The 72,089-nt window shown below is 50.6% G+C and overlaps 2 protein-coding genes across 2 annotated transcripts; both read left to right on the top strand.

Moving 5' to 3' along the window:
- The first annotated feature begins 25,890 nt into the window (after window positions 1-25,890).
- On the top strand, window positions 25,891-27,831 carry LOC122383782 (piggyBac transposable element-derived protein 4-like). The gene has a single exon (XM_043370538.1). It carries the CDS (start codon window positions 25,891-25,893, stop codon window positions 27,829-27,831), a length of 1,941 nt encoding a protein of 646 aa, XP_043226473.1.
- A 24,667-nt stretch (window positions 27,832-52,498) lies between these two features.
- Window positions 52,499-69,727, top strand: LOC122383791 (histone-lysine N-methyltransferase PRDM9-like). The gene is made up of 11 exons (XM_043370547.1): window positions 52,499-52,782; window positions 61,691-61,929; window positions 62,228-62,391; window positions 62,663-62,739; window positions 62,962-63,048; window positions 63,214-63,290; window positions 65,061-65,154; window positions 65,455-65,561; window positions 65,826-65,968; window positions 66,373-66,509; window positions 68,688-69,727. The coding sequence occupies exons 1-11, from the start codon at window positions 52,650-52,652 to the stop codon at window positions 69,383-69,385; spliced, it is 1,956 nt and encodes a 651-aa protein (XP_043226482.1). The 5' UTR covers window positions 52,499-52,649; the 3' UTR covers window positions 69,386-69,727.
- Window positions 69,728-72,089: the final 2,362 nt, after the last annotated feature.

The raw sequence follows: 72,089 nt of genomic DNA, 5'->3' as shown, positions 1-72,089 counted from the left end.
GGCATCATGGACAGCGTCCACCGGCTCCTGGACTGGCTGGAGCTGGCTGGATTTTTTATCCGTACACCAATGTGGCGACGGAGCTGACTGCGGACTGACGGCAGGCCATCGTCAGCTCCCTCCAACTGGTGAGGGAGCACTCAACAGCCAAACGTCACATGTGCAGGACATGCAGGATCAGATTTTCAAAGCTAAACGTGTACTTGATAGTCCTGAAGGGAGTTCTGATGTCTCTTCTGGAAGGACTCAGAGTGTGCCGTGCTACCCAGGGGGAAAGTTGGACCTGAAGTTGCCCAAATTCTGTGGGGATGTGGAAAGTGGTCAGTGTTCTGGAGCTTGTTTTGTGTATCTGTCCACTACAACCCTGCTTATGCACCTGTTAAAAAGCTGGTGCACTTGAAGGCGCACCTAGTGGATCAGGCAGAGGTGGGTGTGTAGGGTCTTCCCATCACTGACCAGAGCTACTTGAACGCGGTGGAGACCCTGAAGGAAATGTTTGATCGCCCAGATCTGTGCATTAAGGTGCTGATGCAGAGATTGTCGTCCATCATCTCCGTGCCCACAGTGACAATGACTGGGTCCGCTTGCGCCGCATGGTTGATGGGCTGGTTTCTGGGGTCAGGGACCTGGAGGCGATGAATATGTTGCCAACCCAAGTCAAATTTCATGTGAACTGAATTCAACCTGCTGGGGCGCAGGAATTATCCTGCTCGGTTGGCGTTTAGTGTCGTTTAGTGTCCGTTTTCATGACGAGTTATTTGTCATTGGTACCTAATTGAACCTAATTGCATCAAATTATTGGCTCTTTAGAATCCATGCAATTTATGTATTTTATCTCCATAATATTATGAAGAGTTATAACCCGAGCGGTTTTAAGACCAAAACAGTTACTTTTACCAAACAAATCGATTTTGGATTCTAGTTCTAAAAATTAGGTCCTACTCATCGAGTCGGACCAAATCGATCTGGCAAATGAAGTTCAATTTTTTCTTTTCTAAAATTCTATTCTATAAATAAATTTGCCCCAAATTATGCATCATATTCGAGTGCAATATGGCTTTTCCAGTCGACATTTGTGCGGCCGCCGGCCACCCGTGCCATTACTCGGGCTGTTTATTGGGTGATCCCGTGAGATCTGTTTTGCCATAGTCTCAACAGCTTTTACATTTTCTAATCCTGTCTCACAGGGCCTTGTTTGCGAATGGCCTTCCGGTCTACGTTCGACTACCAACCAACGAAGAGGCTACAGCAGGCGCAGAACGGGTTCGGCGGAAAACAGGCATACCTGCAGTGTGGGGTGCCATCGATGGAACCCACATCCCGATTTCGGTCCCCAAAGGTCATCTTCGTGACTACCTGAACCGGAAAGGCTGGACGAGTGTCATCGCTTTGTTTGTCTGGTCATGTGACATAGTCCTGGACTCTCTCTCTCTCTCTCTCTCTCTCTCTCTCTCTCTCTCTCTCTCCTCTCTCTCTCTCTCTCTCTCTCTCTCTCTCTCTCTCTCTCTCTCTCTCTCTCTCTCTCTCTTTCTCGAAAATACAGTGGTGTACCTACCCGAGCTGAGCTCTTACAACTGAAAGACACACCGCGAGAGACACATTTGGTGCCAGTGACCCGGATAATGTCAGGACGTCATTCTTCTCTCCAAGTCATCATTGGTTCTCATCAATTCGGTACAGTAAGCCAACTTTTCCTTTTTCTATCCGTAAACGTTTCACCCATATTTCAATTAGGTTAACTGTTGCTCATTGGTCGTTGACAATGTTGTGTGGTTGTTTATTGTGTAATGTGTATTGGTTTGTGTGTTGTCTTTCACAAAGATGTATCAGTTCTTCGCGGCAGCATTAAATGAGGTCTGTCAGGAAATTAGAATCCAAAATTTAGCCAAACATGTAAGACCATTTCACGGCGAATTAGCAACTAAGATTGCAAACTGGCTGACCGATATGGACCAGTTGGCCACTCAGTCAACAGTCAAAGGATGTGTGTGCTCGCTACACTGACCCTCGGAGGTATTGGGGGCACCTTGTCTCTCGGCTGCTTAGAGAGAAGCAAACCATTCAGTGGTGTTCCCTTCGGCACAAATAAGAGAATGCTTCTCCGACTACTCTGACCTTTCGCTGGCACAGGAACAGTGCCAGCGATTTAAACAACGAGAAGACGAGGCGTTGCGCCCAGCGACCGGGCGGTGCCGATAGTGAGCTGGGAGCGCGGCCAGCATGCGTGCGACATGAGCTGAGCGAGTGACGGTCCAGCATTATTGCCGGAGAGGCCGAGGGTCGGGTCGTACCGTGGCTGGACGGGAACGTCAGGACCCCGCAGGAGCACCGAACGGCCCGACAGCTCTCCACCCAAGCGGTGGTTCCCGTCATGGAGAAGCTATTGTCCCAAGTTCCCGCCCACAGGGAGACGGTGCTTGGTCCCACGCCGCAGCAAGGCGTCATGGGATGTGCAGTGTGCACCGGAAGCAGGCGCTGTTATTCAAAAGTCTGGGTCAGGATGACAGACGTGTGTTCAGTGCTGTGACGATCGATCCCCCGGAGAAACATCGATTACTTTCGAATGATGATGGCTACAGGCCGAGCTTCAAGAGGCAATAGAGGCTAAGACGGCGGTTACCAAACAGTCCTGCTACGGTAAGTGTTGGGAGGATCTCATGCCCTGCGGAGATAAGATCAAACAATAAGCCCTACGGCCCAAGATGTGGCCAGAGACGAGATTTGCAGCCCATGCCGTTGAGGTGCTCTACACGTTCCACCACTATCGTCCCCTTGTTAGGTACCATTGAGTTCTACAATGGAGTTTATGATTGAACAAGAGGACCGGCGCCTCACAGAAATGGGTATGTCAGTCACGATGTCTGTCTGTCCACAGGTCAGGTCTCGTCCCCACCACCTGTTCTATGGAGAGCGTCAACCATCTTTTAATGAACTGCGCTCCGAATTCCGATGCATGCAAAGGCATGAAAACGAATCGGAAGCTTCTGAAGCATCTTTTGCTGAGCCAAACTGCTGTCACAAAGCCGTACCTGGACCTGGTCATCCGTATCTGGCTCATCAGTCCGCCCGAAAGTGGAAGCATGGTCAGCGCAGTCAAAGAAGTGTTCGGCATGCACCGGCAGTTAAAACCCACGCCAATGCAGCCATGGAGCAGGCCATTCGTTGGAATGGCCCTGATCTGTGCAGTGCTGACCAGCTCATCGGATCAGTCGAGGCCAGACTGCAGCTGGGCCGCGCCACGAACAGTGGCAGCCCGGCCCCGCTCGCCGGGAAAGTGCTACGGCGTCATTTGGGGAAAGTGTGCGCGCGATCGCGGGCGTTTTTCAGAGGAGCGTCTCAAAAAGCAGTGAGATATGCTCAAAAGATGTATCCTTGGAGCACAAGCCCCGCATAAGTCCGGCCCAAATTCCCAAGTTGGAGAAATCGCCCTAGTGCACGGGGAAGGGAGCAGAGGTCGTTGGCCACTGGCTCGTGTATTAGCTCTCATTCGTGGGCGGGATGGAATCCCGAGAGCTGCGATCATATCATTGCGGGGTCATCAAACAAGGTGACCCGTGACAAACCTATACTACCTGGAGGCATCCCCCAACTTCACCACATGGGGCTCACTGACCTCCCGTCCAACATTGAACGACCCAAACAATTGGTGACGCATACTGGAGTACGGACTAGTGTCCGACTCATACAGGACGGGAATTACCAGTGCGGAGAGGGCTCCGACATGTGCAATTTATACTCATTTAACTCAAGAAACTCAAGATTACGAAACGACATTTATTTTTAATAGTAAGTCGTTTCGCGTTTCTTCCAGTAAGATTCAGGTAGCATACCCACATGCCCCGAACCCCTACACTCACTTCTGCCTATGGTGATCGATTGCCCCGGGGAGGGCGATCCAGAAGTGGAGTTACACACCACCGAGGATGAAAACAGCCCCTACAGCGACTCCCTGGATTCGATTCAACACGGTGCGTACAGCCCGAGTGAACACTCCACGGATTCTGACTGTTGTACTGACATGGTACCGGAAAAATACGTCCCGATCGTTGACTATTCCGAAAGTGACAGTGACGAAGAAGGCAGAGTCCTGGTGGTCGAGCTCCGGGGGATGGTGTCGGCGACCCTGGGGTTGCCTCCAGCCCGGCTGCTGCCAGGTCAGAACTGGCAGCTGCCGGGCCTTCTTGTTCTTATGACTCCGTCTCCACTGACTCGATTCATCGCCCCTTGAGGCCGCTGCTGCCGCCGTTGCCACAGAGCCTGCCGGCGCTGAGCAGCCCGTGGCCGGCCCCTCCAGCGAGGACTTCAGTGCCGATAACGATTCACCGACGCCGTCTCAACAGCCTGAGTAAGTATTTATTTGCAATATTATTTATTTTCTGTTGATTTTCTATTGAATTTTCTGTTCATTGATTTTGCTTTTTCACACGACGGACATGGACCCTGATTTTGTGCCGTACTTCAAGGCCAGACAGCAGAGAGAAGCTCAGGCGCCAAAACATCATCGGCGAGCCTGGACAACGGAAGACCTGGCTGTCGCCGACCTGATGGCGGCCAGGGGTGTTCTACCCAAAGAGTCTGAGGTAAAACGATTCCTGACGTCGCGACCCACTCTGCAAGTATGTGTGTGTGTGTTGGGGTTTAGGGGCGCCTCATTTCGGGAGGTTATATGGCGCCCATAACGACTGATTTACATCGCTGTTATTGAGGATGTCGACACATCAATCATATCGTCAGCATGTAGAAGATAAAAGGTCGTGGAAACAATGAGATAAAACTGCGGACTACCAGCCCTATGAGTTCGTCGAGAAAATGACCGTTCAGCGGCTGTGCTCCGGAATGGCCGAGATGGATCGCGCTGTTCAGGGTTCTAGTGCAAGATCGTGACGATCTGACTGACGTCGAGTGTCTGACCTATCTCCAGGCTCATCTCACCGGGCCGGCCAAGGGATCAGTGCGCGGCATGTTATGTGACTCTTCCCTGTACGGTTAGGCTCTGCGTAAGCTAAAGGAGGAGTTCGGTGACCCGGCGCGGGTCATTCACGTTAGGTTAACAAACAAAGAAAGTTTAAATAGGGCACAAAAACCTCTCCCAGTGCCAAGCCTCTCACAGCATATCACAGGACCTGCGAGCGAAGAGCGTGAGAAAGGAGGCAGCCGGCGGCTACATGTGCCTCTTCACCAGAATGCAGAAGGCCACCAGTCTCTCACAGCTAGATCACGGCTTCAAAAACTTCCGTCTGATGGCGCTGTCAAAGGAACAGCAGTGGATGCATCTACACTCAGTACCGAAAACTTGGCTTTGACAGCTTTGCCTTCTGGGCGGCGCAGCGCTGCGCTCTCGGACCAACGGCGGGCCATCACCGGCTCCCTCCGACTGGTGAGGGAGCACGTAACACCCCTTCTGATGGCCTGCTGTCAGGAGCTTTGGGACCTGGACATCCTGCTGGAAGGCGGGACGGAGCCGCTCCCAGAGCTCCAGCTGCGGCTCCGTCTGGGACGGACGCTCCTCCGGCTGGCTGTGTTTGAGGGTATCCGTCTCCGCCCCACGGCTCCCTGCTGAGGGGCCGTCCCTCACGAGCCCCTCACGCTCACCTCACGCTGAGCAGCCCGCCCCTCACGCCGGCATCCCCGTCGCCGGAGACGTGGTCGCCGCCGAGTGAGATGTCCTCGGCGACAGCGGGGTCATTACCCCGCTATACGCCAGAGCCGCCGCTCCCGGATCCCCGGGACGTGCAGATTGAAGAGTTGCGGCGCCAAATTATCAACTTAGAGACAACGCTGCAGATCAAGGAGGTGAGGTACTTGGGAATTTGAATAATGTTTTTCTTTTGTACTCAGTTTCCCGTGTTAGTGCTAAAGATGTGAGGCACTTGGGAGTTTTATACTATGGAGAGCGTCAACCATCTTTTAATGAACTGCGCTCCGAATTCCGATGCATGCAAAGGCATGAAAACGAATCAGGAGCCCCTGAAGCATCTTTTGCTGCGCCAAGCTGCTGTCACAAAGCCGTACCTGGACCTGGTCATCCGTATCTGGCTCATCATTCCGCCCGAAAGTGGAAGCATGGTCAGCGCAGTCAAAGAAGTGTTCGGCATTCACCGGCAGTTAACCCACGCCAATGCAGCCATGGAGCCGGCCATTCGTTGGAACGGCCCTGATCTGTGCAGTGCTGACCAGCTTATCGGAGCAGTCGTGGCCAGACTGCAGCTGGGCCGGACCACGAACAGTGGCAGCTCGGCCCTGCTCGCCGGGGAAGTGCTACGGCGTCACTTGGGGAAGTGTGCGCGCGATCGCGGGCGTTTTTCAAAGGAACGTCCCAAAAAGCAGTGAGATATGCTCAAAAGAAGATGTATCCTTGGAGCACAAGCCCCCGCGGACGTTCAGCACGCACCCTCAAGTTGGAGAAATCGTCCTAGTGCACGGGGCACTGGCTCGTGTATTAGCTCTCATTAGTGGACGGGATGGAATCCCGAGAGCCGCGATCATATCATTGCGGGTCGTCAAACAAGGAGACCCGTGATAAACCTATAGTACCTGGAGGCATCCCCCGACTTCACCACATAAGGCTAATTGACTTCCCGTCCAACATTGAACGACCCAAACAATTGGTGACGCATACTGGAGTACGGTTTAGTGTCCCACTAATACAGGGCGGGAATTACCAGTGTGGAGAGCGCTCCGACGCGTGCAATTCATACTCATTTAACTCAAGAAACTCGAGATTACGAAACGATATTTATTTTTAATCGTAAGTCGTTTCGCGCTTCTTCAGTAAGATTCGGGTAGCATACCAACATGCCCCGACCCCCTACACTCGCTTCTGCCTATGGTGATCCCCCCGGGGAGGGCGATCCAGAAGTGGAGTTGCACACCACCGGGGATGAGAACAGCCCCTACAGCGACTCCCTGGATTCGAAACAACACGAAGCGTACTTCTCGAGCGAAGATTCCACGGATTCTGACTCTTGTACTGACATGGTACCGGAAAAAACGTCCCGATCGTTGACTATTCCGAAAGTGACAGTGACGAAAAGGCGGCAGAGTCCTGGTGGGCGGGCTCCGGGGGATGGTGTCGGCGACTCTGCGGTTGCCTCCAGCACGGCTGCTGCCAGGTCAGAACTGGCAGCTGCCGGGCCTTCTTGTTCTTATGACTCCGTCTCCGCTGACTCGATTCAGCGCCCCTTGAGGCTGCTGCTGCCGCCGTTGCCACAGAGCCTGCCGTCGCTGAGCAGCCCGTGGCCGGCCACTCCAGCGAGGACTTCAGCGCCAATAACGGTTCACCGACGCCGTCTCAACAGCCTGTGTAAGTATTTATTTGCAATTATTAATTTATTTTCTGTTGATTTTCTATTGAATTTTCTGTTCATTGATTTTGCTTTTTCACAGGACGGATATGGACCCTGAACTTGTGCCGTACTTCAAGGCCAGACAGCAAAGAGAAGCTCAGGCGCCAAAACAACGGCGGGCCATCACCGACTCACTCCGACTGGTGAGGGAGCACCTAACACCCCTTCTGATCGCCTGCTGTGAGGATATGTGGGATCTGATCATCCTGCTGGAGGGCGGGACGGATCCGCTCCTAGAGCGCCAGCTGCGGCTCCGCCTGGGACGGTGCTCCTATGGCTGGCTGTGTTTGAATGTATCCGTCTCCGCCCCACGGCTCCCTGCTGGGAGAGCTGGTGGAGTTACGCCATCCCCCGCCTGGCCGGTGCCCCCCCACCCCCTCGCCCGCTCCAGTGGTACCACCACATGTACTCGGGGACACACCAACAGCAGTGTTACCTGTACATGGCCTTGAGTGTTACCGGTTAGTGACGCCGTCACGCTCGACGTGACGCCGCTCACTCGGCTCCTCATCGACTCTGACCTGGAGCCCGTGCTGGGTGACCCGGCAGCGGTGGCCACCTGGTGAGGTCAGCAGCTGCGGCGGCTGCCGGCGGAGCGGCCGGCCGGCCTGACCGCCGACATGGACACGCGGCGGGGCCAGGCCGAACTGCTGCGGCGGGCCCTCAGTGAGGCCGTGCCGCGGAAGATTAACTGGTGGCGAGAGAGGGACCGGAAGGAGAAGTAGAACTGGGAGGGGAACTTCGGACCACTGAACACCTACCAGCGGTGCCGAGAGGGGTTAACAAAACTTGTGAGGGTTGTGCTGCGGAGGTTGTGCTGCATTAAGGACTGACCACGGGCATGCTGGCAACCGATGCTGGCCGAGTGGTCAGGATGCCGCTTCCGCCGCGTTCTCGCCTTCAGGCCCGTGATGTGTCGGTTGCGGTGCATCGGCGCAGGCGGCGACTATCGAACCAGGTGCTGCGACAGCAGTTCTCCCGCCCCAGCGCCAACCCTGAAGTCACGTTCGGGCTATTTGTGTTTGCTGATGACTGCCTTGGCCCCGACGGCGTGCGCCGCCAGCTGCGGGATGGCAGGCCCTGGCGGAGGCGACAACCAACATGTCCCGCAACGCGCAAATCGCCGGGCTTTCTCACATGTCCGTCCCCAGGGTCCGAAGACGTGACACGTTTTGTGTGTGTCCCGCTGCAACTCGCAGCTCTTGTTGATTCCTAATGGCATGTCCCACATGTTACTTTGTGTTCTGGTCTGGCAATACGCGGCGCGGCGATCCCTCTTTGACGTTGAAAATCGGTCACACCGTCAGCAAGGTGTTAACGACCTCAGGGCAGGCCAAATACCATGAATAAGCCTGCGGTAGTGAAAAATTACTGGCATGCCGGTAGTGCGGTAGGGAAAGCTTGCAACTCTACTTTCAAAGCCTGTCAAGGGACCTGCGAGCAAAGAGCGTGAAAAAGGAGGCAGCCGGCGGCTACATGTGGCTCTTTGCCAGAATGCAGAAGGCCACCAGTCTCTCGCAGCTAGATCACGGCTTCAAAAACTTCCACCTGATGGCGCTGTCGAAGGAACAGCAGCGAATGCATCGGTGCCGTAAACTTTGCTTTGATTGCTTGTTTTAACACTATTCTTGCATTTACCAGTCCGGTGCAGTAGTGGGCGCCCTGAAACCACAAGTCGCACCCCGGGGCCCGGGCAGAGGCTCCCTATCGCCCTAGACATATGTCAGTCAGAGCACAACGCCCAGCCCATTGTGTCTTGTAGAAATCGCCAATGCAGCCGATGATCCTGCTTCGGACCAAGAGGAAGAACTGCCTGCGGTATCAGAGACAGCGCAGCATCAATCACAGAGTCGGCTGACTTACTGTAACGAAGTAACTTCCCTGTCCTCTCAATTAGCCTCCTTGCCGACCGCCCAGCTTTAATTCCTAATATGGTAATCCCTTCCTTATTGGCCCCGTGATATGACGTACATGTGTGACGTGTAACATTGTGTGCCGGCCGAGCCGTGGCCGGGCCGGAGCGGGCAGAGCCCCCGGACATTCGACTGTTGGGCCTTGTCACTTGCGGCCACACTTTGACTAACCTCCTTTGGGTAAAGTCAATAAAAGCCGAAAGGAACGTCTTCTTTTATAACAACACAACGCGAGAATCCAGGTTTTATTTTTACTATCACGAGCGCAGAGTTACACTTACAGGTTATCGTGGCAGCCGACGCTCTTCGAGAATTCCGCCCACGTGAGGCCGGGCCAGCCCGCCCAGCACGCCGTGGGTCAAGCCCCGCCTGGCATACCACCGACCAGCAGGGCCCCAACCAGGTTCTGTAGTTTGATGGCCGAAAATACAAGACATTTACCGGCAAATCTACCACAAAAAAGAACATGTGGCGGTGGTGGTGCAACCCGACTCGAGATACCTTACCCCCTTCACTCCGGAGAGTGGAAAAGCCATCCATCAAGCCAAATTACATTGGAACTTGGTCAGGTCACTGGCGTTGGTGGAGCCATCAATTTGCCTTACTGAAGTGGTTGGAAGATCCACCGAAATAGAGCGTGGCGCCACTCAAGCATGTGAAAAACAAAGGAGAGCCGAAAATCGGCCAGGTGATGGAGGTGAACTGGGGTTCCAGCTACCGTTGCGCCCGTTTGAACACCACCACCGACTTCGAGGCAGCTCTTATGGGGGCCGTCGAGGACTGCTGGCCCGGTGGGCGAATGTCTGGTTGTCACTTCCACTTCTGTCCGGCGCTTTATCGACAGGCATTGTATGTTCAGTTACAGTGATTGAAATGTTACATTCAGCAAGCAGCATGGGATACTTACTTAACTTGGAGTAGAAGTAAGAGGGAAAAAGAAAGTTGCAAGGCCTCAATATTTAAATAGGAGGTACGTAGAACATTTGTACATCGTGACATTTTCATCAACTTTCTGTAAAATGCGTCAATCAAAAACGGTCATGTATGTGAATTGGCTAATGGATTAACCCAAACAGCTTGAGAAAGGTGTACCGTTTTAGGAAAATGACGTTTTTTAAAGTGTACTTTGCAGCTCTAGCGTCGTGGCCTAGCAATAGCCGACAGGGCGTCAGACCTCTTCCGCAAGTGGTGCGAGATGCTCATGTCAGTTCCACTTCTGCCACAAGAACACATCGATGAGGCGTTCCACTCGCTGTCAAATGACGTACCTCAGGATGTAAGGAAACATATGTATTATTTTATAGATTGTCGATGTCAGCATGATGTACCGTTTTTATAAAAAAAAATGACGTTTTCTCGAAAGTGTACATTGCAGCTCCAGCGTCGTGGCCTAGCGACAGCCTACAGGACGTCCGACAGCTTCCGCAAGTGGTGCAGGATGCTGATGTCCGTTCCACTTCTGGCACAGGAACACGTCGATGAGGCGTTCCACCCGCTGTCAAATACTCCAGAGGGAGGTCGGCCGCCTGCAAGTGACTGGCAGTGTGTGACGATGAGCAGCGTGCTCCAGTTCATGGCCCGCAATATTGGTCAATAGACGGCTACTGACCATCGCACCCCAATATTCGAGTGAAGGCTGGTGAAAATAAAAATATTAAATTTAGCAGCTTCAAATCGTTGCATATGCTCATTTGAGTATCATTGTAATGATCGTTCCATCCACTCAATTTTGGTGTACTTCAGCTTGTGTTGAGTAGGACGTGGCTAACAGCAGACACACTTTTTCAGGCTGCCTGCTTATGACAAATGCAACAACTTACGGGGCGTGGAAGATGAGCCTGTGAACGACGAGGAGCCGCTGCAGTGGACAACGCTGCCCCTGCGGTTCATCAGGTCCACTTTCCAGTGTCCGTCTGTGACGCTTGATCACATGTGGGAGTACTATGTCGGCGAGCGAGCAGGTATTCATCAAAGTGCACTGGCCATGTACAGGGAGAGCTGGATTGTGAGTGCCCTTGGTGCAAAGGAGGACAGCAAAACATTCATCCAAATGCTTGTAAGAGCAGAGATGAAGAAGTCTAACCGCTATCTTGTCCATGTTGTGTTAGATAGAGATGGTAGTCTAACCGCTCTAACCGTTATCATGTCCATGTTGTGTTAGATAGAGATGGTAGTCTAACCGCTCTAACCGTTATCATGTCCATGTTGTGTTAGATAGAGATGGTAGTCTAACCGCTCTAACCGTTATCATGTCCATGTTGTGTTAGATAGAGATGGTAGTCTAACCGCTCTAACCGTTATCATGTCCATGTTGTGTTAGATAGAGATGGTACTGTTGATGGAGCTCATTGTGAATGTGCAGCTGGGGGGTGGCAGCACTGCCAAATGTAAACATGTGGCCACCTCACTATATGGACTGGAGTCCCTGACCAGGACTGGGAAAATGCATGTGGCGGTGACATGCACCCAAACTTCACAAACGTGGCATGCTCCCCGCAAGGGACATACCGCGTCATCCCCTACTAAAGCTGCCAAGATCACCTACAAAGTTCACAACCCGGCAGATGAACAGCCTGCCACATCGAGGCAAGAGCAGCATGCTTCAGGTGAAGTGGATGGCATGCCTGGGGAGAGAGAGATTGACTTTTGAACCTGCCGAACAACTACCAGGTAATATGCAATGCAACATTTGCAAGGGCATATTTATTTTGGACTGCATTGTGTGTCCATTGATGTTTTGTATATCTCATGGAGTATTTCATTTCATGCCTTTTGGTTGTGTGTCATCAGGCTTGCATTTACGGCTTTGAATAGCATGAGCTGATATACAATTGCAAGCTGAGACAGCTCCCTCCGACAGGACCGGGGGAGCCGCTGGAGCCGCTGAAGTCCCTCCGACACGGCCCGACAACGGGCTGACGGTCGTCGTTAGAGAGGCAAACGGTGACATCTCCGTCCAGCTGGCCACGGAGCTGGGGTCTCGGTCACTCAACCATAACGGCCACCCTCCGGCTTGGCACAGAACGCAACAGGTCTATTTTGTATGCATAGTATCAAATAGCGTAGGCATTACCATTTGTCAGAAAGTCCCAAACGGACTGAATCAAGTTCATCTCGATTAGCTTCTATGAGCCAACAAGATAGACAAACTCTCATTGGCAAGCTTGCCGTCATCAGCCGCGCAAATAACGACATGAATCGGACTTGGCAGCTAAGCCTGATGCAGCGAGCGAGTGGGCCACGGGGGAGGGGAGCGGCAGTAAGACGGTACTGAATGAGTACTGCATCTCACTGTTCGGGGGCGGAGCTGCTCGCCGTCCGTCAGCTCTGGTCCGGGCAGCGAGCTGCGGCAGGAGACTTAAAGGCTATGAAAAAGATGCTAAACGAGAGCGGGGTGGCCATCGACAACTTGAAGTCGTACTTTATCAAGACAGCGGCACTCTGGCTGGCCCAGGAAACGCCCAATGGCCATCGACCACTTGAAGTCGTACTTTATCAAGACGGCGGCACTCTGACTGGCCAAGGAAAATTCAAGTGGCCATCGACCACTTAAAGTCGTACTTCATCAAGAAGGCGGCACTCTGGCTGGCCCAGGAGACGCCCAATGGCCATTGACCACTTGAAGTCGTACTTTATCAAGACAGCGGCACTCTGGCTGGCCCAGGAAACGCCCAATGGCCATCGACCACTTGAAGTCGTACTTTATCAAGACGGCGGCACTCTGACTGGCCAAGGAAAATTCAAGTGGCCATCGACCACTTAAAGTCGTACTTCATCAAGAAGGCGGCACTCTGGCTGGCCCAGGAGACGCCCAATGGCCATTGACCACTTGAAGTCGTACTTTATCAAGACAGCGGCACTCTGGCTGGCCCAGGAAACGCCCAATGGCCATCGACCACTTGAAGTCGTACTTTATCAAGACGGCGGCACTCTGACTGGCCAAGGAAAATTCAAGTGGCCATCGACCACTTAAAGTCGTACTTCATCAAGAAGGCGGCACTCTGGCTGGCCCAGGAGACGCCCAATGGCCATTGACCACTTGAAGTCGTACTTTATCAAGACAGCGGCACTCTGGCTGGCCCAGGAAACGCCCAATGGCCATCGACCACTTGAAGTCGTACTTTATCAAGACGGCGGCACTCTGACTAGCCAAGGAAAATTCAAGTGGCCATCGACCACTTAAAGTCGTACTTCATCAAGAAGGCGGCAATCTGGCTGGCCCAGGAAACGCCCAATGGCCATCGACCACTTAAAATCGTACTTCATCAAGACGGCGGCACTCTGGCTGGCCCAGGAGACGCCCAATGGCCATCGACCACTTGAAGTCGTACTTTATCAAGACAGCGGCACTCTGGCTGGCCCAGGAAACGCCCAATGGCCATCGACCACTTGAAGTCGTACTTTATCAAGACGGCGGCACTCTGACTGGCCAAGGAAAATTCAAGTGGCCATCGACCACTTAAAGTCGTACTTCATCAAGAAGGCGGCACTCTGGCTGGCCCAGGAGACGCCCAATGGCCATTGACCACTTGAAGTCGTACTTTATCAAGACAGCGGCACTCTGGCTGGCCCAGGAAACGCCCAATGGCCATCGACCACTTGAAGTCGTACTTTATCAAGACGGCGGCACTCTGACTGGCCAAGGAAAATTCAAGTGGCCATCGACCACTTAAAGTCGTACTTCATCAAGAAGGCGGCACTCTGGCTGGCCCAGGAGACGCCCAATGGCCATTGACCACTTGAAGTCGTACTTTATCAAGACAGCGGCACTCTGGCTGGCCCAGGAAACGCCCAATGGCCATCGACCACTTGAAGTCGTACTTTATCAAGACGGCGGCACTCTGACTGGCCAAGGAAAATTCAAGTGGCCATCGACCACTTAAAGTCGTACTTCATCAAGAAGGCGGCACTCTGGCTGGCCCAGGAGACGCCCAATGGCCATTGACCACTTGAAGTCGTACTTTATCAAGACAGCGGCACTCTGGCTGGCCCAGGAAACGCCCAATGGCCATCGACCACTTGAAGTCGTACTTTATCAAGACGGCGGCACTCTGACTAGCCAAGGAAAATTCAAGTGGCCATCGACCACTTAAAGTCGTACTTCATCAAGAAGGCGGCAATCTGGCTGGCCCAGGAAACGCCCAATGGCCATCGACCACTTAAAATCGTACTTCATCAAGACGGCGGCACTCTGGCTGGCCCAGGAGACGCCCAATGGCCATTGACCACTTGAAGTCGTACTTTATCAAGACAGCGGCACTCTGGCTGGCCCAGGAAACGCCCAATGGCCATCGACCACTTGAAGTCGTACTTTATCAAGACGGCGGCACTCTGACTGGCCAAGGAAAATTCAAGTGGCCATCGACCACTTAAAGTCGTACTTCATCAAGAAGGCGGTAATCTGGCTGGCCCAGGAAACGCCCAATGGCCATCGACCACTTAAAGTCGTACCTCATCAAGACGGCGGCACTCTGGCTGGCCCAGGAGACGCCCAATGGCCATTGACCACTTGAAGTCGTACTTTATCAAGACGGCGGCACTCTGGCTGGCCCAGGAAACGCCCAATGCCCATTGACCACTTGAAGTCGTACTTTATCAAGACAGCGGCACTCTGGCTGGCCCAGGAAACGCCCAATGGCCATCGACCACTTGAAGTCGTACTTTATCAAGACGGCGGCACTCTGACTGGCCAAGGAAAATTCAAGTGGCCATCGACCACTTGAAGTCGTACTTCATCAAGACGGCGGCACTCTGGCCGGCCCAAGAAACGCCCAATGGCCATCGACCACTTGAAGTCGTACTTTATAAAGACGACGGCACTCTGGCTGTCCCAGGAAACGCCCAATGGCCATCGACCACTTGAAGTCGTACTTTATCAAGACGGCGGCACTCTGACTGGCCAAGGAAAATTCAAGTGGCCATCGACCACTTGAAGTCGTACTTCATCAAGACGGCGGCACTCTGGCTGGCCCAGGAAACGCCCAATGGCCATCGACCACTTGAAGTCGTACTTTATCAAGACGGCGGCACTCTGACTGGCCAAGGAAAAAGTTCAAGTGGCCATCGACCACTTGAAGTCGTACTTCATCAAGACGGCGGCACTCTGGCTGGCCCAGGAAACGCCCAATGGCCATCGACCACTTGAAGTCGTACTTTATAAATACGACGGCACTCTGGCTGGCCCAGGAAACGCCCAATGGCCATCGACCACTTGAAGTCGTACTTCATCAAGACGGCGGCACTCTGGCTAGCCCAGGAAATACCCAATGGTCATTGACCACGTACACTTCAACTCCGGCCCCGCCCGGATGTCCTCGCCCCCGGACCTCGACTGAGTGTCGACTGAGAATGTCTGTTGTTGCGGCTGGTGCGTTGGGACCTCGAATGTTGAGTTTGCTGGGGACGTCGGCAGTCTCGTCTGAGAGACATTTTGTCGGCTTACTCGGCGACGCATATGCATTCGATGGTCTAAATCTGGGGCTACGTCTGTCTGGCTAGGTTCCACATACTCTTTTTGGGACCCAACCACCTATAGCACAGCGCCGTGAATATGTTAGCCTTACCAGTCTGAGCGGCTGTTCGGTGAGCATATTCAAGGAGCTGTTCGTATCATTTGAGCGTGCCTTGCAAGGTCGCTATTTCACACGGCTGTCAGGCTATTCAAGGGCGACATTTTCTTGGGTTTCCTCGAGTGTCTCTCGAGATTAACTAGCATATTTCTCCACCAGTTGCGATTGGTCGCTGATCATATTGAGTCCCTCATAGCCGGGGTTTTTGGCAAGTGATTATCTTGTTTGTCTGGATTCTGTTGACAATCAAAAATACATCCGCCTGGTGTAGTTATGCCTTCTTTAACTTGGAATCGTAACATTTGTGGTGCGGGAGCGTTGAGTGCAGTACCTAGTGAAGAAGAGGCTGGCTCATTTTCATGTTGATAAACAGCGCAGCCTTTTGTTTTCAGCGTGTGCACTCTTTGACTACTTTTCGGAAAGTAATTCGACTGTTGGATCAGCTAACGATAAACTGCTCCGCAAACTCGTGGGCTTTCCTTTGGAGTCGGCCAACCCACCCAGACGTGACAATGGTAAGCTGTTTATGTATATTGTATTATATAAAATATTAGATGATAATGGTGAAGCTAGTGCTGCATGAAACACGGTTTTGGATATTGTAGCTACATTGAAGTGCATTCGGGAGCAAGATCAATCCCAAACAGATTCATCAATGCACATAAGTCAGAGTTGTTCTTATGCACCGTTTTTTATGAATATCAGAGATGACATGCTGGAATTACGAAAGGTAGCTTGTTTAAAGCATTCAAAAACAACATGAATAAATAGGTGATATAACAGTTCAAGTAGTCTTTCCATCTTCAACAGTCAGCTAGCATCATCACTCTTTCTGTGACAGCTTGCTAACGCTTTAAAGTTTGCAGGTGCTGCAGTGGACATCCAGTCAGCGGCCTCCAAATGGTGTTTTAAAAATTTAGCATTTTTCCTTGTTGTACAGGGTTTCTAGGCTCAAGAGATTTAACAATAAAAAACGAATTGTTTAATGTTGAAAAGCTGAAGATCCTCTTTGCTTGAATTGTTATTCTATTGAAAAACAAAGCTGAGATATCAAAACTAAGTTAAAGGGACTATCCCACCTTCTAAAATGTTGTAAAAACCAGTTAAATTGTGCCCGACTTTATAGATTGGATGACCAGGAACACGTTTCTGGCATTTATTTTTCATTAAACATCTTAGGCTTCTCATATTCCAAACACAAACAACTTTCAAATGTGTGACGTGACAGCCCAAAATTACCTCCTTCCCCAGGCCACATCACTGTCATAAAGCTGATTCTTTTTACTCTGTAGGCACCACAACAAAGTTCAGACCAAGTTTTAAGCGATTTTTCAACGAACAAACCCATTTAAATCAGAATGACTAAACGAGGTGACGTCACACTAACGGTCGCTCCATGTTAAAGATAGGGCCTTGTACAAGGCCCATTTTCAAATGAAGGGAACGAATTTCTTCAACACCAAGAGGCCGCAGGGGCTGCAACCTAGATAGATAGTGGTTTCTGAACCTCGCCGCAAACTTGGCTATCTCAACTCAAACCCCATGTTAAAGGTGGGATAGTCCCTTTAAGTTTCAGGCTCAAGCAGTAAAAGCTGCCTGATGTCAGTTAAGAGTCACGTTGCTCTGTTAAGGAGTGTATGCTTGGAGGTTTATAAACCAAATCATTTCCAGTCGACTGCCAGGGAAGAAAGAGCAGGCTTGTTATCCAGGAGTACCGTGTCGGTCCTTCCAGAACCAGCACTGATCTACATACCAGGTAGATCAGTGATCAGGTACCAGGTAGATCAGGTAAATACATAACCTCGGATCTAACTTGTCATTCTGACACCTGTCAAGGAGGGTGGTGTTAATAGCTGACCAGGGGCCATATTAACGTCGATCATTTTCGTAAGAATTTTCTTAAGTTTGACCTACTTCTTAAGTAAATTTTTTTATTCACGTGAACTCTGGCGATAAAAACTTGAGAAGTGTCGACGTGAATACCAAATTATACTTACGAAAGAAAATCGACTTACGAAGTCGACGTGAATACGGCCCCAGGACCTTGTTTTGTGGTTCCACTGGACTGCACCGCATTATAATTTGAAACGCCTCCTCTCACCACTGGCGAGATAAACTGAACACTTTTCATTTTTCAACTGAGACAGTTTTTATTCTGCCATGCAGCTGCTATCCTGTCACTTCAGATAGTTATTTTTCGAATATTTACAATGCTTTTATATCTCGACTGCCAATTCCGTTAATGTGCCTACGTTTAATAAAGAGGGCAATCCTTCTCTTGATCTGGCCGAATCTAAATGACAGGTAAGTTTTCATGACTAAATCCATTTGGGCTTCTTTGTTCTCAGTCCGATATGGAAGAATCCCAGGTCTCTGGTTCTGCTGCTGGTAAGGCGGCCACACCAAGTTCGACATCAGACGACTGCATAGAGATGCCGTCATCTATGCCATCGACGTCAAGTGCCTTCGAGACCGGCTTTAACGCCAAGCCGGGCACCGGCTTCAACAACACCAAGTCTGGCATAAAGGACGCAAACGTTCTTATTCTTGATTATTATACCGCGGGACCGGCTATCAACGTCAAGTCATCTCGTGATGACGGTGGTACTGACCACGTGCCTTGTATCCTTGTGCGCGGGTGGTGGCCGGCAGTAGACCAGCTCGACGGCTGTCACCTGGAGGTGGACTTTCCACCAGCGGCGGCACGGGATGACATCCGCGATTATTTTCTCCGATGTTTTTGTTCTTGGTTAACAAAATATACTGAAATGAACTGAACTGGCAGTGGCTTCAACGCCAAACCGTGCACCGGCTTCAGCCCCAAGTCTGGCAGCGGCTTCAACGCCAAACCGTGCACCGGCTTCAGCCCCAAGTCTGGCAGCGGCTTCAACGCCAAACCGTGCACCGGCTTCAGCCCCAAGTCTGGCAGCGGCTTCAACGCCAAACCGTGCACCGGCTTCAGCCCCAAGTCTGGCAGCGGCTTCAACGCCAAACCGTGCACCGGCTTCAACCCCAAGTCTGGCAGCGGCTTCAACGCCAAGCCGGGCACCTTAAGCGTTGGACATCCATGATCGATTGTAACTTTGTATATACGAGATGTATACAATAATGATGTCTATTGTAGATGATTTGGAAACCGTAACCAAACCAAATACTGATCCGAATCATGGAAAAATAGAAAAGGAATGCCATTTTTTACCAAAGTTCAATGGTTTTGTACAATTCAATTTATAATTTATAATGATTTTGTACCAAACCAAATACTGATCCGAATCATGCAAAAATGGAAAAGATTTTTTTTTTGTCACAGTTCAATGATTTTGTACAATTTGAACTATTATAAAAGCAAATAATTTAAAGTGACAAGAATAATCTCATTTATTGTTATGTAGGAAAGGCTGTATCCCATTTTTGGTGGCGGGTAAATAGAGTTTGCAGCGGAAGCTTATTACGTGTTGATCAATCTTATTGTGTAACAGAGCTGAACGCTGTGACATTTCTTTCAACATCAAAAACTTATCTTTTTCATACATATAAACTGCCTCACATAGTACCCTGTCTGCCGGGATGCCGGGGCCAAGGAGGAGACCGGTCACACGCCTACCGAGCGGCTGTCCCCCATCAAGCCGGCTAATGCCGCAAGATCAAACGTTCGCTGACGGTAGCGCAAACAAACCCCACCCGACGCCGAGCCAGCTTCAGACACCCTGGCGCCCTCACATCCTTTCGGGGCCTCTGGCCAGGCCAGCTGCGTCCGACGTAGCTGGAAGTCAGCATCCGGCGAAACATCTGGTGCTGGCTAGTGCGAAAAGCGCCGCGTCCGGCGCAGCCAAGAAACGACACCCGGCGGAAATCGACTGTGAAAAACGTCACTTCCGACCAGGAAACAGCGGAGGAGGGGAGAAACCCGAAGCCTCGGCCACGCCGGACGCGCTTCCTCTCGAAGCCCCGGTCAGGGCTGCCGCCGGAAGAAATTGCGGTAGCAAGACAGGAAAATGCAGATTTGGTGGGCCCGGTCACGGATCTCGACCCCCAGCCGGAACCGGATAACGAAAGGAATAAAACCGGGCCGCAGAGGAGGAGAGAAACAGAATACCCGGGGAGTCTCTGCCGGCCAGACCAGTGGTGACCTCTCTATCTCTCTGACTCTACTCGTGCAACCCTCATCAAGAACAGCAACAATCTCCATCTTCGACGCCAAAATCAAGTGAGTCGCCAGCAGAAGGCTGCCTGCCACTCCCAGCCCTTCAGCCATGCCCACCGCACACGCATTCTCTCCCCCTCCCCCATCTCTACCGGGCGTCTAAATATCCCGACACAACTAAATTTAAGGCTCTCTTCTCGACAAACAAGAAGACACTTCTTCACCGCCTGTCTAGGCTTATCCAGCATATCACCGATGCCTTTCCATAAATCTGCAGCCTCAAGTGCCCCCCCCCAGCCCATCTCCCTTCTCTCAGACTCTACCCCAACCCCCCCCAACCCCCAATATGTCGGATTGCGATGTAATCAAAGGTATGTGTATTTGTTTTTGTGTGTGTATGCGTGTGTATGCGCTCATGCGTAGCACTAGTACTGACAAATGTACAAATAGTGGGAGTCGCTAACTACGCTAACTATGCATGTCTAGCTGCGCCTGGACACGCAGGTATATGAAGCCTGTGTGTATTGTGTACATATTATGCATATTTGAGCCAAGTTCCCATACCCCCAGTGGGGTCGTGGATAAATACATTCATTCATTCATTCATCCCAATCTCGGTTTGCCGTCCCGTAGGGTCAGGCCCTGCCACCATTAGCAGATAGAGACAGCTGTGGGGTAGGATGATGGGAATCGTGGGATCGTGCCGCACTGCCGGAGTGCGGCAATGGTTCATGTAACAATTGCTTAGTGCGAAATTCATAGAAGCTAATAGATAAAAGACGATCAATGAGTTGAGCGGAAATCCCAAAAGTATTACGACCTGAATGCCAAGTGCCAAGTTGGTATCGGTTTGGCAAAACCTTGGTATCCGATTGGCATTTCTTTATTAGCATAAAATGTCTCTTCGTGTGAGGCAGTTTGGAACCATTCATGATGGTAATAATGAGCCGCTGTCCTTATTTGTTGCCAGGTGCCTATTGGGCCATGTACAAAGATCCCAGCCAGACGATACTCGGGCATCGTCTGAGATGGGGATGCGGCGAAAGCGGTGCGAGACCTCCTGGTGGCGGTGTTCACCGGGAGGTCCTGGCCAACTCGACACGCGGCGTTCACCCGAGAGGTCCTGACCAACTCGACACGCGGCGTTCACCCAGGATGTCCTGGCCAACTCGACACTGACCGGCACGGTCGGAAATGCCTACCAAGATGGCGCTAGAAACACAAACTCCCGATAAATATTAAGAACTTGTGCCTTTTTTACATCGGCAAAGTTAGTTCTTGTAACGTGCTCCATCCGGCGTGTTCGTGTATGAAAACCTTACGCATGAAACTGTTGGCAAAGTTGATAGGTACTGGACCTCTTCCGTACTAGTCTCAGTCAACAGCTCTTGTCAGTACACGGATGTGGGTAAATGAATTAATGATTTATCTTCCATTCTTGCTGTTGATGTTGTTCTTGTGATTTTTGTGATTATCGTTCGATGTTGTTCCGCTTCTCATTCCACCGCTTCTCATTCGCACTAATTGCTCTGTTGAATCGTCGATCTCGCCTAATCACCTGTGATTTACACGCGCGCTAACGGCGGCGGAGGCGCGGCACCGCGAACACTCGGGTGACTCCACGTTGCGCGCTCCGATCAGGTCGATTGGGCCGAGATCGTTGAGCGTCAACACCGACTGGGGGCTTAGCTTTCCCTGCTTGGCCTCCGGGCGCCCTTCTCGCGCGGAGTCACCTCCCTGTCCCTCTTCTTATCCCTCCTTGCATAGACGGTCTCCATATTGCACGCTCCGGTAATGGCCCCGTGCCAACAACCGTCGCAGCGCCAACACCGACTGGGGGCTGAAGCATTTACTGCTAGGCGACCCGGGTGTCCCTCCCCGCGCGGAACCGTCTCCCATCTCCCTCTTCGTCACCCTCCTACACATTAGCTTAAACGATACAGGGTTTTTCCCCGCGCTATTTCGGCTTCAGCGCGGGGTTTTTCCCTTTGCAATAGGCGCCGGGTTTTTCAGTTCATAGAACTTTTTCCCTGGCTGAACACCCCACAACTGAACACTGACACCTTGCACAAGTATGACTGTGTGCATGAATGTTAATAAATACATGAACCAATGTTGTGTTTTCGGTTCCAGTACCTTCTTTCGGCACTTCGATAACAAGTAAGTACTCCGTTAGCTTTGCCACACCTAAGATAGGCTCCCACGTTGTTATTTGCTCCCGGGTTAACATAAACCGGTTTAACGTAACTTTTGCATCCCGGCCAAAATTGCCGGGTTAACTGTCCCACCGCTCGAGACTGGCGCTAGGCTGGCCGAGAAAAAAAGAATGCTAAGTGTATCCATGGTACTGCTCTCAAATGATATAAATATTGCACAGCCTTGGATTATTTGTATTACAAATGCTTGCTTTTAAGACGAGTACCATTCGGTCGTCTACCTCTCTCTCCGACCTCGGCTCAGCGCAGGCACGTACCTATTGACACGCCTGATAAAGGAGGTGCAGTATTCCTCTGATCTTTACCTACGAGATTACTTCATATGTGTTAAGTAAGCGATATTGGCGTTTTTTCTTTCGTGATGCGATGTAGAGCGTGGACGATAGGACGATAGACGATAGGACGATAGGTCTGAACACAAAAAAAAAAAAAAACACTACCAGAATGTGCCTTAAATGTCTCGTTAGTGGAATAAAAGTCTCGTTATCGGAAATTCCACTACCTGGCCACTATCCCTATGTAAACAGGGCTAATGAGAGTGTGTCCGGAGTGGAAAGTTTACGGAGCGAGAACTTTCAAATTATGACGTGATTTGACCTTGAAAATATTGTCCTTAGGTCATAAAATTTGGATCGTTAAGAGTTCATATACAGTATACACGCCTACTCACCCACGAAACTCCGCAGTCCGCACTTCCAGGAGCGGAAATGGGAGGAGGAGGGGGGGGGGACAGAATCTGCGCGCCTCCCCTCGAGGACTCGTAATCACCCGACCCTCTCCAGGGCGCAAGCTAAAAAGTAATTTCAGTAGTGCGAGATCATGATCCTCGCTCAGTTTTGTGTTCACAGGCATGCATGCATCCCGTAACTTTTTACGGATATCCACGGCCTCTGCAGGATGCGAGCGTCCAGCTGGTTGCCAACAAAGTGTACGCTCAGGTCGGCCAACTGTTGAAGTTCCCGAAGAAGAGCAGGCGAGTTTGCTGGGTTCGGGAGAACATCCGTTTGTCAGACGTGGGGTACTTCCAGGATAAAACCCTGGATGAAGTGATGGGGCATGTCAAAACTTTCGCCGCCAGATGGCAGGACCACCGTTCCAGTCCATGTGAAAATCGAACGAAAAGCATCCCCGTAGACAAAACCTGGAGCAAGCTTGCGCCGTTTTCACACAAATGTAAAACACTTTTAGCAATGACGTCATATATAACATGTCTGCCAATCAAAATAGTACCCGTGATTTTGACGTCACATTAAAAAATATAATAATTCACAGTAAGTTTGATGGCGTCTTGTTCTGCGTTTCCCTGTACAGTGAGATAGATGATCGAGAGGAGAGGTTGTTGGTGTTAGTTAACCCTAGAACGCCTAGGGGGGGGGGGGGGGTTGTATCAACCCCCCCCCCCCCTGAGGTTTTTTCGAAGTGCACGCTAATCGGCTTGTCGTAGCGGGCTGAAATTTTCAATACCCTCTGGGGCAACCTTTGCGCATCTTTTGCCGAAAAAAATTGATCGGGTCATGTCAGGTCACGGAGTTATGACGTCATAAGAGGTACAGCCTCCGGCCGACAGTTACCAAACGTGTGCGCCGAATCCCTAGGTTTTCTGCCGGTGATACCCACATTGTTTGATGGATCATGATGAAACTTCCCATGCATGCTGGGGCAAGCATTGGCTATCGTGTGGTGCAAGAAAATTGACCGGGTCAGGTCAGGTCACGGAGTTATGACGTCATAAGAGGTACAGCCTCCGGCCGGATTTTCACGAAGTGTGTACCGAGTCCCGAGGTTTTCTGCTGATGCTATCCACATTGTTTGATGGATCGTCATGAAACTTCCCATGCATGTTGGGGCAAGTATTGGCCATCGTGTGGTACAAGAAACTTGACCGGGTCAGGTCAGGTCACGGAGTTATGACGTCATATGTGGTACAGCGTACGCCGCCATTTCTGAGAAGTGAGTGTCTGATAAATGCGCCCCCAGCTTTTTTACGATTGCATGTGGAGTAGTGCAAGTATGCTAATAGAACTTTCCAGACATGTTGGGACATCTATTGACTAACTTTTGAAATAAACAAAATGGCCGGGTCATGTCAGATTAGAGAGGTATGACGTCATGAGTGGTCCAACATCCCGTACGGTTATGTGCAGCCGTAAATTATTTGTTTTACAACGATTATATGAGCAATGTCGGTATATTTATCCATGGCTAGCGCTAGTCATTATTAGGGGAAGCGGGGGGAGCACCGCCACCTTAAGCATTTCTGCTCACCGAGCTCATATGCGTAGTAAAAACGAAGCTCTTTTGCATTCATGTGAAAGTAGGAATGTTTTCCTACATGTTGGTATAGTTTCCAGCGCTCCATTATAAAATTTCGCTACTTTACAGACATTGAAAACAAGTCCTGCATTTTCCGTCCTCCAAAAAATGTGCGGGTAGCACCGCCACTGATGGCGATGTTATCCACAGATCGGCCTTACGGTGACAGCCACCCTTGGAAGCGTTACTGCTGTCTGAAATAGTAACTCAAACTCATATAAGACACACAAGAGTTGGTTGTTAGTTTGTCACAGATCAAACTGTTTGTTGCGGACAATATGCATACAAAGCATGACAAATTCACGTTTATTTCGAAACATCCAGTGAAGTCAAACGTGAGGTTAAAAAACAGACTACGTTTGCGGCCTAACTAAAGCTCTTCTCCGAGCTGAGTGAATCATCATTGCGGCTTTATCCATTTTGCCACCCCTTGGGGTAACACCGCCGAGCATGGCGGTGTTACCCCACACACAGTCATGGACCAACAACGCCCCGACAGCAAAACAAGCCGGGACGCGATTCTTCTGTAATTCCTTTCTAAACGAAGAGCACTTCATGCCCTCAAATTTAACGTAAAAATCAAGGCATTTTGACTTGAAATGACCACTTACTTGCTGCTAAAACATGCCAAATGATTACAACGATGGTTTGAAATTCACAAAATGGGCAATTGCGAACTCAAAATCAAATAAATCTTAGCGAAACCTACCTCACGCGGCGTCCCGTTTCCGTTCGGACACCGAAATGGCGGGTGTTTGCATTTACAATTCAGAGTTTTGCCGATAGAGAGGATGGCGGTGTTTCCCACATGGCGGTGCTACCCCCGCTTCCCCTACTTTGAGCTTTTGTATTGTGGCTCGAACTTTCAGAGGCCATCGAAGGTCAATGACCTGGGTTGACCTAACTTTGGCCGGCACTTTGTGATTGGAACATTCTCGAAACATCTAGTAGCTCGATGACGAATCGAGAACGGTGACGAGTTTTTATCTTGAGAAGACACGATTCGCAAAAAAAAAATTCAGGACAGAGGTTTCCAGAACATTCGGGAATATTCGGGAACATTCGAGAAGGTCATGCCGCCGGGCGGTGATTGGCTGCTTCCCGCGAGTGGGCGGCAGTCTTGGGCATTCCAGAACATTTGGGAACATGGAACATTCGGGAACATTCGGGAAAATCATGCCGGCGGGCGGTGATTGGCTGCGCCCCGCGGGTGGGCGGCACCCTCGGGCGCTGACTGGCTGACGGCTAGCAGCGATCGTATTTTTTTGTAGATATTGCATGATTGATCTAGATGTAAGTAGATAAATTTTGCAATGTAGTATAAAAGGGGTGCGCTCGGCAAATGCAATCAGTTCAAGATTTCAAGGGTTCCTGCGCGGGCAGCTCAAGATGCCACGCTCAAGAGGCAGGAAGCGGGCGGCTGAGCCTAGCACTAGTGGGTCACCCCGCCGTCCAGGCCAGCCTCTGACAGCAGAAGAGATCCAGCTCTTGCTGCAGGAAGACGACAGCGATCCTGAGGTCCGGTCAGAATCGGACGATGACAGCGACTGGGATGAAGAGCCGGAAGCTGTCACCGACTTCACAGAAGTGGACGGCGAGCCGCATCAAGCTGCCGCTGCTGCTGCAGGGACTCCCGGTCCCAGCGGCGATGGCCATGCCGTGGCTCCCAGCTCAGACAGCGAGGCATCGGAAGACGAAGCTGCTGACCGCCCGGCGGCCAACTTCACCCGGGTGGAGCAGGCTGGTGGCCAAGAGCTGTCAAGAACAGGGTGGGTGTGGACCACGGTGCCGCCCAATCACCGTGTCCGTGCCCGCCCAGGCAACATCATGCGCGGCAGCCCGGGCCCAAAGGGAGCGGCGAAGGACGTCAACATACCGAAGGACGCGTTCGGCCTCTTCCTTCCAGATAGCCTGCTAACGCAGATTCTGGAACGGTCGAATGAAGAAGGAGAGCGCCTCGCAGCAGCAAGCAACCGCACCCACATCCCCGTGACGCTGATGGAGCTACGGGCCTTCATTGGTCTCGTTCTCCTGCGGGGTTGTGAGGGCGACCGCCGCTGCAAAATCGACGACCTGCTCTACGGGCCTTTCTCAAGGCCATTCTACAGGGCGACGATGACGAAGAACCGCTTTGTCTACATAAAGCGGATCCTCCGGTTCGATAATCGAGCCGACCCAGAAGAACGGCGCAAGAGGGACAAGTTTGCGGCAATCCGAGATGTCTTCTCGGATTTCAACAGCCGTCTGGCCAAGTTCTACACGCCGTCAGACTGCATCACCGTCGACGAGACGCTGCGAGCCTACCGTGGTCGGTGCGGCTTCGTGATCTACATGCCGAACAAGCCGGACAAGTACGGCCTGCTGTTCCGGGACGTAGCAGACGTCCGATCACGCTACATGCTGAACATCATGCCGTACGCCGGCAAGGCTGAAGATCCTGACCCTGAGCTCCACATCACCGGAGCGTCCAACGTGGTCCATCATCTGGTCCGGCCGTTCTATCGCACCGGCCGGAACGTGACCGCCGACCGCTTCTACAGCTCGGTGGACCTCTGTGAGGAGCTTCTCGCAGAGGGCCTCACCTACGTCGGCAAGGTCATGGCAAACCGTCGACACCTGCCGGAGGACGCAAAGAAGACCGAAGGGAGAGAAGTAAACTCATCGAAGTTCTACTGGTCCGAGAACATCATGGTGACGTCCTACAACAAGAAGACCAACAAGAACGTGCTGCTGCTGTCGACCCAGCACGCCAACCCGCTGGTCGCCGCTGACGGCAAGAAGAAGCCCGAGGTTATGTTGTTCTACAACGAGACCAAGGGCGGAGTCGACACGGTCGACCAGATGATCGGCACCTACACCTGCCGGGTGGCGACGCGGCGCTGGCCCTTGGCTGTCTTCCTGCTGATGCTGGACGTGGCGGCTCTCAACGGCTGGGTCATCTGCGCGGCATCCGGGTCCTTCTCGGACACCAAGCACGGCGACAGGAAGCTGTTCCTGAGGGAGCTCGGCCTCTCCCTGGTGAAGCCGCTGATCCTGCTTCGACCTGCTGAAGGGCTCACCATGAAGACAAGAGCAGCCATCGAGAACGTCCTGGGCAGCCGTCTACCGGCCCAGCCGCAGCCACGCCGAGAGCCCACCACCGCACGCGCCAGGTGTGCCACCTGCGTGGCAGACCAGCAGGGTGCCGGCTACAAGCGCAGTCGGCACACCAACGTGAACAAGGTGAAGTCGCGGTGCTGCAAGTGCAAAATGCCGGTGTGCCGCAAGCACAGCAAGCGGAGCCTTCCTCTCTGCAACAGCTGTGACGCTGGCCCGTCCGGCGTGGAGTGAGCGGCAGTGGCTGGCAGGTGACGAGTCACACGTGTTGTGAGGTCACTTGTGATGATGTGTCTTTCATGATGTGTCTTTCATATGTGATGATATGTGATACATCGTTTGCTGTGAATTGATTGCTGGAAGTTGGAAATACACTTTTCTGAGTCGTTACCTACAGTATTTATAGCGGAGCAGTGGTCAACAGCCGACGAATCGGGACAAACACCGGAGGGTGATGTGACACCATATCACTCATCAGCAATAGGCCTCTTACTTTTATAGGGTAAATACACCAAAAACACCATATATGATGCAGAATTGAGTGGGGAATACGTTGTTGAAGGTTTGAAGTTAATATCTCTCACCGTTTTGCCGCAATCGTTGCGCAAAATTGAAAAGGTTTGATTTTTTTTCGGAAAATTTGACCTTTGACCGGTCATAAGTAGGTCAAATGTTGACCTAGGACCAAAAAATATACCACCAATCGCGAGATCTCGTTGAGAGCAATCCGTTGGTTTTTTCCGCTAAGCTCTACGACCTTCCGTTTCGAAACGCCAGGGGGGGGTCGTAACAACCCCCCCCCTGGTCGTTCGTGTTATGAGAAATGGCCTGGTCGTGCGAGGGTTACATAACATAACATGTATTCCATGTAACAGCAGGCCACTTGGGCCGAACGAGGTTACAGGTAGATGAACAAACATTGTACATATGTAAAACACGGTACAATTACACCATTTCATCGAACACTAGCCCACGCTGTTTATAATACAAGTCTAACTCATTTTTAAAATTACTTAAGGAGGAACTATTGATAACTCTAGGAGGTACACCGTTCCAAGCTTCTATGACCCTACTGGTAAAAAAGGACTGTCTTAACTTGGTTCTGGTTCTGGGTTAAGCGATATAAGTTTTTTTTTGGAGATATCATGGAGAAATACGGTCACATGAGAACTGAGCAGCTCAAGGCTCTCCTTCGCAAAAAGGGAGAAAAGGTGACCGGCAAGAAGCGTGACCTTGTGGAGCGCCTCGACGCTTATGACAGGAACGATGATTTTGGTCACATAGAGCCCAGTGGTGAAACAGAGGTGCAGTTTTCAGTTCCAAAGGAGGTTGAATTAGCAAGTCTGAGTGCTAAGCACAGGGCTGGAATGCCGAATATCGACTATGAGTCCATTCAAGAGTACATGTGTGGTCATGGTGGCCAAATCCATAAGAGCGCCTTCCCCATGTTCAAGGCAAGGTTCGTGAAAAGTGTCATGGTCGGTACACTATCAGGTACCAGCTATTTCCAAGGAATGATACGAGCTGAAATGAGAAAACGCATGCATACACTGTAGTGCTATATCTGGATCATGCAGCGTTTGGCGTCTGTGAGGGTGTGTCCAGAGTGGTGGGTGCGGGAGAACATCAGTTTGTCAGATGTGGGGTACTTCCAGGATAAAACCCTGGATGAAGTGATTCGTTGGGCGTCGGTGAGGGTGTGTCCGGAGTGGTGGGTGCGGTACACCAACGAGGACGGTGACGAACTGCACAACAAGGCAGCAGTGAACAAAGTGCGGCGCCACTGACGTAAAACCCAGTGGGTGAAGACCGATGCAGGTCCACGAGGAGAAATACTGGACCGTAACGTGTACCTTCTGGTAAAACTGTACCGACAGCGGCACTGGTGTGCAGTATGGCAGGGCACAGACTTGGGCACTTGTAAATCAGACATATGCATGGCCAAGTTAAGGTTAGCTGGGTAGGAGGTGACTTGTGGCGGCAAAAAATCAGTCTGATGACTGAATCTGTGTGCCGTTTGGCAGCGGCCCTGTTTGCCCGTGTCATTTTGTTTGCTGTCTGACCATAATTTATGTGTACTTACGGATGTTTGTTTCTTTCTTCAGTTGGTCATCAGCTCATCGGCCGCTAAGCATGGACGTGCTCGAGGTCAGCGACCCAGAGGCACACCGATGGCTCTCACGGCACCTCCGACGCTCGGCGCCCCCGCTGCACCTCCTAATAGGAGACTCGGTGGCGCGGGATGCCGGCCTGAGATCCAGACTCGGCCGGCACCAGTTCCTCAACCTGGCCAGAGGCGGCGCAACACGGGCTTCGACTACCGATGAGCTCCACACCATCCTGGACCGCTGGACGTCGGAGGCGGAGAGAGCGGGTGGCCGACGCCCTTCAGCTGCCCATCTGGCTGGCCATGACGGCGGCCTTCCCGGACCGCTGAGCAGTGAGTTGTGAGTGAGCGCGCCGAGTCGCGACACTCCGACACTCGACGAGTGTGTCGGAGAGTGCGGTGTGACGCTCCTGTCTCGCCTTTGAAGCCACGCTGTGAGTTTTTCTGCACCGGTACGGTGCTTTAACCGCTACTTCGTATCAATTCCCGTGATGAGACATCCACAGTCGGTCTTGCGGCCTCTGACCCCGCCAGATACACCTCCCCCTCCGGAACCACCAGAACCACCGTCCCCACCCTCCCCGGTATCGGATCATGTTCAGGATCCAACGTTCAATCCGTATGATTCGGACAGCATGTCGCTTCCTGAAGCTGTAAAATCAACGTCCTTTGTGGACGACTGGTCGGATTCCAACTGGGACATGAAAGGTTAACCTCCGGTCGGAGCCCGAGTAGCAACGCGACGTATGATGCAGGAGGGGTTACCGGGCCGTAGCACGGACGTGTGGGTGGAAGTGGGCACTGCCGCCGCTTCCCGCGCGCCCGCCGCCTCCACCTCAGGCGCGCCAACCGCCGCCGCCGCCTCAGGTGCGCCCGCCGCCGCCTCCGCATTCGCGCCCGCCGCTGCCGCCTCACTCGCGCCAGCCGCCGCCGCCTCAGGCGTGCCCGCCGCCGCCGCCGCCGCCTCACTCGCGCCCGCTGCCGCCACCTCACACGCGCCCGCCGCCGCCACCTCACGCGCGCCCGCCGCCGCCACCTCACACGCGCCCGCCGCCGCCACCTCACGCGCGCCCGCCGCCGCCGCCTCACGTGCGCCTGCAGTGGACAGCTTCCTGCCTGCAGAGGGCTGGACCACGGCAGTGGCACTGTGGTAACCTGTCGTCGCCCGTGTAGTTCAGCGCGACCACCGGCGGAAACATGTCGCCCAGTGCCCTGGCGGCCAGGACTGCCCACTGGCCGGGGAGATGAGGACTATCAAGGGCATCGAAGTGTGGTCCGCGCCGACCTCCAACACGGAACGGACGTGTTCCTGCGGAGAAGTGATTCGAAGCGGAGGGTACGGGCTGAGAAAGTGCCTGAGCCGGCACCTCAAACGCAACAAGGTTCATGAAGGGGATGATCAAGGAGAAGTGCTCATCAAGGTACCCAACACTGGGCACCGACTGGTGGCCAGGACGTGGGCCTGCGCCCAGGCCACTGGCCTCCCTCTGCTAAACGGCCCAGAAGTTCCGAAGCCCCCTGGCCCAACTCAAGACGGTGAGACTGCCGGTTCGTCTGAAGCAGCTCCAACACGCTACGTGACACAGCGGGAAGATCTGCATCGCTTGTCTGTGGAGCGGGTGGGGCCCTTCAGACCCGAATGGAGCGTCATGAACATTCCGTTCAAGAACGTGCACACGAAAAGGCAGTACACGCAGCACCTGACGCGCCTGCTACGTGCATCGAACATCCTGGATCACGACAAGCCTCTGGAGAGCCTCGACTTTCGGGTCTTGATGGCGGACACATCCTCGCAAGAAGCGTTGCGCAGCGCCCTGTCGGATTTTTTGAGAGAAAAGTATCCGACCGGGTATATGATGTGTATGTCGCTCAAGTGGGTGACCAAGATGATCGGGGGCCGGATCATCGTGGTTCCCGATGACCTGGAGCTGCGCTGGCAGGGGTACCTCGAGGCTTTCAACAAGCTCATTGACTATGAGCTGACGATGGCGGCCGACTCCAGAAAAGAAGCGAAGCGCGCCCGTCGGGACCGGAAGGTGCAATCCTACCAGAGCGACCCCGGCAAGGTCCGAGAGCGGGGTCTACACTGGCTCCGAGAGATAAGAGAAAACTGGTTCACGGCGAGCCAAGAAGATCTGGAGCCAGTGGCGCGGCTTTTCGCCCAAGTGCTCTTCATACTATCCAACTTGTTCCAAGGCCAACGGACACAGGTGTTCGCGGAAGTAACAGTGAACGAGTTCCGCCGAGGCGAAGACACGGAGCTAGGACGCTTCGTTGAGCACATGGGCGGGAAGACGAAGGACCAACACGGAAGCGCGGTTGCGTTCTTCCTAAAGGCGGAAGCAGATCTGACGGCGTTCTACCTCAAGTATATGAGGAAGCACCTCCGAGACGCACCAAAACCGCAAGTCTTCCCCATCCAACGGTACCCCGCCCAACTGGGCCAGTCGCGCCAACTGCTGGCTATCATCGGCATCGGCGCAGATGAGCTCAAGGCCATTATGGGGGTGGGGAGCCGCCGCTGGCACAACACCCTGTCGGTGGAGAAGATGCGGGCAGGGCAGCTCACGTATCCTGAGTTTGAAAACCTCTGCAGCCTCCGCCGCCACTCGGCCCCGACCGCTCAGCGGGATTATAACATGGAGTCCCGCCGCGAGCGGGACATCGAGGGCGTGAAGCAGTTCGTGGCCATGGCAGGCGTCCACCCTGACCCCCGCTCCAGCGTGGAGCCATTTGTCTTGGCGGACATCGTGGCGGAAGAACCAGTCCCCCACGACTCACCCGAAGACGACTCTCGCCAAGAAGACGACTCTCCAGGAGCTGAATCCTCGCCTCCCCCACCGAGCCTCGCACCTCCGGCTACAGACGTGGTCCCACCAAACCCCGCTCCTCCGGCTACGGACGTGGCCCCACCGAGGGAGCATTTTGAAGTCATACACGCCCGGCTGACCGCGGCGCCCGCTATGCCCTCCAGGGGCAGGGGGCGCAGCTCCAACCGCCCGTGGAGCCTTTCTGAGCTCGCATATGCTAAAATGCTACTTGAGAGGGGAGTTCCGTCAACGACAACGGCTATTACTCACTGGATGCAAGAAAACGACTTCCAATGGAGCGAGGTCAGTGGGCGACACATCACTGCCCTCTGCCTCAAGCTCAAGGACCTACAGAAAAAGTGATGAGTGTAGAGGACTGATCAGTGTAGCACTGTAGAGGACTGATGTCCCGTCCTGGGCGCCCTGCCGCAGGTGCCCGGGAACCGGGCCCATGTTTGTCGGGCCTGGTGGGCCTACCCTGGCCCACCAGGCCACCTGGGTGTGTATCTGGGTTGGTGTTTGTGTGCATGAGTGTGTTTGCGTCTGTGATGATGTGTGAACATGTGTTGTTTGAGTGTACGGTATGTATGTTTTCGTTTCGCTCGATCTCGCATGCCGATAGATTATATAATTTCAGCGCGCTAGGTGCAACGGTCTGGCCTGTAGTTCACGCGAAGCGTCACCATGTCGGGACCTCCGTAACAGACAGAATGGGCACCCACCTCAAATAATAGTGCCCATTCTCACTAGAGGCACTAGAGGCACTGCACCTTACTAGAGGCACTACCGGCCCACACAATGCGCAAGCTCATGCTGGAATTTTGTCGGGTTATTATAGACGGACAAATCAGCACCGCGGGACCGGCGGTCAACCTCAAGTCATCTCGTGATGTTACAGACGGCGGTACTGACCACGTGCCTTGTATCATTGTGGGCGGGTGGTGGCCGGCAGAAGACCAGCTCGACGGCTGTCACCTGGAGGTGGACTTTCCAGCAGCGGCGGCACGAGATGATATCCCGTAGGTTCGGAGTACCCAGGAGCGTACGGTCACGGCCATCCTCTGTGCAGGAACCCAGCGGCCCCTGTTTCGCATGCGGCAAAAATGCCGGTTTTGGGGGAGGCCGCAGGTTTACCCCAAAACTCTTCTATCGCTCGGCTCGCTGACCTGCGCGCGCATGACGTCACTCGCGCACGAGACCTCGCGGGTGGGGCATGGATAAAGGAAACCCTTCAAAACTGGACAAAACTGTTCGAGTTTGTCAGGGAGTGTTATGTGTCGTTCAGTGTGCACGCGCGCTCTATGCTCTTCGAGACCAAGATTCTGGAGCGGTTGGTCCGTTGTGTGCTGGCTAGCAAGCCGGCTACGGTGTTGGCGTCCCAGCTGCGCTGTCATCCGCGTGTGCTGACAGGTATCACCGCGAGATACATGCGACTCATGCTGCACTCCACTTGCCGGGAGCTGAGCTCTGCTGCAGCGAAGAGCGGCCCAAGGAGGCAGTCCCGCAAGCTGCTGAAGCTCCGTGGCTTATAAGACGTACGGGTCGTGAATCGTCGAATGACAACGTGTACCTAGATATGTTTTGTTCGAATCAGTGAGGCGTACGTTTTTGCTGACGTGGTGGCGCTGACTGAACACCTTAGGTAGATTGATCATTACAGATGTGCATTATCAATACAATGCAGTCAGCGTGGTTATTGTTTGGCTACTTTCTGGTGACGAGAGAGCAATCATGAAAATTCTAGAGCCTGAGAGAATTGTAGGCACCTAACTATTTCTTTGTGGAACGATATTTGAAATGGGATGCTTGCTTCTGGGAATAAGTAGACAACAAGTACTTCGAACTATTTAGTAACGAGCTATTATAATTTGTTGATAGATCAAGCAATTGCCGGTGCTTTTCAATCGGCTGATATCTTGCCTATTATTCATTCCAGCTAATACTGAAGATCAGTAACAAAGCATCTGCAAGTGACGGGCGGTGACCTTGTTTGACCTTGACCTCGACCTTCATGTATATGGTCAAAGTACACTCTTATTGATGCTCGAGACGACAGACATGGTGAACGAACCGAAAAGTCGGTCGAAAATGGTTCAATGCGTGTGTGTAATTCACACGGAACACTACGAACGACCGTGATATGACCTTGGAAGTGAAGCCAAATCTCAGAAACTGAAGGTCATAGATACTTGACATTTTCGGTCAACCTGCAGGAAGGATTGAAAAGTAGCTGTGCCAAATTTCAGATGCCTAGCTTAAAAGACGCGGCGTGCAGCAATGGGAGAACGCCGCCTTATCGTCCTATCGCCATACCGCCGCCCGCCGCCGCCTCCTTATCAAGCCGGGTTTTCCCGCTAGGGGCGCGCCAGTCGCCCGGTTACGCTGCGCGCCACAGTGAGCCGGCGGAGTTTCCAATCCAGACTCTTTTATCCATGGGTGGGGCGCGGCGGCGCGGCCTTTCGGTGACCGGTCACGGTAGCGATCGGTTGTGCGCGCACCCCACCACCTCCCCTTCAGCCACCTTGTCTATACATATAATTTGGGTTTTGTTAAGATACGACGTACTCTTGTGATCATGTAATTTCGTTGTAGGAATGTATTTGTCGGTGTTTGTCCTTCGTACCGGGTGATTCAAAAAAGTGTCCCACATTTCATTTTCAAATTCAAAGCGCATGGTACGACAAAAACACGTTTTGTTTGCTGTGAAAGTAAGCACGTGCAATGTAAATTTATTTGAAGTAGGTGAGAACACTGTTCATCATGTCGCCTTTGAGTAAGGAACAAAAAGCAAAGGTCGTGCAGTTTTACTGGGAGACCAAATCAATAGTCTTAACGCAACGGAAATTTCGGGCCCATTTTCAAACAAGGAAAACTCCAGATAGAAAGACAATACTTCGACTCTGTGAACAGCTCCTGAGAGAGGGATCGGTCGGAAACCTAAACAAGGGTCGGAGTGGAAGAAAGTCTTCTGCTAGAACTTCAGAATTCATCGCAAAAGTCAAGGCGGCTATCAACGACGACCCCTCAAAATCACTGCGAAAGCTCGCACAAGAGGTCAACGGTAGCTACAGCTCTGTGTGGCGAATCGCTAAAAAGGACCTTGGACTTACGCCCTATAAAGTTACTATTCATCACAAGTTGACATCAAGCGATCAAGAGCAGCGGTCTAGCTTTGCCAGATGGTTTTCTGAAAAGTGCACATCCGATCCAGCCTTTCTGGAGAACATTTGGTTCAGTGATGAAGCGCACTTTCACCTTGATGGCTACGTGAACACCCAGAACTGCAGGATTTGGGCCGCTGAGCGACCTGATATCGTGATGGAAAAGCCACTCCACAGCCAAAAGGTCACGGCGTGGTGCGCTTTCAGCGCCAAAGGCATCATCGGACCCATTTGGTTCCAGAACCAAGACGGATCGACAGCCACCATCACCAAAGAGCGGTACACAACAACGCTCAATCGCTTCTGGAAACGCTTACAAGCTCAACATCAGACACAGCTAAACTTCTTCTGGTTCCAGCAGGACGGTGCGACGCCTCACACCTCCAACATCGCCCTCGAGTGGCTGGAGACGCACTTCTGTGCCCGCGTGATCAGCCGGAAAACGGCGCACCCCTGGCCGGCGCACTCCCCGGATCTAACGCCGCTCGACTTCTACCTCTGGGGGTATCTGAAGAGCCGCGTCTACCAAGGCAGCCCCCAAAACCTCTCAGATCTAAAGGCTGCCATCGGGCGTGAAGTCCGCAGGATTCCTCTTGCCACCTGCGCCCGAGTGGTAGCAGAAGTCAAGCACAGGGCTGATCTGTGCCTGTCGCGAAATGGACGCCATCTGGAGCACGTGCTCCACTGACTGCACCTGTCACGTTTTGCCATGCTGGCTGCTTCCAAACAAATCTCCATGAAATGCTGCTTCTTTTGATGCAATAAACATGTGTCTATGTTACCAAGTTTTTAAATAATTCAGAAAACAAATGTGGGACACTTTTCTGAATCACCCTGTATTATGTAAGGGCTGGTCACCTCACAGTCTGGTCTTGAGAGCGCATATTACTGACAAATACAGTCCCGTTCTCACACGACAGTCTTTATAGAAGGAGCAGCGAGTTGATGATAAATGGTCGGATTGGGGGCTGCATGCTGGTACGGCTACGCTACTTGTATGTATGTATGTATGTATGTATGTATGTATGTATGCATGCATGTAATTTGTGTATGTGTGTATGGATCACCAGCATGGACAATCCACATGGGACGTGGCGATTACTTGCCACGCCTGCGGCAAGAAGGGTCACATTGAGTTAACCTGCTTGCCTGTCAAAAAAACGTGTAGTCCGGAGGAAGAGCCGAGTCTTCTACGGCTCCCGCTTCCTCCGGGAGTCAGATGCAATAAACCCCGTCGCCCAAGGGGGTACCACCGGCGCTGCCTGCGCGCTGGTCTCCGGTGCTGATGCGAGTTCAGGCACCGTTGCCGGCCCTGGTCCGGGCGCCCGCGCTGTACCGCCGCCACGAGCGCCAGTACTATAAAAAATAGTATAGTACGCCAGTACTATAGTACTATAGTACTATAAAAAGTACTTTAGTACTATAGTGCCCCTTCCGTTGCCGGCGGGACTGTTGATTCATATCCCGACGCTCGTGATTCCCGTGCCGACCTCGCCGCCTCCGGCACCGGCTCGAATGCTGGCGCTGGCCCTGGCGCGCGCTCTCTTGGTGCTGGCGCCGCTCAATGCGCAGGCTCATGCCGGAATTTTGTCGGGTTATAATAGACGGACAAATCAGCACCGCCGGACCGGCGGTCAACGTCAAGTCATCTCGTGATGTTAGAGACGGTGGTACTGACCACGTGCCTTGTATCCTTGTGCGCGGGTGGTGGCCGGCAGAATACCAGCTCGACGGCTGTCACCTGGAGGTGGACTTTCCACTAGCGGCGGCACGGGATGACTTCGGTGTACCCAGGAGCATGCGGTTTGCTCCGCTGGTCCGCCAGTCCACTCACAAACAGCAACATGTGTGCTTCCTCGGCTCAGTGTGCCGCCTGGCTCCGGAGGGACCCGACTCACCTCTCCTCAGGGGGTCACGGGACGGTCGACGCCCCGGAGCTTCCCACAAGGGTGCAGACGACGGCCGCCAGATCATAACGTGTGCCGCGACCAGAAGTGAGGGTTCGCGAGTTGTCCCTGTGTGAGGACAAGTGGCATTGCTCTTTTCAATGTGTTAACTTGTAAATTCCCACATTTTGGCGGAGAGAATGTGACGATTCGATACCGCGTATCGGCCGGCGGGCCGTCCGGCTGGCCGCCACTGCTGCAGCGAGCAAGCAGCGCAGCCTACCCGGTGGACGCTGGGCCATGACTGTCTTTCACCTGCTAGGACCCGCTGCATATGAGCTATACTATCGCCCGCTGTAGCAAACGGTGTCCTCTTCAGCCAGAGGATGCGCTGATCATGTGCCTAATGAAGCCAAGGAGGGCCAAGGAGGATCATGGCTGACATTGAGCTGCCCGACAGGTCTGCTATCTCAGAAAGATTGGTGGGGCCAATATTTCACATGTGCATCGGCGGGACACGCTCCTCCGAAGTGAGCCGTGGACAGTCAAGCAGCTGAACCGACGAGGTGCACCCGCATCCTCGTTCGGCATCAAAACGGCCGAATCTCTCTCCGGGGTCAGTCCCTTCCTGATCGCTGGGGAAATCCACACCCTGGTTGAGGAGGTGCAGGCTGCGAGGCCCACGTCATCTGTCGCGCTCCTGATCACCGTCTTCAGCCCCGAACAAGCAGATACTCTGCCCCGACTAGATCGCTTCATAGAAGAACCGGTGACCTGCGAACCAGCCACCCGACAGAATATCATGGAAGCTCTGACACAGGCACATTCCCTGGCATAAGTCCCTGAGGAGATCTTACCTCCGACCCCAGAGCGTGGTCGGGGTACGCCGACTCCGTTCTAAGGATGGGCAGCCGCACCCAGGGTTGCGCCTCTCCTGCATTGGAAACGCAATCCCGGAGACCATCCGAGCGTGATTCCAAGATCTCCAGCTCAGACCCTGGATACCCAGCCCGCTGTTGTGGCGGCACTGCTCCAAGTGCGGACACAGTGCTAGGCGGTGCCGGACGGTGGTGGAACCATGCTGCCGCCGATGTTCCGGAAAGGCCAACTGCAACAACAGTCACCGTCGCATCCACATCCACACGTAGTCAACCTCGTGTACTTTGAGTTCAAAGAGAGGGGCATACAACCAGGTAATGGTGCAGATGTGAATTTGTGAATTTGGTCGGGTTATTATAGAAGGACAAATCAGCACCGTCGGACCGGCGGTCAACGTCAAGTCATCTCGTGATGTTACAGACGGTGGTACTGACCACGTGCCTTGTATCCTTGTGCGCGGGTGGTGGCCGGCAGAAAACCAGCTCGACGGCTGTCACCTGGAGGTGGACTTTCCACCAGTGGCGGCACGGGATAACATCCCGTAGATTCGGGGTACCTAGGAGCGTACGGTTTGTTCCGCTGATCCGCCAGTTCACTTGGACTGTACTGAAATCAAAATTAACCGGCCAAGTAACCCAACCCTCCAACGGGTCACATATTCTCTACAACAGTGCCAACACTGAATGTTCTAGTTGGAATACCACCACAACGTCTGGTGACTCGTGTGTCAGATGACATGACGAGGACTTCAGCTCACCGTCCAACACTAAATATGTAAATCCGACGAACCGTTATGACAATCACGGACGGTCGGGGTAAAGACAAGTCAACGTACGAGCCACCTCAAGAGACAGACTCAGCCAAGTCCTCTCAGAGCAGACAATGACCGAGGGATCGCTGGTACCAAATGATGGAAAAAGAGGCCCTGGTGCCAGCATACAGCCTGGCACGGAAAAGTAGCACCCATTCTGTTGCAAGCATTTCCGGATTTACACTAAGAATGAAACAGTGCTGACTTCCACCGTACTGCGTCAGACGCCAGTTCAGTGGCGCCGATAAAGTTCTTTGAGCGTAAAAAAGAAGACTGTTGGGTTCACAGGGTACGTCTGTTGGGTTGGTTGCGATTTGCACTCGAGAGCCCTTACCCCGCCCATGCCTCCCCCCTACAGATCTCTTCTAAGACTGGAGGGCCTGCCGTGGAAGCAGACGCCGGCTTTCCTCCTGGAGAGGCAAATGCTCTCTCCGAGGGACGGCGGGCGGGGGCCGGCCGTCCTGAGCGCCCGCCGTCGATTGTGCCGGTGGCGGAACGGCCGGACCCGCGGCCACTACGTCCACACCACCGCGTTCTCTCATCTCTGCCCGTGACGGTGTGCACCTGAACGGCGTCGGCAACGGGCGCCCGGTGCCGTGGTCTATTTGCGGTCTATCTACATCGTGATCAAACTGATCATCCGTACTAATAAAAGAAATTGTTAATTCATTCATAAACACGAGTCAATATTGGAGAGGAGCACTGAATACAAGAAACCTCTGGTGTTTCATAAAAAGACGTTACGAATAAACCGAAGTACCTATTTGGGGAGCGACTGTTCGGCTACACGCCAAAAGATGGGATTACTTAGCTCACCACTGACGCAGGGCTCCAGGATAGCTCAAATTAGCTCATCCTCCTAAATCTCCAATTAGCTCATCCTGAGCTCCGAGCTCCAAATTAGCTCACCAATGGCTTAAAACTACCCAATGCTAGCCACTGGCTCGTTCCGTTCCGTTTAACTCCAAAGATGTCAGTCCTAAATAACCTCACTGTTGGCTCATAGCTCCAAAATAGCTCACATGATCACCATCAAAGGAATCGCTTCAATTGAGTACCCAAATTCCGCTTCCTGGCCACACTCCACATTCCACACGGCACTTCCTATCTCGGCCAATCTGCAGTCTAAGCATATCAGTCAACTAGACACAAATAGTTAGCGCACATCGCGCTGACTCTGTATGAAAATAGCATCTGTGGTTAATTGTCTAACATTATGAGCAATGGTGTGAGCGAACACCCTCACCGAACTGACATCCCCATTGTGTGTTCTACCGAATCCCCTGATACCGAATCCCGAAGTGGTAGATTAGATGATCGCCTCAGCTGCGCCGGTGGTGTTTTCCGACGCAGTCTGCGCGCCGCCATTGTCTCCAGCGGGGGCGGGGGCGGGGGCGGTTTTGGCGGTGGCGGGAGACACGCCAGGCTCACCTCCGCCACCGAACGCCGGTCTCTTCACACCGCTCCCCTCCTCTCCACCTAGTGTTTCACTGATCGGCCTTTTCAGGGCTGAGCCCGGCGAACCCACCGTTTCTGGCTCCATCTCGATATCAGATGTCGAAGAAAGGTTCACCGCCGGTGTAGCCGAGGGTTGCTCCTCAGCAGGTGATGAAGAAGACGTTCCCGGTGCTCCTGATGATGCTCCAGAGGTTGTAATTCGTCTAGGAGGCGTTGGAGGACAGGAGTCGGTGTGCGGGGGAGTGACTGCCGTCTCCGGAGTATCCGTGGAGTTGTTCGGATGGTCGCCCTCAGCAGTCGGAGACTGGAGAAAGAGAAGGGACGCGGTGTTAGTGCCCTGATGTTCTCCGAGATGATGTGTGGTAACACATCCTAGAATGAATATTGGTTACCTATGATGTGCCTTGATGTTTATAAATATAAAATATTTATAGGAAACCTGTAATATTATAAGATGCGAAGCTATTGCTGAGTTGCGACACAATGTGCCGAAAGAAAGCAGTTTTGAAGCAGCTCCGCACTTTGAAGTCGAAATTTGATATCAACGAAAGCAATTAAGGACGCTGATCCATGCAAGTGTAACAATACACAAATAATATGGAAAACCGAAAAATACAATTTCCCGTGGCTGGAATCGAACCCACCCTTTCGCACCAACTCACCTCATCGTCACTGCCGCGGTCCGAATCCAGCGAGTCTCTGTCACTGTCCGAATCGTCAGGATCGACCAGCACCTCCGCTCCGGGGAAAAGGTACCGGGACGGCGGCTGGTGCAGGTAGGTGCCCTCTGTCGGAGAATAGAGGGAAGCGTCAGTCAGGTAAACGCGGGGCCAATGGAAACCACCATATTAGACAAACAAAATGATGTAGATGATAATATGTCGGAGAAAAGACGGGAACGCCCGTCGGGTGAAGTCTGAGCGTATGGAACCACCATGCTACGCAAAAAAAGAGGTTGATAATTATGTTGCGGGAGCCATTTACATAATACTTCAGGCATTGAATGTATTGGGAACGAATACTGAATTCAGCACGAATACGAATACCGTAATCAGTAGTATTGAAGGAACAAACTCAAAAGTCCAAGGGAGAGGGCCGCTTTCCTCAGCCGTCTACACGCCTCTGCCGGGCCGCCGCGCCGCCCGTCCCTGGACCGCCAGCCGCTGACTCCGCCCCGGGTCACGCGGCAGCGGCGGCGCCAGGCGCGCCCCACCGGGAGGCGTCATGGGCGGCGCCAGGCACTCCAATACCGGCGGTGTTTCACTGGACGCTGCTACCACGCTGATAGCGCATTTCGCGAGCTGACGTCACAGATTGTGACAGTGTTGGAGATACGAGTTTGTTAATGTCTCCGTGGAAACCCAGTTTGACCCGTGTGCTGGCAGCGCGCTAGCAGCGGCCGTGGAACAGGACGGGGGAGGTCGCAGACGCCCGTAGCAAAAACCCCTTTGATTAGTAATTCTCGCCAACCTCATGTAGCTCAAAATAATTCAGCACATTTTATTTACACATCAATGACAATGAACTAGCTATAAATTATCCACACTACTGAAAATTCAAAAGGTCAAGATGAGTCTCTGGAATTCTTGATTTCAAAAACGTCGGTAAAATATTAGCATATTAAAAAAGCAAGCAAACAAACATATTTCTACTCTCAGCAACAACCATGGTGTGCCCAGTTCAGTGGACTACAAATATAACTGCCTTTTATACCACCACTAATCACCTGGCCAAACATATGGGTAATCTAGAGCGGTGGTGTCTAAATACCTAATCTAAAATCGCACCTAAAAGTTCAGCCCCGCTCTGGATTCGAGCCCGCACTCACCGGGTAGTCCGGGAGCGACGCTCTCCTTCAGTTTCCTCTGCCAGCAGTGCCGGAGGGCGTCTGTGTCGTTCTCGTTGGTCGGATCGGCCGGCGGTGAGGACGGCGCAGATGGCGCGGGGCGAGAGGGTAGTTCAGTGAGCTCCCTCAGCGGCGGAGAGAAGGACCCTCCTCCGTCATCGGTAAGGAGCCCGCCCGGAGCATTAGCCGCCGAGCCTGCCAGGGAAGGGGAATGAGCATCAGCGTTTTACAGCTATAGGTACACTTGGGGGCAGATTGATGTTCCACCACTCCCTACCCATCGGGCTCCCACGGATCAGTAGTGGCTGCTGCCAGTGTTGCCTGCCCTCAGCACTGCTCAGCACTGCCTGCCAATGCCAGTGCTGCCAGTCCTGCCACTGACAGCAGCCAGTGCGGGAGCCATGGGAGCCCGATGGGTAGGGAGTGGTGGAACATCAATCTGCCCCCGAGTGTACTACTTGATAGAGTATCATTATGGGTGAGCACTGAGCTGCAGGTGCAAGACCACTACCTGCAAGAACATAGGCAGCCACCCAGAGAAGCGTAAAATGACCCTTATCGACTCGCAGACCCGCCACTCTCGGCCCGCCTGACCGCCCACGGAAGGAACGTTCGGCTCTCGTTCTACTTAACAAGCGTCATATGTATTTGTTAGTTTGACGTTCCACATCGCTATTAAAGTTATTCAGGAATCAGGATGCATGTGAAGAAAATTCATTACTCTTCTAGATTTAAAGCATGTCTTTTACTCTTTAAATCAAAATACAATTACACTTCAAAGTTCAAAGCCTTTTAGGTATTTTGTCAGTATCATAACTAAATGCCACTGCTATCATATTCGAATAACAATTATCATTGCATTGAAAGTTTTTAAGTCAAATTGTAACCAAATTATACAACAAATGTCAATGCAAGAGGGTGAAAAAGGAATGCATGACGCTTTCCTTTCCAGTGCATTTAAAAAATAAGTATGGCAATCAAGGTAGCAGTATTGGGTGCACATTGCTCCAGTTCTGCTATAGATGTCATGTTAATCTTTATATTTTCAATTCCCTGTTTCATCAGGACACTTCCGAGCAGGCAAAACTTATTGCATGGAAATGCATGTTCACATTAAAATTTGGTAGCCCTAGAGTGGGTTAAGAACTCAACTCAATAAACTCTACTCACTACAATCATGATTATAAGTCAATCTGGCATTTCATTTACACTGTCATCAGCCCCAATGACTCTCTCGGACTCTAGTAGGTAAATAGCCCAATCACCCACCTTGAGCAGTTCCCTGAAGTACGGACTGCAGGCAGACAGCATTATCCTGTGGGCCCAGACACGCTGTCCCTCACAGCAGAGCGTGACGTCCAGCAGCTCCCCTCCAGAGCGGAGCTGGTCAAACACGGAGGTGACGCTGCCCTGGAACCCGTCCCACTTGAGGCAGAACTTCTGAGAATCCATCCTGGAGAGCTGTGGAGCAGGGGGAGACAGCAATTGGTTAGTTCATGAGAGGTGGTTTGTTCTGTTCTGGTTTGTTCAGTTTGGTTCTGATTTGGTTCCTTGCGTGATCCTGGTATCCACTCTCAACCAATTCAAGACCAGACTGGATGATCACTGGAACCGAATCAGATACTCCATCCTAGATTAGCTTCCACGAGAGTTCTCAGTTCCAGACTGGAAAAAATACACCTTATGCGGAATAAGTCCGGCAAAGTGACGGAATTGCGCCGAAAATTTCAGGGCCCGTCCGGCGTAACTTCGCATGCGCCGAATTCAGCGCATGGCGGCCACTGAAATTTTCGGTGCAGGGCGGCCGCATAATTTTTTCGGCGGAAGGCAGTCACCAAATTTTACGACACACCAGTCAATCTAATATCAGTTTCGCCCTGCGGGCAGTCTGGAGACGGTGCGGAACGAGACATCCCTCGCCCCGGTCGTCGCGTGCTCCGACTCGCAAACCGTTCTGAGTCTATTCAGCGGGGGAGCGTCCGCCCTGCAGGTGATGCTTCCACCCTGGGCGCGGAGATAGGTAAGGAAGACCTTGTTAAACATCGCAGAGCATCGTGAAGTAATCCTGCAGTGGGTTCCAGGCTCCTGCCCACTGCGGGATCGACGGGAATTAGAGCGTGGACGACCTGGCGAGACAAGCGACTGCCCTGCCCTCGGACGCCAGCTCTCTGACCCGGGGATTTCATTGTACGGCCTCGCGTCAATGGCGCAACAACTGGCCTCAGTCACTATTCAAGCCACTCTTTGGGAGCACGCTGCAGCCCCCCCCCCCCCCCCTCCTCGGAGACGACCGAGAGGATGCCGTTTCGGTGCACCAGATGAGGGCGGGCCACTGGGGCCGCACATTCCAGTACCTGCTGCACTAAATCGCCCGTCTCCTCTCCGCGGCATGTCAACAGTGGCCGAACAAGCGATGCCCTGCGGCACTGTGCACAATGTGCCAAGAAGAGGCTGACGCGCCGGAGCATGTGCTTCTCTACTACCTGGCCCTCGCTGGTGCCCGCCAGTCTAAAACGCACAGCTCTGCAAATTTTTGTGGCCCTGGAACTTCCGTCCCGGGCCTTGTTTCACGGTATGACACTATTGGTGCACACTACACGCATTGTGGAATTGAGTTTCCATAGAAACATCAACTAATTCAGACGCTTGGGCCCAGAATGCTCTGCCTGGTTGATATAACCTTGGTTGGTAGATGTGCACACATGCTTTATGTAGAAGTGGCTTAATTTTGGTGCAAATAGACACCCAACTTTCAGCGAAAATCATGCAGAAATTTCGGCGCAAAATCGCTAACGCCGAATTTCGGCACCCTGCGATTTACAGCCGCCAGTTAAATGTGCACAGAGTGAGTGTAGGCCTTGTGTGGTTAAAAAACATCCTTATGCCTTATTTTAAAGTCTGATTTTATGACATGATATATGGTCATCACACAGCCCACTCCAGCCATTGATTGGCTGATCCAATTTTTGTTTGGCTCCTCGTAGTTTTCCCAACTGATATGGTCATCAAAAGTATATTTTTTAGGGCTGTTCACGACGTCGGTTTATGTGGTTTACATAAACTGCCCTCGGGGCACGTTCCCGGCTGTGACGTCACATGGTGTTTACGTTTATGAAACACAAGTGTTTACTCAAACAGTGACAACTAATAAGCAGTTGAGACGATACTGTAAAAGGTGCAAAGAAAAGATAAAATATGTCTCATATCATGACATATTGCGAGATAGTCAGGGGAAGGAGGCCCAATTTTGGGCCGAATAACGCAAAATTGGGTAGAGCTTAGAAAAGGGTGGTTTCTGGGACAAAAATGACCGCTGAACCCGAATCTGACCGGTGCGCATCTCTAACTAATGTTGCACCACTTCCAGAGCACGTGCAACTGCGTGGTTCATCTTTTTTGGAGAATGGTACCTTTTTGATGAATTGTAGTGTAACGTCGTTGATATGTGAGATATTGTTTTGAGATTTTGTCCCTGTGCTAAGAACACATGGCGTAATTGAAAGCTGAAGTTTTGCAATGTTCGAGCAGCCGATGATGTCACCGTGACGTCATTTACCTATGAATGAATTGAAAAAGTCGTCTTGTCCTTAAATCATTTAACTTTATTCCCGTCGTATGCAAATCAGAGAAGGGAAAATAAGCAAACATGATCTATGAACATTTCTGAGTCGGATCATGCTAAAATCGTTTTTCCAGAGGTACATGTGAGTCACGTTGAGAACGTGACAGTCCAAGTCACCACCTGACAGATTTGGTCAAACTGGATGAAGTAGTACAGCAGATTGATAAATCACGTGAAACAGGATATTTTTATATCATTTTTACCGTGTTCTGGCGCTGCGACGGCATTTAAATCAAAATGCTGTTGGCGTTGAATTGACTAAACATCGTTCCTTTGGTCTTATTTTTAGTTCAAATTGTATATTTTTTATATTTCAAGTAAATATTCATTCCTATGAATAACGGAAAGTCAGCGTGGGTTCAGCCTATTCGTTACGCGCGTTTGGCAAGCGATAAAGAATTGACCCAGAATTGTGCTTGTGCTGAAGACTGGGAAACGGAAAATAAACAGCTGTGGTTTATGAAAAAGAGCAAAAACCACCCTTGTAAGAAGGTGAAATATCTTGGATATTTGAGGAAAACAATCTAAGATCGAAGCGAGACCACACGATAGACGATGCAGGAACAAAACAGTACCTACAAATAACAAAAATGATCTGACAACCGAATGCCTCCTCGTAAACCTGTTTTGTGTGAAGTACATTTTCTTGGGACTACATTGCAAGTGAAAATTCATTTGTATCAAAGGAGCATGGATTCGTGATTGCCCTATAAAGTTGAAGCTTGGTGACACCTTCAACATGCATGCGGCTCGACACTATCAGATGCTCTTGGTGCACACATGGAACCGTTTTAGACAAAGCTGCAGATTGATGATGACGGGCACGACGTAAGTTATGGAGCTCTCCCGACTCGCCCGTCTGAGTCCAAAAGAGATTGAATAGTACCAGTATGCGGCTGCTGGAGAAAGGAGAGCCGGAGCTGGCAGTAAGGGCCAAGGAGCTGGCAGGCCGGGAGTATGGACGCCTGACGCGACTCCCGCCGGACGATCCCGCTCGGAAGCTCATTGATAAGACACCGCCACCTAGACTGCAGTACAGAGCCCACCTCCATTGGATGCGGAAGAAACAGGAAGCCCAGGAGGTGAGAGTGCCGGCGCCGTCGCCGCCAGATGAGGTCGTTGCTGGCCTCCAGCATCGACCCTGTTTCCGACGAGTGGGGAAGTGGGTGTGCGGGGAAGCTGGACTGGGTGGAGTGCCCGTAGCCCCACAAACACTGCACCAGAACCACCGTGGAAGCAGTACAACACCAACGTCTACTTCGGTTTGAAGCTTCCGAAACCTACCAAGAGGACTGACCCACCAGAATTACGGAAGGCTGCAGCCCTGGAGGCCCTGGCTGCGTACCCAAATCCAGACCTCACAATCTGGTCTGATGGCTCTGCCCTAGACGGTACCAAGAAAGGCGGCGGAGGAGCCCTCCTCGAACTGCACCGTGAGGGGCGCAAGATCGAATGTACCGTACCGGCAGAAGTCGTATGCAGCAGCATGCAGGCGGAGCTGGCGGCGATGGCGGAGGCGTTAAAATGTTTCCTGGGACTGCCGGAGCCATCTCTCGCTGCCATTCGGTCTGTCCTGCTCTGCTCGGACTCCCTGTCCGGCCTCCAATTGCTCAGCCGAGGCCCGGCAGCGCAGGAATCGGCCCTGACACAGGGCATCTGGGCTCTCCTGCACTCTGCCGCGGCCGGGGGCAGAGCTATCAGTCTCCAGTGGATCCCGGGCCACGCGGGGGTCGAGGGTAATGAAGAAGCGGAGCGCCTAGCAAACATCGCGGCGACATCAGGCGACCAGCGTCGGATCCCAGTTGATCTGGCCTGTGCGCGCATCGCCATCAGACACTGGCCGGCCTGCTCAACCTCGATCACTCCAAGCATCACCCACATCTGGAGAACACCCCTGGCCACGACGACCTCGACCGATGGGGCAGACCATTGTCTCGCAGATCCGCAACGGCTGCTCACCCCTGGTCCGGGCCACACTCTTCAGGATTGTCGTGGCCACCAGCCCTCTCTGCGGACAGTGCGGCGAAGAGGACACGGTCGCACACCTGCTATGCGAGTGCCCGGCCGCCCAAGAACGCGAACCCGGCTCTGGGGGCCGCTCCCCAGCCTCTAGGACAGCGGTCGGCAGGCCCTCCGGGGTCGTGCCCCCTTTTCGGGTGCCAGGCAGGGCCATTACCCCCACCCTATCAGACACCATTGCATACACAACCGAGCTCACTGAAATGTCATACCTTTCCGTGACTCTTTGGGTATTTCGGGTATTATTACGTAAAAACGTCGGATCACAACACAATTTTACCCTCGAGCCGATCATTTTTTATCTGCCATAAAACATGTCAAACATTGACAGAAATAACTGTTGACTTGTTAGGCAGTTGTTTCTTGAGGTCATGGAATGTCATAAAATTTCAATTCTAGAAGGTACAGCGGGTTCTGATCTACTACACAATTGTCATTGACCCTTTGAAAGTCTTAAGTCACCCAATGGCCAAGGAAGTTAACCGTCACCCGTATTGGTGTTTTGCCAGCCGCTAATTTATGGGGGGAGAAATTCGTTGGACCCCTCTTTGTCGTTCGGCCCCTGATCAAGCATGAGCTTCGCGGAAAAAACGAGCGTGTGCCCGTGACGAGAGGAAGCTGATGATACGCGATTTTAAGGTCTTAGGTCATCGATTGACCTTCCAGGTCGGCTCAATGACCCAAAAAGTCGGAAAATCGAGACCTGTCAGAACTTTGTAAAGTGAGGATGTTGTGGAGTTTGTCGGGGTACTGATCACGAATTTTATCTAAGTTTTGATCACAGATGTCTTCGTGCATTTAGGCCAGGTCGGGTCAGGTCAGGTCAACCAATAGGCGTCCTGTCGGGTATTTATAGTAGGCAATAGGCATCAACAACCACTGACAGCTTCGTAACATGTTACAAAGGCACCAAAATTACTTGGTATATGTTCAAATGGTTGCGAAATTCTAGCTACGATGTATAAAATTGATAAACCTGTACTGAAAATGTCATCGCGATCGGCCGCTTTTTGCGCGAGTTATTCGCGAAAACCCGAGGAAAAGGGGGGGTCCCCTATAAGTGCGAAGGTTAAAATTGGGTAGCAGCGTCTTCCTATCGTCACGGGTTGCACGCTCATTTTTCTACCGCAAAGCTCCAGTTCAGATTTCAGAGGCCGAGAGGCTGGGGTCCGACCGGCCCCTCCCCGTTTACGTTAGCTGTTATGAAAACGCCAATAGAGGGGCGACGGTTAGTGTTCGATCTTTGAACCCTGAGACCAAACAGGCGTGATGTCTGTCCCATCAAGGGAGACATTAATTCTAAGATAAGGCTTTCTCAGAGGCCCCCATTACCCCGCGCCGAGGGGCTCCATTACCCCCAAAGGGGGCATGCCCCACCATTTGCCGACCCCTGCTCTAGGATGTGCTCTCGGGGCCGGCTAAATACGTCACGGAGTTCCTCGACCGAGTGGGGCGGACCACGCCACCTGTGGGCCAGCCCCGGTCTGCCGCGCCCTAGGGCACGGCCGGCAGTGCGCGGAAGAAGAAGGGAGAGCCGGCTGACGCATCGGAACAGGCGCATCTATCCGAGTCCTGCGTCGCGAACGACCAGTCGCTCTGCTCCGTCGACCTGGCCAGTGGCCGGCGACTTCACGTACCGGCTGGTTGGCGTCGTACAACTTAACGGCGGTGCCAAGCACTCGGGATACTACCTATGTGCGTATGCCGTGTACTGTACAGAATGGGACGGAACATATTGTATCATTACGACGAGACGCGTCCGCTGGATGGACGAGACAGACATTCTGGGCGAGGGCCACCGCCCAGGGTGCACAGAGTCACCGTGCCGGCGGCCGGCAGCCGAACGCCTCCTGATAGTAGCCGTGGTACATTATGTGTGTTCGCCTGTGCGTGTGTGTGTATGTTTACCAGAAGAGATAAATAAAACCAACTAGAATCAAATTCTCTCCGGTTAGTTTTTACGTGTTTTTCAATGCTCGGGTATGTGACGTCTAAGAACATGAATAACCACAAGACATTGATAAGAACTTGGGACATAACACATGTGAAACTCTCTGTGACGAAATTTACGCCCACCTTATTAGGTAGGCGTATGCCAACGTAATAAACTAAAACTACGCCTGTTAAGCACACATCTAATTCTAAAATCTCGCAAGCATACTGCATGCGGTACGAATGCTTTGCGGCGCCAATACATATATGAACGACTTCTATACCTACCTTTGAATTTTGTCATGTGACGTCCTGAAAACGTCATCAGCAATTTTTCAGCTATAGCTTTTGATCAAACCAAATAAGAACAATGAAAGCATTTTCCATGCGATTATCTTGATAATCCAAAGCGATTGGTAAACTACATGATCATTTCCAGTCAGGTCATAACCTTCACTAGTGTGATAATCGACCTGAGCTCATGAACTGTGGTAAAATATAACCTTAACCAATTGAAGTCAATTTGCATACTATTCGATGTGTCTCGGTGAGAGAATCACAACGATGGTAAAACGGACGACATGCAAGCATTGTATCAAAAGTTATTGCACAAAAACTATTTGGGGTAAAAACGCACACTCCACGGATTTCGCCCCCTGTAGGCCAAAATGGTACCTCCATCCAGACGATTTTTACTTTTTGCAACGGGGAGATATTTTCTGAGCATGCTCAATGCATTTTGAACCCGCTAATGAGCGTATCCTGTGAATAAAGTTAAATGTTTTGTTGTCACACCTCATTTTCCCGTCAGTTTATGAATAAATGACGTCACAGTGACGTCATAGATTGTCTGCGATATGCGTTAGCTAGGATTTTCATTTATGCAATGAATTTTGGCTATAATATTTAAGTTTTGGAATACAACACAACTAAACGACTAATTTTATTTGAAAATAAATAAAAAGGGTACCATTCTTCAAAAAAGAAGAACCACGCAGTTGCACGTGCTCTGGAAGTGGTGCATCATTAGTTAGAGGTGCGCACCGGTCAGATTCGGGTTCAGCAGTCATTTTTGTCTCAGAAACCGCCCTTTGCTAAGCTCTACCCAATTTTGCGTTATTCGGCCCAAAATTGGGCCTCCTTCCCCTGACTAAGAATAAGGACAGTTTTCATCACAAAATACCAACGACGCTGGACGCTGGTTAGCAGAGAATGATGCTCAAAATAGGTCTTAATTACAATGATATAATAAAACCTACCATTCCAGTCCTCTGCAACCCGTGCAGGGTTATTTTGAAACTCATTCACCCACCTACCAGCCCCTGAACTGTCCGAATTCAAATTTCCTAACTCATACCTAACTCGCTTCACGAGTTTGCCGCACATCGCCATCATTGTCAGATAAACGCGTTTACACACAATGTTGATGCTCTGAGGCATCAACCGCATTTACGCTTTACGGCGGTCTGACGTCATTGACGAGCTGTGACGTCAGGATCAGGTCGACGCTGATTGGTCCTTAAAAAAAATAAACATGTTTACGGTTTATTAAACGGGACAAACCGACGTCGTGAACAGCCCTATTGACCGATCAATTTTTCGATCTTCGCCTCGTAGTTTCCCCAACTGAATTGAGCGGGCATTGCTACCAGTTATGACGCACCCGTGACATTTGCAGCGCAAAATGACGGAGGCTCCGAGGGTTACCTTCGACCTTAAACTCGTTAAAATTAAAATTCGAGTAAGAAATACGAATAGAAATAAAAAGGGACATACCAATCACAATTAGCATCAAGAAACGCCCACTACACCAACGTACACCAAAATTCAAAAATCACCACGAACGTTGCCGACGTGCTGCCCCTTGCCAACGTCGGCGTCAAAAGAAATTCTTACAGATAAGCATCAATCAAGCTTGGTATATAAAAACACTGCATAAAGTAAACTTAGCAAGAATTACACTTTCAATTTGTCAAAAGCAAATGACGTCATTTTAGAATATGCAATGTTTTCTTTTTTAAAGTGAATGCATATTTAAAGTCACCAGAGAACAAGTTATTATAAATTACACTTTGTTTAAAGAAATATAACCTTTTCTTAAAAATGAATGAGTTATTTATAGAATTGTACAAATTGTCGTAAAGTTCTTTACAAAAAGCGGTATTTTGCCCAAGAGCTTTTTAATAACTCTATTCATGGCAAATTCTATGGCAAACTCACAATTTCCTTGTAGTATTCTTTATTATTTTATTACTGCCTATTCTGCATTATTATCTGAAAAAAAATATTGACGAATATTACAAAAAGTAATACAAAATGTGAATTGAATTTATTTCAATGAAACCTTGAATGAAACTTCCGGTCTCAAGCAGAAGATGAATGTAAGCGAAGAGCGAATGTAAGCAACAGGAAATCAACAAGAAGCAAGACAATTACCTATTGATATTTAAGCTCCTAAGTTCCTATAATATCGCGATTGTATTGTTTTCGCACTTGCTGCGACCGTTGATTGAATGTTAAGATGGAAGTCGAAGATCAGAAGTTTAAACACATACGACAGTTCTTTGCCGAGGACGCCTGGGGAGCCCTAAGTGATCTCGAGAAGCAGGTTTATTGTAACATGAAGTCCAACTATGACAAGTTATCTGAACTTGGTAAGTCCAAGCTACCCATTTTTTACGTTTTTATATGTTTAATGAATCACTTATAAGTATATGTCTCGTGGAACCGAAAGACTTAACCCTACAAAACAGAACCAATCGCAAGCATTCCGTCAGTTTCTCGGTAATGTGTATCTCCAGAGGCGGATCCAGCTCAGAGGTTTGGGGGGGGCAAACCATAAAAATTTATCGATTCTTTCCATGCATCGCCCATAGGCGTAATGTTAAAATCATGCCGTTTGGGGGGGGCAAATGCCCATTTTGCCCCCCCCCCTGGATCCGCCACTGTGTATCTCCATCAACGGTATCAGTATCAGTATGGACTGGAGATGTCGTTAATCCACGGAAAAGGTGTGCTGAGGATTACGGAAAAGCAAGCTGCAAACATCTTGCCCAGTAGCGGTGGAGCACCTTCAATTAACCCGCGCCCGGCTGGGGGTCCTGGATTTCCACGCCCTGCTGGGGGGGGGGGGTGTTTGAACACCCCCCCCCCCTTGTAACTCGGCTCCTGGGCCTCGTAGCGATACGCAGAAGGCGGCGTTCGAAAGAGCGTCAAAAATAATGACGAAATCACTTCGGTCAATTTTTTGGTCAGGTCAAAGGTCAGGCCACCAGAGGTCATTGAAGGCAAAATTTCGCCGATTTCCAGGTCGAATGTCGAAAATTTCCAGGAAGCCAACGCATAACTCGGGAACCAATAGAGCTACAGCGCCGCGAAAAAGCGCTTTCGATAGCCCTATTAACGCCCTTTCTGAGTAATTCTCTCAGATTTGACCTAACGTCAACGGTTTTGCCTGCAGGGGCAAAAACTGCAAAAATAGCCGATTTTTTTGGAAACAGTTTTTCTGCAATAACTTTTGACCCAAGCCTTGTACGAGCTTACTTTTACCGGCATCGTGTTCCTCTCGTCAAGACGCATCGAATGAACTATAACTTGACCTTGAAAGGTCAACTTGAAAATTTGACCTCAGGTCAAGGTCATGACCTGACCGGAAACGGTCATGTTGCATATCAGTCGATCCGTATCGTCGAGCTGAACACATCTAAGGCGTTTTCATCGCTCTAGCATGCCTGTATCAAAAGTTATTTGCGAAAAACTGTTAGATACCATTCGTGACCTAAGATGACCTCAGGGCATAAACAAGGGTCACGGACACCATTTTCATGTTCAGTGTGTCTAAAACACTTGTAATTCGGTGTTTGGGAGCGTTTATAATGTCTTTCGTCCAAAAGAGGCGCATTTCAATGTTCGCCCATTGACTTATAATCGGGAGGTCGCAAAATTGACCTGACCTTAGGTCATCGATATCAAAGTTCTGAGATATACATTTTGTACATGCTATTGCTCTTAGTAATCGCTGAAAGTTTCAAAGCGGTCGGTCACTCGGTGTAGCTATGACAGACATTGAAACTTTTTATGAGGTGAGGTCACTTCAAGTGACCTGGTGACCTGACCTTGAATGACCTTGGTCTGAAATTTTCACAACATGTGTAGAATTGATGTATGATAAGGTGTACCAAATACGGCGGCGCGGAGCGCCGCCGTTTTTGAGATATTCGCGAAAAACCACAAGGGGGGTGTTCAAACACCCCCCCCCCCCCCAGCAGGGCGCGGGTTAACCTGCGCCCCCGGCCCCGCTGGGGGGGGGGGGGCAGAATCTGCCCCCCTCCCGTTTTTCGCCAATAACGTCTAAACGCGTTACGCTAGCGACGTCAAACTTTCAGTACCTTATCATACATCAATTTGACACATTCCCTGAAAATTTGAGCGAAATCCGTCGGAAATTTTTTGAGAAATGGACGTTTTAGTGACGTCATGTTCGCAATTTTCGCCTCAAAAACGGCAAAATTTCACGCACCGCTAACATCTTCATTTTAACGGAATCAAGACGTAACAAAAAGGTTATACGTGATTCTTCTTTTGTCTATCAAATGGCTATCTCGGTTTTTTTAAAATTTTGGATTTTGGCTCAATTTTTTTCTTCAAAAAACTGACTTGGGGGAAAATAATTATAAATCCTAAATTGTGAGTGTATAAAAAAACGGAATATATGTCAGAGAAGTGGTCTATGTGCACCTACATACCAATTTTAGAGGAATCGGTTCAAAAATGTGGGAGTTATTCAAAATTGTATGACGTCAAGACACACAAAAAATTCAAAAATGATTTTTTTTGGAAGTTCTAGACCTCGTACGGAAACAAAAATAGCACCATTCGATTCGCCGTGGTGAAAAACTGCATCAGATAGACACCTTTTTAGGCCTTAACATTCAAGTTCAAAATTTGACCTCACTCGACCTGACCTTGACCTGACCTCGACCTGAAATTCATCCAGATGTGATCCATATCACTTATTGAGTGTGCCTATTGAATTCTATGAGTAAAATGACCCAGAAAACATGTGTCGCACATGCTCTTTTCTATAGTTTGTTTTTGGTGACCTGACCTGACCTTGACCTTTGACATTGTATGCAACTAATATTGTCTTGGTAGTCTAAGAACACGTTTTGGGCAATCAGTCTCAGTCCATTCTTCGGCAACTACGGTGCAAGGCCGATACTGTAGAAACTTGCATTTTGTACCCTTGACCTGACCTTGACCTGACCTCTGACCTACTAAAGCAAAAAAATTGGGCTCTTAAGATCCGCCTTGTTGAGAGCTTTTGATTGCTTGCCGTTTTCCTCGTCTTTCTACGACCATCGGTTCGGAAGTTAGACAGGGGGCAGAATCTGCCCCCCCCCCCCCCCCCAGCAGGGCGTGTATGGCTGAATAGCCCAGCGGGGCGCGGGTTAAGGGGGTGGGGGCACTGCCGACTTTTGGTCCCTTTCTTTCCATGCAACGCCCATAGGGCTAATGTTAAAATGTCAAAATCAAGGGGGGCACGGTGCCCCGTGCCCTACCCTTTCCGCCGCCTATGATCTTGCCGGTATTCAGTATGAATCATAAATTATGGTACCTACTACCTATGAAATAAACGAGCATTATTCGGTAGTTTGTACCTGTTGGTTCGTATCTCTATCGGGAGGATTGACCCCAAGCCCCCTGCCAGTTTCTTTTGGTAAATTTCTGGTAATACCTGGTAATTCCTCGAACTTTGCAGAGTGCACGGAAGTGCTCCACCCCCATGCACGAAAGTGCCCCATACCTGGGGCAGTTTTGTGCAGACGTTCAGAGCTAATAAGTCATTCTTTCTAATAAAGGCGATAATTTTAGAGGATTAATTTTAAAAAGTAAATATGTGCAATAGTTCCTTTCCCTACTACAATCAACAGTTTTACCATTGCACCAACCAAAGAGCAAGTAGGTATATGGATTTATCCATTTTTTGCACGAATGTGCCCTAGTCTCCCCTAAAGTGCAAAGTGTAACCCGCGCACCGACGGGGGTCTGCGCCAACTTCGCACCGACGGGGGGGGCGGATGACCGCCCCCCCCCCCTGAGATCTCGAGAACGAAGCAAGATAACGACAAGCGGTAAACGGCATCGGATACGCAAGGACAAGGTCTACAATTTTACTAAGGTCATTTTCAGGTCAGGTCAAAGATGACGTCACAGGGGTCGAAAAAGGCAAAATGGCGGCGCTAGATATGGAGAGAGTTTCTCTCGAATAACTTTCGAATTAGTCGAGATAGGAACAAACTAAGGGCATCATCGTGATCCTCTCGTCAATCCGCATCGAATGATATACCTATATGTTGACCTCGAAAGGTCAAGGTCAAAGGTTGACCTCAAGTCACGTGACCTCGAGGTCATCATGTATATCATTCGATGCGTCTTGACGAGCTGAACACAATGAGACCATCCGCGCGGCTGTATCTTGCTCCTGTACTGAACTATTAGCAAAAAACCTTTGGTGACCTTTAATGACGTCACATGACCTTACAGCTGCCCAACAGCAAAACAGACCTCAAGGTAGTGAAGGTTGATCATATATGAAGTCATGTATGGTATATGGGGCCATTCCGACCCGTTTTAGTGGTAAAAACAGGGAGTTGATTTTTCCCCCATTGACTTATAATGGGGAGTTCGCGAAATTGACCTGACCTTAGGTCACCGATATCAAAATTCCGAGATATACAAATTGTAGCTACTAATGACCTAATAACATCCTGCGACTTTCAAAGGCCTCCGACATCTACTGTAGCTCTGGCACGGTGACAAAGTTGCAAAAAAGTGACTTGAGGTTGGGTCATTCAAAGTGACCTGGTGACCTGACCTTAAAAGTTAGGAGGTTCAAACTTGCACATCATGGGTAAAATTGATGAGAGAATAGTCGTACTAAATTTCGCGGCGCTACACGCCGCGGTTTTCCCGCTATCCGCGAAAAACCTCAGGGGAGGGGGGCGGATATCCGCCCCCCCCGTTGGTGCGCGTGGTAATAATCCCTACGAAACGGCTGTTTGGAGAACCGAAGTTTATGATGTTGGGTGGTGAGGTGTAATTGCCTCATCGAGTTTTCCAGCCTAATTGCAAACGGCGCTGGACGGCTTTCAGAATACCTACCATCTCTACCTATCGGGTGGATGGATGAGATAGGGTAGGGTTGTGCGGGTATCGTTGGAGCTTCTCCGTGGGGTGCTTGAGCTAGCTCTGGGCAGTTGGTCTGATTTTACCCTTCAGCTTTCCGGATTGTATTGGGCAGGTAAGGTGGGGGAGGGGAGTAAAGGCCTGGCTACACTATGCGCTTTCTGCGTGCGTTTTTTGCGAGTTTGCGTGATTTGCGTAATACCGTTCAAGAAAAAAAGTTATTGCTAATATAACTTTTTTAATATTTGTATGAAAATTTATAAAACATTTATATTAAATGAAATTTTATATGAAAAACATACCACAAAAATGTAATCCCGTTTCTTTCTAGAACGATATTACGCGAATCACGCAAACTCGCAAAAAACGCACGCAGAAAACGCATAGTGTAGCCAGGCCTTAAAGCTCAGGTTGATCCTTCAGGAAATTACGTGCGTGACCTACGTTTTATCGGGTTTTGCGGGTAATCGGTACGCAGATCCAGTTCAGCCAATAGGAAATACACAGGATCAGCTACACTGGGATACACTGCGGGGCACGCAGCTATTCAGTCAAAGAAATCACGGATGCACAGTCCAGGAAATGCCGGATGGTCAGGATTGTCAGCATGATTCACTAATCACTTGGTACCTACCGGTATAGAGGTCAAGGCTTCGAACTTTTTTGCAGAATCTGCCTGCTTGCGTGAGGTGACAGTTGTTGGCGCACTTGGTGGTGCACCGTATGAATCCAGTTGAAGTAGGTAGGTAATTGATATTGTTATTTTATTTTGTATGATTGGTTCGTGATAAAATGGCAAAATAAATGTTTTGTATTTAAAAAATTAACATTTAGCAAACTTGTACATACATTCATTAGGATAACGTTCAGTAGTTGTCATGCTTCAGCTTACGTCAGCGTACGATATTTCACGGAAATTCTGGGATATCGCAGAACCCGATATCACGCGAGTCCCGCCAGCATGGATCTGCAGAACACGCACGTACTTTACTGGGTGGTCACATATAGTGTAGCCTGAGCCTGAACATAAAGTTTAAACCGCCTGCCGCTTGTGAAAATGGCTGCGGATAGGTACCAGTTTAATCGCTGGCCTCGGTTTAAATTGCTTTCAGTGAGCATGGGTGCCGGGGGCCGATCGATCCCCTATGTGTCAGCGGCTGTGAAAACATCAAAACAAGCGAGAGTAAGATTATGATCGTCTTATTTATGCAGATCTCTGGTATGAGAGTTTGCTGTTGTGTTCGGTCCGGGACTGGCTGTGTAACATGATTTGGTTTGATTTCCCCGTGCTTTGGTGATCTGATTCGGCCTACGGTTAGGCAGGGGTACACCACCAAGATAGGCGTACCTAGTGGTTTACATTTGAGTTGATGCCAATCGATCCCCGTAGTTGTGTACGATTAGCCAAACTGTTCATCGGTCTTGTCACCGGAACAGTGCGGCAGTCGTATGTGGGAAGAAGGTATGTACCTACTTACTGTGTCCGCCACGCCGTAAATGTGTTAGCGTCACCCTCACACACATAAAGGCGCACGAAAACTACTGTTCGTGGGTCTAGTACAGTGGTCGGCAGGCCCTCCGGGGTCGTGCCCCCTTTTCGGGCGCCAGGCAGGGCCATTACCCCCACCCTACCAGACACCATTGCATACACAACCAAGCTCACTGAAATGTCATACCTTTCCGTGACTCTTTGGGTATTTCGGGTATTATTATGTAAAAACGTTGGATCACGACACAATTTTACCCTCGAGCCGATCATTTTTTTAACTGTCATAAAACATGTCATACATTGACAGAAATAACTGTTGACTTGCTAGGCAGTTGTTTCTTGAGATCATGGAAGGTCATAAAATTTCAATTCTAGAAGGTACAGCGGGTTCTGATCTGCTACACAATTGTCATTGACCCTTTGAAAGTCTTAAGTCACCCAATGGCCAAGGAAGTTAACCGTCACCCGTATTGGTGTTTTGCCAGCCGCTAATGTATTGGGGGGAGAAATTCGTTGGACCCCTATTTGTCGTTCGGCCCCTGATCAAGCATGAGCTTCGCGGAAAAAACGAGCGTGTTGCCCCTGACGAGAGGAAGCTGATGATACGCGATTTTAAGGTCCTAGGTCATTGATTGACTTTCCAGGTCGGCTCAATGACCCAAAAAGTCGGAAAATCGAGACCTGTCAAAACTTCGTAAAGTGAGGATGTTGTGGAGTTTGTCGGGGTACTGATCACGAATTTTATCTAAGTTTTGATCACAGATGTCTTCGTGCATTTAGGCCAGGTCGGGTCAGGTCAGGTCAACCAATAGGCGTCCTGTCGGGTATTTATAGTAGGCATCAACAACCACTGACAGCTTCGTAACATGTTACGAAGGCACCAAAATTACTTGGTATATGTTCAAATGGTTGCGAAATTCTAGCTACAATGTATAAAATTGACAAACCTGTACTGAAAATGTCATCGCGATCGGCCGCTTTTTGCGCGAGTTATTCGCGAAAACCCGAGGAAAAGGGGGGTCCCCTGTAAGTGCGAAGGTTAAAATTGGGTAGCAGCGTTTTCCTATCGTCACGGGTAGCACTTTCATTTTTCTACCGCAAAGCTCCAGTTCATATTTCAGAGGCCGAGAGGCTGGGGTCCGACCGGCCCCTCCCCGTTTACGTTAGCTGTTATGAAAACGCCAATAGAGGGGCGACGGTTAGCACTTAGCGTTCGATCTTTGAACCCTGAGACCAAACAGGCGTGCTGTCTGTCCCATCAAGGGAGCAGTGTCCCAAAATGTGTTGATTTGGGTGGGAACCTACATCCAAATAAAAATCATTTTAGGTACACTCTCATCTCTAATTTTTAAGAACAATTTTCCCCTCCCAATTTTACCGACAAAAAAAAACATTTGAATGGATTGTCTTTCTACATCCTACATTTTACTACACTTATGCATAAATTTATGTCATTGATCCCTTTTCACTCTTTTTGGGCCTAATCTGACTGGAAATTTTCCACTCTTATCCCCGTTTTTGGAGAGGAATTTCCCCTCTGACACCCAAGTCCAAATACAATTTTGGGACACTGCAAGGGAGACATTAATTCTAAGATAAGGCTTTCTCAGAGGCCCCCATTACCCCCCGCCGAGGGGCTCCATTACCCCCAAAGGGGGCATGCCCCACCATTTGCCGACCCCTGGTCTAGTACCTACTGCCCAGTCCTCCATTTAAAGGTAGTGTGCCACCTTTGAAAGATTTCCCATTTTATTTTTCCTAGGATAAGAAGCTTCTGTTTTTACCTAATATCGCAAAAAAAATCAAAAATGGGCCTGGAATAGTGCCTTTTTCGCCTAAAAGTTTATCGGTTTTTAGATATGTATAACAACTGTAGTGGGCTCACCTGCAAGCAGGCGTCGGCAACAATCGCGAATGCGGCGCACATGTGACAATAAGCAAAGGTCATTATAGTGTTACGACCATACGACGTACGGGAATGAGTTATCAGCTGTCTAATCGTAGACAACACAATGTCGAGCCTTAAACTGTAAGCCTGTATTGGTATTGTTTCTTTTATTTGGCTGTCGAACATTATTTATGGTTTGAAATATGATTTTATGTAAAATAATTGATATGAAAAAGCCGTCTTATAAGTTATGACCCCATTTCACCACACGCAAGTGGCAGAAATGACAATGATCAGCTGACGCATTTTTCTTGGCCGAAGTCAGAGCGCGCAGCCCGACGCACCACCACCGCACCACAAAGTATGAGCAGAAGCCGCGCCCAAAGCCAGGGCCCCGGTAACGTGAGGTAGCCGAGTCGGGGCAGCGTGCGCTGACCCAAGCCGGGGCCGCAGCTTTGGGCGCGGTCTACCGCATCCCCGCGGGCAGCCCCGGGCTATCACATGACACCGGGAGGACGCGCGGCTCCGGCTTGGGTCAGCGCACGCTGCCCCGACTCGGCTACCTCACGTTACCGGGGCCCTGGCTTTGGGCGCGGTCTACCGCACCACCTAACAGGCGTGTTCGAAACCGCAGGAGCTGATGATGAACGGGTTTATCGAAACTTGATTGGATGAGCATATCGGTAATAGCGATTTCAGTGTGTGCATTTATTGTTCATAGTGGTGTGAAATGTGGTTGGGGTACGACCGACAACCCGTCGGGGCGAATTTCGCACTGGGGTACTCAAAATTTGAAGAATTTAAGACGTTTCCATGAGTTTTGAAGGTATGGATAAGTTCTAAAAATCCGGTTCTCCTTAGCTGGGCCCTTAACTCAATACGGTCCAGGAAAGCTGGCACACTACCTTTAAGGTTGGTTGAAGGCTCCGCCAGAAATCCAGGAGCAGCAGTTAAGTGTTCCATTGTCGGCTGAGTGCTTGTGTCGGTCCCCACACAGGCATCGCGGGCCAGCCGCCATCGTTCATGCGCGCACCGCCGCCGCCGCCGCCGCCCCGGCCGGCCCGACCGAAGCGTCCTCGACCAGCGAGGTCGGCCGATGACGGCGACGATGACTGGAGTCCGTCGCGATGCGTCCGGCCGGCCCAGCGGCGGTCGCGTTCCACCGTGCGACGTGGCGCCGCCAAGAGCAAGTTTCAGCCGCCGGTGAAGAGGACGGCGACGGTGACATCGGCTGAGGTTGGTGGGGAACTGTTGGGCTGGTGGTGGCTGTCTTCTCTGCAAAACACGGGGCATGTAACATTGTAATCCGGAGAGGTAGAACAGCATTTTACATTTTTACATTTTACACAGCATTTTGCATTTTAGAGTTGTGTTTATTGTAGGTTAATTGCTTGGTAGTATTTAATTAGGTAGTAATTTACACCCATGCTTGCTAGTTATCAAGTCTTTTCCCGTTCAATAATATACCCGAGGCTGGAAGGTCATCGCTTGGCTTTCTTGGAGTATCTTATCAACACCTGTCACTATATTTCAGACGGCGCCCGCTGCTTCCTCGGCCGTGTGCGGTGAGCACGTCCAGTCGAAGGAGCGGCGGCCGGTCACCACAGAGGAGGCAGCAAAGGAGGCGGACCGGTCTCCGCACCGGCCGCCGTCGCCGCCGTACGATTTCATCGGCTTTACGCTCGAGGATCAGTTCAAGTAAGTGACGACAGCGAGTGTTATTGTGAAAATTTCAAGTTACCTATCTATATCTAGCGATACCTATAAAACTAGCGATATTTTGCTGTAATTACGACTGGCACTTAAGGCTTGCATTTTAGGGTATTGTTTGTGGTCGGATATCTACTGTTTGTTTGGCGGCCGATTTACTTTCCGCACACCTTCTGCAAGGCAAGATTCAAGAGCCTTTTTATCGCCAAACGAATGAGCCTCTAAGACCATCTTATGTATGGTTTGACGCGACTTTCAGGGCCCGGCACGCTGTGGACACGAAAGCTGAACTGCTGTGGAACCACATCATCGCCGAGTTCAAGGACTTGGGAGAAGGTAAAGATTGTCATCACCATTGTCATTGGTATGAATAGCATGTCCTAGACACCACTTTACGGTCACGATCGGTTTTGGCGTTTATCGTGAGACCAAACGCTTTGTCCGTTACTTTACGCGAAAGCAACTGGATGTTATTTCAGCTGGAGCTCTGGTCACTGGTGGCTATGTATGTTACACTGAGTGTACGGACATAACGCGATGTAATGTCAATTTTCACAGAGCCTCCCGAGCGGGAGGTGTTCAAACGACGCCGGAACACGGTCAACTACCGGGAGGATGAGGACCTGGACGACGACGACTACATCTGTGAGTAACCAGCTACCGTCTCATAAACAAACAACACTCAACCTGTCGAAGTCACCACATTCTGCTGAGTATTATACGGTCGTATCGGCCGCAATACGTGTTCTCGTTTTCTGAGTCTTCAGTCTTTTTACAGATAGAGATAACCTCTATTTCGTGTTGTTCCAGTCTGTGACGAGTGTGACCGCGAGTGGGAGGGCGACTGTCCTGTCCACGGGCCGCTGCAGGTCGTACCCGACACCAAGGTACGGAACTCGGGAGGGGACCGCTCCATTGGTCTATGTGTACCTGTATATTACCACCTATACGTTTGATGGCATTGCTAACTATAGTTCGTTTTTTTCAAAAGGACGCTGGCTCAAAGTTCATTATCGAAGCTTTCACGTGAATTTTGGCAACTTCAGCGTCTGGCTAAGAATTTCCTGCCGAAAAAATGATGGATTTCAAATTGTGCTCGGTAAATACATGGAGATTGTGACTTCAAAAACGAGCATACTATGATGACGTCACTGGTGGCAGCTGGCACCCAATGTCCATACGAAAGCATTCACTGCCAACGAATTTTGGGAAAACTTCGTTTTTTGCTCTTACCGAGGCCCGAATCGAGTAAGCGGTTCTTTCCATGATAGTTATTCATTGCATTGCAATGCAAATTCCACAGCATGACGTCACCACTGTTCTCATGTCTTGTTCCAAAACACAGGCATGGAATTTATCGGGAATAATTCACATGTTAAAATAAGGCGACGTTCGAGTTTCTCAGGTTCAGTTTTTGCTCGTTTTGCTCGCAAAAACACGTGCTTGGTCGAAAAACATACTTGGTGCCAGCGTCCTTTTGAAAAAAAAACGAACATAGTAACTAGTTATATGTACTTTATAGCCCTCCTGACGAACAGTTTCATGTGTGATCTTTACAAGCTATGTTTCAGCTCGCGCCTTCTTTGCTTGTTGTTGTGTCTCATTTCGCCGTAAAGAAAGCATTTGATTTGGTAATTACTACGTTTGTGATACTACAATGCGCCCTGCTTTAAAACCCTCGCCCGTATTGGTGTTCTTCCAGCCGCGAACGTATAAGGGGGGGGGCCTTGCCGTTTCGCCCCTGATCGAGCTAGAGCTTCGCGGAAAAAACGAGCGTGTTGCCCGTGACGAGAGGAAGCCGATGATACCTAATTTTAAGGTCCAAGGTCATTGGTTGACCTTGCAGGTCAGGTCAATGACCCAAAAGTCGGGAAAATCGGGACCTGTTAGAACGTCGTAAAGTGTGGCTGCCAAGGTTTTTTTTCGGGGTGCTGATCACGACTATCATGTTAGTTTTGATCACAGATGATGTCTTCATGCATTTAGTCCAGGTCGGGTCAGGTCAGGTCAGGTCAACCAGTAGGGGTCCTGCCGGGTATTCCTAGTAGGTGTCAACCGCCTCTGACAGCTTCGTAACATGTTACGAAGGCACCAAAACTACTTCGTAAATGTTCAAATGGTTGCTAAATTCAAATTCAGCTGCAAAAACTGGCCTAGAAACATGTAAAACTCGAAAAAGTGAACCGAGGTCATCAAAGGTCAATGACCTGACCTGACCTTCAGGTGACCTTGACACCCACCCTAACGCATGGGGGCAACATCATATCACATGTTTGAACGCTTGAAACCACGAAAAGACTGCAAACGCGCGGCTAATGCGAGCCGACATACGTCGAATCGCGATTCCGGCCAAACATGGTCTCGAAAAGTAGGTCACAGGTCAAAGGTCATTGGGGTCAGGGTCATGAAGTTTTCAGAGTAGGTGTAAAATTGATTACCGCGAGGGTACTGAAAGTTTCGTCGCGATCGGCCGCTTTTTACGCGAGTTATTCGCGAAAAACCATGGGGGGGGGTCCGTTCGACCCCCCCCCCCCCCTATACGGGCGAGGGTTAACACCATCAGTCGAAAAACTGCTCCGTCGTCTTTGTTTTGCAAACATTTTAGTAGATTTCAGCGGTTGATTGGTTATTGTGATCATCGCAACACACGTGCACAGGTCCCGCTCGACACTGGCGATCCTGAGAGAGACATCAAGACCCGTCCCGAGTTCCTCAACCCGGGCCGGTCCAAAATCCCCGGAGCCAACACCGGTAAAATCTTCATTATTTATCCTACTCATTTGGATCCCCTGATCTATGCCTTAAAATAGTTTATGTCTGTTTTGATACATATTGCTCTAATAGGGCGTCAATAAGTCGCTGTTATGCAGTTTCCTTAGTTTCTCAGTCAATTCCGTACCACCGTATTGAATTCCTGTTGCTGACATATTGTATTCCTTATGGCGTTCCGACTGCTTTCATCGGCCCTCACCAGACTGAGCTGCAGCTGTGTTTAGTCTATGACAGTTCACCAATGTTTCTCCTGAATTTCCCACGGGTCGGCCCATACAGGCATTTGGACGGAGAAGGACCTGCCGGCGCGGCTGAGGTTCGGTCCCTACGAGGGCATCGTCACCGCCGACCGACGCCAGGCCACCGACTCGGGCTACAGCTGGGAGGTGAGAGAGCGGCGGGTCTTTGGCTGGTCCAACAAGTACTAAACTACCACAACTCGAAGCTAGAATTGCCTTTTAAATATGCGGCTCTATAATCTATTTCGTTTAATCAACCCCAAGCTTTTAGGTGGAGTTCTCTAGTTTGGTTGGATTCCTGTTCGCCAATCACCGCAGCAGGTGATTTCCTAACACTATCACACGCACTGTGCGTGTATGTTACACCAAACGCCTTTTGGTTATCTAATGACATAAACCTTTGTTTCGCAGATCAAGAAGTGTCGCCGCGTGCACCACTACGTGAACGCCGGCGACTCGAGCTCCAGCAACTGGCTGCGGCTGGTCAACTGTGCCCGCTTCGAGCAGGAGCAGAACCTGATCGCCTTCCAGTACAAGGGCCAGATGTACTACAGGTAAATACGGTGAACGTGTCTAGCGCAGACCTTGCCCTATGTTCACATCTTCTCACGGTAGCTGTCATTCAGATATTCAACTATCGGTCTCATTGGTCATTCATTGGGTGTTGGCTCTTTGCAGTCCGAAACAAACTGTTGAATTACTAAAAGTTACTGAGTAAAAGTTACTGAGTTACTGAATAAAAGTTACTCAGTAACAATAACAGCTGAGCTATGTTGCTTGCCACTATCGTGACATTCGTGATACACCAATTTTTATTGCACTGTCACCTATTTTGGCAGTACTGAGTTCATTCGGTAAGGCTTTATTATCGCGATCAGTGCGCACAAGATTCAGAATTTAATGCTCGCTCGTCATTTTTTTTTTTTACTCATAGTTGCACCGTTTGTCATGGCCACAGGACGTACAAGCCGATTGTGAAGGGCTCCGAGCTGCTGGTCTACTACGGAGACGCCTACGCCCGGGAGCTCAACATCAACGTGCAGACGTTCAGGAAGGCTCCGGCCGCCGCCCCGCCGCCAGCAGCCTTCGTGTCAGGTACGACGAACGGTAATAAACCAGTATAGTAAAATGGTGCAAAAAGTGACCATCCCACCTTAACATTAGTTTTGAGTTGAGATAGCCAAATTGGTGGCCATGGCCTGCAAATACCGGTTTGGGCACTCACAACATCGAAAAATGCTTCAATTCGGAGGTATGGAATTTCAAACTTGCAGTTTTCGGATTCTAAGGGGCTAAAGGCCGCCCCACACTGGAACTCGCATGCGGGTTGCGAGTTTGCGGGTTTTGAGTTTGCGGACATAATGCTAATTCATAGAGTGATTAGATCGCTCCCTTATGGTAACTTCATGAATGCAGTGAAGCCAGTGCACCTTCAGAAACTTACATATAGTCGCAATACCAACGCAACGAACCAAAATTCGACTCTAACGAAAAACCCGCAAACCTCGCAGAACTCGCAGACCTCGCAGCGAGAAAATTCGAAAGTTGACTCAAAACCAACTTTTGGAACGCGATGCAAGGTCGCTCGCAAGCTAAAAACATGCACACTCGCCTGTTAGATGGTAGTGTGGGTCACTCAGCTTAGATTGTATTGTTTGATTTTGAAGAAACCCGAAAACCCAAAAACTCGCAACCCGCATGCGAGGTCCAGTGTGGGGCGGCCTTAATGCATTGAGATGCCCCCTTAGAATTTGTGACGTCAGCGGTAATCTAACGATTTTAAACCTTATACGAACATCTTTGTAAAGCAGTGGTGGATATACGAGTATACTATTTGCGCGCAACACCTGCCGCGAACGCCGCACTTCCAAAATGAAGTCGCTAGGAACAGCGGAGATCCCAAAAATGTAAACAAAAGTAAAAGTCTAATATCTTGAAAACCGGTGAATATTTTTCGATGAAATTTGCTCTTTCTGAACCTAGCGACATCACTTTCATGCCAATCCATTGACATTTTTGAAGTTAGGAGGGTCCCTTTAATTTCGTCTATTTTAACTGTACAGGCTCCAAAGCTTTGGACGTTTTGAAATATTTTACTAGAATATTGTAAATGACATGCGTAAACAGCTGCTTCTCAGAAATTAAATCGAAGTGATCGTATAATATCAAATATCTTCTGACCTTTGGAGCATTTAACTCAGCAGCTAATAGTGCTAAGGCTGTCATTGCATTTGGAGTTGTGTATTTGCAGCTGGGTTAGACTCTTTCGGCTAAATGTGGCTGCGGTCATGCAGAGCCGGGAGGATGATAGGAAGTAGGGTATTTGATATGGGTAGGCACCCTGGTGACCCGTCGGGATTGAGCCCGCACAGTGGACAGGCCACCCAGCCCCCACGACACTCACCACACCCGGCTAAGAGCCAGCCAGTCCTATGGGACATTTTTTTAAAAATAAATTTAGTCCGAACCTTTTAATAGGAGGGATTCACAAGGACAGAGCCACCGCTAAGCAGAGCTTGTTGCGGTGGTTCCGCCCTCTACCCTCCGATCGCGCAATTCCGGTTCTATGGCAGAATTTAGAGTCCAAAGTTTAACGTGCGCACATAGCCGCGCACGGCCGGTCCCCTCACTGACTTCGTCTGGCTACGGCCTGCCACCAACCGCAACCATACCTGTCCGGAGGTCCATAAATGTCAAGCGCCCGTCGCGCTTCGAACCCGAAACTGTTATAACCGGGAACGCGTGCTCTCACCACGCGGAGTCCAACGCTCCACCAGCTGAGCTACGGGACCGACATTCCCACGTGGGCTAACGTTTCCGGTCCAGCCAGGAACAGGGGGTTAAGGCATGGAGAAAGTCTTGACCATCCTTGGGATAACTTACTGGTGTTATGGCATTGCATTGGAGCTAGTGTTGACTCGGCTAAAAAGCGGAGCTGCAAATTACGAACGGTTGTTGTATACTATGGCTAAATCGTAATCCAGCATCTTTCATGGAAATATAAGAATTCAGCAATTTCGGCACGGTTCAAGCCAGTGAACATCAACTGGCCAATCGCTAACACACGCATGACAAAAAGTTTATCGTGAGTTACGGCTGTCATCCCCAAAGGGAAGACTGACTAAGAGCGACATCTATATTGCATGCCGCGCTAGCTAATGGATAAGTAGACGGGCAGCACTCCACTTCATCAACACCTGAAACCACCATGTTAATACCTAGATCTATGTATGTTAGTGTGTGGGGTATGCTCAGTTCAATGTCATTCGCCAGGTGGCTCCACGGTCCGCTGCGTCCACTGCGACTACGCCTGTCTGGGACAGGAGCGGCTGGACAAGCATGTGAAGACATGGCACGGTCACATCGGCAGGAACGGACGGCACAAGTGTGAGTGGTGTGAGTACTCGACGAACGATATGCGTGTTTTGAGTCGCCATCGCCTCACCCACACGGGAGAGCGGCCACACCGCTGTGACGAGTGCGGCAGGACGTTCACTGTGCTCATTAGTCTGACCCGCCACCGCCGTACACACACCGGCCAGAGACCGTACGTGTGTGACGTCTGTGGGAAGGCGTTCACAGATGACAGTAACCTAACGAGACACAGACGGATCCACACCGGGGAGAAGGTGTGTCAGTGTGAGCAGTGTGGCGCCGTGTTTAACCAGCTGTCTGACTACACCAGACACATGCAGTCTCACAGCGGAGTGAAGCCACACCGGTGCCAGGTGTGCTCGGCCCGGTTCGTTGCACGGGGGGAACTCACCAGACACATGCGGACTCACACGGGGGAGCGGCCGTACGGGTGCTCCTTCTGCACGGCACGGTTCGCGCAACAGTCTGACATGAGGAGCCACGTCACCGCCCTGCACACACACGACTACCGACACAGGTGTGAGCGGTGTGGTAAGGGATTTGTTAGACCCAATGACCTGAGGAAACACAGTGAGAGGTGCACGGTGACCAGCTGATGTGTGCGCAGCTGTGCTGGCGGGGTGGTTGTTACGAGCCTGTTGTGATTTTATATTGCATGCTATTGCCGGTGGATCAAGTTATTGTAACAATGTGACTAATTGGCTGTGATCGTTGATTAAGGGCGTTGGTGCATGCCGCTTTATCAATTTTGGATTGAATCGCACGCGATTGACCCGATGGCATTGTGCTACTCTTTTAAAATAACCTTGTGATTGGATGTATTCATTGTTACTGGACCCTATCGATAAATGGTTCGCTCATACTGCAATGGTATGTCTCATGGAGCGTTGTGTTGATGTTTTACAGTTTCATCTGTTAATATATTGGGTGTTAGCCTATCTCGGCTGTTTCAAACTCCGTTCACACACCACTGGCTGTAGTAACGTAGCCTTTCCTATACAGTCCATATGTTGCAGGCACTTTAAAAAATCAGTCATTTTGTAAAATGCCTAGGCATTTTGCAAAATGCCTGATTTTCCGGGCTTTTTTGCAAAAAGCCTAGGCATTTTTCAAAATGACTGACTCTCCAGTCATTTTGCAAAATGCCTTGGCATTTTACAAAATACCTAGCCATTTTACAAAATGACTGAGCAGCGTGTTGTAGATAACGAGTACCTAATTATATACGTTTTGGTAGCGTGTAGGTGGACCGAGGAGTCCAGCATTATGACCAGAGGAGTCCAGCAGTGGGAAGTCCATACCTACCTCTAAGGCCCGCGACATTTCCAACCCCCACGTCAGCGACGCTGCTGGATTTAAAATGATCGATCTGGAGCGTCAACAAATGACTGGCCCTATGCCGGCCTGTATCTGTAAAACTATTAGAGGTCGCGAGGATTCGATCCCACACACTTATGCGTTAGTGTCTTCTGAAACCAACGCTCTCGTCCTACGCCAAGCGACTTGATGATTCTCCCGATGTGGAGCTTGATATTTTTAACTGGGACCATGCAAGTAGGTACTCAAAGCTGTCAAACAAAGACACAATAAAACAAAGTTTACACTCATTCGTTTACATGTAATTGTACATCAACCGGGCCTGCCTATTGACTAGGGCCGGTCTCCGGCTGGTTTTGTTAGGTCTAGTTTCAGGCAGAGCATGAACGGCGTTGATGTACTTGGGAGTTTTTACAGCGTTAACTAAACAATGCTTTATGCTACAGCCGAGTCTGCAACTCAACCTGGTCGTTACTCAGCATTGTCGTCATCACAGAGCTTCAAATCGATCAGCTACAGGCTGAACACGTACCTATAGGGTATATGAAGACGTCCAAAAACTGTTGGCCATAGTATCTGTAGTGGGATCTACGTTCCATGCTGGTCAGGCATTTTGCAAAATGCCTAGTCATTTTGTAAAATGGCTAGCCATTTTGAAAAAAGCCTGGTTGCGTTCAGTCATTTTTCAAACAGCCGTCTTTTTGTAAAATGCCTATAGTTCGTTTTTTTTCAAAAGGACGCTGGCTCCAAGTTCCTTATCGAAGCTCTCACGTGAGTTTTGGCAGCTTCAGCGTCTGGCCAAGAATTTCTTACCGAAAAAATATTCGATTTCAAATTGTGCACGGTAAGTACCTGAAAATTGTGTCTTGAAAAATTAGCATACTATGATGACATCACTGGTGGCAGCAGGCACTCAATGTCCGTACGATGGGACAAAGTTTCGACGAATTTGGGGGAAACTTCGTTTTTCACTGTTGCCGAGGTTATAAATTATAATCGAGTAAGCGGTTTCGTCCATGATAGTTATACGCTACATTGCAAAACAATTTCGACAGCATGACGTCACCACTGTTCTCAAATCTGGTTCCAAAACGCACGGATGGAAATTATCGGGAATAATTCACATGTTAAAATAAGGCGACGTTCGAGTTTCTCAAGTTCAGTTTTTGCTCGTTTTGCTCGCTAAAACGCGTGCTTTTTCGAAAAACATACTTGGAGCCAGAGTCCTTTTGAAAAAAACGAACTATAGGCGTTTTACAAAATGACTGATTTTCTAAAGTGCCTGCAACACATATACGGCAGGACAGCCGTGGTGCACAGTGCCGGTGCATTACCGTCCGGCCGTTCGTGGTGACCTGTCTCGGTGCACCATGCCGGAGCCATACCGCCCGCGGCACTGTGAGTCTGTGTGTGTGTGTGGTCATACCGCCAACTCAGAGACGGGTTATATCACGGGAGACCCGGGGCCTGACGATCTCGGCTCTGGTTTGGTTATTCATATAAAGTCTCATCACTGGCAGTGTCGCTCGCTGATTGTCACTCACAGTCGATCAAATGTCACAAATCATCACAGTATAGGCAGGTACACGACTCACGAGAGCCATCGTGACTGGCCAGTCATCGTGATCAGTCAGCTATCGAATCAGCACGAGTCAGAGTCAGCACTACATCCAGGGACCGCCAGGGTCAACAGTGCTCAGATAAGTTAATTTCATCCTCCGACAGCAGCTTCATCATCGTGTATCTGGCAGAAATAGGTTCTGTGTTGCTGCTCGAGACTGGAACATGGGTCTTCGTCATGACGTCAGGGAAGCGTATGTGAGTGAGCCTACCATAGTCTGAGGCACGGGAGGTATTGTCAGGAAACTGGTGGGGGGGGGGGGGGAGGGTGGTATTTGCCGCTTTTGGTGAAGGTCTCCGTGTCCCTATGGACGGCTATTATCAACGACAGATAGTGGGATTGCGTATTGTTCTCGGGTCGTT

The sequence above is a fragment of the Amphibalanus amphitrite genome, unplaced genomic scaffold (genome assembly GCF_019059575.1).
Source record: "Amphibalanus amphitrite isolate SeventyFive unplaced genomic scaffold, NRLGWU_Aamphi_draft 000173F_arrow, whole genome shotgun sequence".
NCBI lineage: Eukaryota > Metazoa > Arthropoda > Thecostraca > Balanomorpha > Balanidae > Amphibalanus > Amphibalanus amphitrite.
The sequence above is the reverse complement of the archived record's forward strand: the minus strand, read 5'-3'. Positions and strand labels throughout refer to the sequence as shown.

Bases quoted from the DNA above. Each gene is read 5' to 3' on its own strand.
- LOC122383791 (XM_043370547.1), top strand. From the start codon at position 52,650: ATGGAAGTCGAAGATCAGAAGTTTAAACACATACGACAGTTCTTTGCC. The intron at 52,783-61,690 runs GTAAGTCCAAGC...GTCCCCACACAG, and splicing joins TGACAAGTTATCTGAACTTG to GCATCGCGGGCCAGCCGCCA. The intron at 62,740-62,961 runs GTAAAGATTGTC...CAATTTTCACAG, and splicing joins GTTCAAGGACTTGGGAGAAG to AGCCTCCCGAGCGGGAGGTG.
- LOC122383782 (XM_043370538.1), top strand. From the start codon at position 25,891: ATGCCACGCTCAAGAGGCAGGAAGCGGGCGGCTGAGCCTAGCACTAGT.